The 72,089-nt window shown below is 47.5% G+C and overlaps 2 protein-coding genes and 1 pseudogene across 2 annotated transcripts; all 3 read left to right on the top strand.

Annotated features, from left to right (window-relative positions):
• The first annotated feature begins 9,626 nt into the window (after window positions 1–9,626).
• LOC123125937 (uncharacterized) lies at window positions 9,627–11,972 on the top strand. The gene is made up of 2 exons (XM_044546376.1): window positions 9,627–11,232; window positions 11,446–11,972. The coding sequence occupies exons 1-2, from the start codon at window positions 9,866–9,868 to the stop codon at window positions 11,555–11,557; spliced, it is 1,479 nt and encodes a 492-aa protein (XP_044402311.1). The 5' UTR covers window positions 9,627–9,865; the 3' UTR covers window positions 11,558–11,972.
• Window positions 11,973–15,447: 3,475 nt separating this feature from the next.
• On the top strand, window positions 15,448–17,559 carry LOC123125938 (uncharacterized; annotated as a pseudogene).
• A 24,311-nt stretch (window positions 17,560–41,870) lies between these two features.
• LOC123123425 (ABC transporter C family member 4) lies at window positions 41,871–52,460 on the top strand. Its single transcript, XM_044543925.1, has 12 exons — window positions 41,871–43,474; window positions 46,448–46,944; window positions 47,037–47,301; window positions 48,813–49,133; window positions 49,229–49,315; window positions 49,411–50,202; window positions 50,289–50,583; window positions 50,712–50,926; window positions 51,029–51,334; window positions 51,417–51,480; window positions 51,635–51,874; window positions 52,027–52,460. Exons 1-12 carry the CDS (start codon window positions 42,137–42,139, stop codon window positions 52,125–52,127), a joined length of 4,521 nt encoding a protein of 1,506 aa, XP_044399860.1. The 5' UTR covers window positions 41,871–42,136; the 3' UTR covers window positions 52,128–52,460.
• The last annotated feature ends 19,629 nt before the right edge of the window (window positions 52,461–72,089 follow it).

The raw sequence follows: 72,089 nt of genomic DNA on the forward strand, positions 1-72,089 counted from the left end.
GAAGAGCCTCCACCTCCGTCAGACAACGAAGATGATATGATTGATAGTGATGATGAGACCGGCCGAGAAAGAGGTTACAAGAGTGATGATTCGTATGGGTTCTAGCAGATGTACGTTTCAAGTCTTTTTTTCTATGGTTTAGGAATATACCTTTATACGCTTTTTTATTAATGTGTTTATTATTCCTTATTATTATTCCTTTTCCTTCATTTTATTAATGTACTAATTGTTTATTCTCTTTTCAATGCAGGTTCGTGGAACATGGGCAAGGGGAAGGCCGACGGTGTGGGTTTCCTACGCAAGGTCGTCGGCATGCCTAGTCGGACTGGTCGAGCACGTAATCCTCCTCCCCCCCCCCCCCGCCGACTACTTGACGATGACTCCTCACAGGAAGGTCGAGGAGAGGTTCCCCTATAGGAGGAGGGGGCGGGGGAGAGCGCCTAGAGGACGAGGGGTTGGGGGGAGAGGCACTACAGGGGGTCGTGGCCAGAAAGAGCGCACCCTCACCGACTTAGGGTGTTGTCTTCGAGGCCCTCCTCTAGTGAGGTACCCTCTGACGAGGAGGAGGAGGAGGAGGTTCGGGATGGGGCCGAGGAGGAGGTGGAGGAGGAGGTTGGGGAGGGGGACGAGGAGGCAGGCGAGGAGGAGGGTGGTGGCGGGGATGATGGTGGTGGCGGGGATGACGGTGGTGGTGGGGAGGGGGTTGGCAACAAGGGATGGCTGTGTGGTAACGCAAAGCTACCAAAGCATATTCCTGCTATCGAGGAGCAGAAGTGGCTCATTGAGCCCACGGGGAAAGAGTAAGTGCCACTTCATAATAATTTCATTCGTTTGCTTGTCACATGCTTATATTTTTCTTTATTTTGCTTGTCACATGCTAATATTTCATTCTTTTGCAGGAACTGGATATATCCTAAAGGGGCCCGTATTCCCAATGGCCTCATCACCGTCTTGCTGAAGGTACACTGGTCAGGGTTGTACTGTACGGATCCAGTCAGGCACCCGAACCGTCGGGTTTTGGCCACGAGCTGGGACCACTTGGAAGCGGCCCCCCACGCGGACCATGACACCCATGCCAAGGCCGTGATCACTAATTTTTGGGTGAGTTATCTTTAGAAGCACAAGTCCATTCTGGTTTCATGAATGATTTAACTCATGGCTTCTTCCATTCTGGTTTCATAAATGATTGTAGAAATACTATCGAGTTCTTCCGGAGCACAAAGCCACTGCCGACCAGATCGTGCTGCGCCAAGCCAAGAAGAAGGCCCGCCAGATGGAGTACGAGGTGCACTGGGTGGCCATCTTGACATACTATCACGACACTCTTGGTGTGAAGATGACCAAGGAAGAAGCGCGAAGGATGGGCATTACCTTAGAGAGGCATGAGTACTTGGCGGTAAGTATAAAAGATTTTTATTTCTGATGTTTGTGGTACATTTCGTCATTTCGTGTTGACATGCCAGTATGCTTTCATTATGTAGGTGTGTCCAAATTGGTGTTATGGAAAAGACGAGTCCTGGGCGGCATTGGTGGATCTGTGGTGTGATAAGGATGGAGCCTGGGCGGCTACGAGCATCAAAAACAAGGCTAACCGAGGGAAGGAGGGAGTACATGCTCAGGGAAACCGAAACCACTTTCCACAAGGCACTTGAGGTATATCTATGTACACTAAACATTCTTATTCTTCTATTTACCATCACTTTCTTATGTATGACTAACCTCTGTGTGGTTGTTTGGTGGTGCAGGAGGAGAAACTAAAGCGGACGCTCTCACACATGGAGGCGTGGGAGATCGCCCATACGCGGAGGAAGCCCAAGCCTGGCAAGGCCAAGTACTACGGCAAGACCGCGGAGAAGAAGAAGGCCTACTCCGAGGGGTATCTGAGGTTACATCCTGGCACACCTTACCCCATTGCGGCGGATCTGGACGAGAGGGTAGTGGTGGGCATGGGGCCCAGGGAGCACGGTCGGGGGCGGTTCTGGATGCTGTGATCACTCCTTCTATCTCCTACACACAGCTCCGAGCTACCGACCCAAGCCTAAGCCAGTGCACGAGCACACCCATGACCAGTGCGCAGTCTCATTCCCTCTTCGCTGAGCGGCAATCTGTAAGTATTTCCCCTCTTATCTTCATTGCTCACTTTATTTTCCGCATTGAGATGTTTTATGATTTCCATCTTGTCATACCGTAGGCCTACATGGAGTACACACGCCAGGAGACCATGGCGTGGCACGCGAGCCTTTTAGCATTTCATGAGCACAACTCTCGCATGATGGCGGTTAGTTTGGCCCCTTTCATTTCACTTCTATATTTGCACTTGCATTTCTTCTGACATTCTTGTTTGCTTGGTCAATTAACATGCAGCACCTTGTTGAATGCATGACGGCCGGCATGGTTCCTGAATTGTAACCAACACCAACTCCTCCACCACAACCAATGATGCTTACCTTTGAGGAGTTTCTAGCACAAAACCATGGCCCCTCGCTGGTTAGTACATCCCCAAACTATTCACCCAAAGCATATTGTTTATTCAACACAATCATATAACCCCGTAACATGTCTTTTCAACATCCAGGGAACCGGTGGATCTACCGTTTGTGGTGGTGCTGGTCTTGGCACCACTCCCGAGCCACGGAGCCCGATCACTCCGATCCATGGAGGCGGAGGCGGTGGCGGTGGCGGTCTTGGCGCTACCGCTAGCAGTGACGACCTGGGCTTCGGCGGACTTGGCGGTGACGACCTTGGCGGTGCTCGACGTCCTGGCGCTTAAGCCTTTGGGTGACTTGTGGCAGTCTTGGTGGTGATGATACACTTGTGGTCTTTATGTTATTGTTATGCTATTTGTTGTTTGTGAGATGCTTATGCTTTGCGATGATCCTTATGTTGTGTGATGATGCATATCTTGTTGTGATGGTGCTGGATGATACTTATATGTGACATATTTGTCTATTTGCATCTTTCATATCTGTTGTATATTTTGAATTGAATTGAACTGAAAACAAACAGAAAACAGGAAAAAAAACATAAACAAACTATGCCAACAGCAAGGCCGTCGGCATAGAGTTAAACTACGCCGACAGCTAGGCCGTCGGCATAGGTGCCACGTGGCGACTACTGGTAGCTCCTGGGGCAGGGCTATGTCGACGGCTAGGCCGTCGGCATAGTTTTAAACTACGCCGACAGCCGGGCCGTCGGCATACCCTTGCTCCAGGAGCACCACGGGCCTCACGTGACAGAACTATGCCGACGGCCTAGCCGTCGGCGCAGTTTAAAACTATGCCGACGGCTAGGCCGTTGGCATAGGTCTCCTGGTTGGCCAGCACTTGACGGCGCCGCCGACGGCCAGGGCCGTCGGCATAGATGTACGGACGTCGTCGGGATATCATCTATGCCGACGGCCTTTCTATGCCGACGGCCTCTGGGGCTATGCCGACGCATATGTTGCCGATGGGCCTATGTCGTCGGGGGCCGTCGGCATAGGCCTGTCTTGACGGGATTCTAGGCTATGCCAACGGCCTGGGCCGTCAGCATAGGGGCCGATTCTTGTAGTGACCATAATAGCCATTTCTGAAGTATTTTGATATAGGAATTTGTTTCATCAATGACCTTTCCTTTTCTGCGCTCCCCGTGCTTTACATTAGGATGCAGGAGAAGAAGGAATACTGCTATGTGGCACAAGTGGATGTGGGCATGTGGCAAGTCCACTCTATCATCTTTTTTTAACACAGTACAGACGCAAGCACTCATATACACACGCATACAATCACCCCTATAAATGCACACACACACCCTATCCCTATGAGCACCTCCGAAAGACTGAGCCGGCATATCATCTTGAAATTTGTGAAGTCACCGTAGGCACCTCGTCGTCGACGGGAACGTCTCCTCCCACTAAATGCGTATTGCCAAAAATACTAAAATAAATCCAGGAATAACGAGAACCAGGACTTGAACCCTAAGCACAACGAACCACGCCTTCGTCGTCCTAATCATATTATGGAAAAATATGGGACGCTCGCAATGGTAAGTATTTCGTTTACTTACATTGTGTATGGATGCTAGGGTGAATGGGCCTTGAGATATGCAGACTATATATAGAGATCCCATGCAAAAAAAAGACTATATATAGAGATCCCATGCAAAAAAAAGACTATATATAGAGATCCCATGCAAAAAAAAAGACTATATATAGAGATATGCAGACTATATATACATATATATTAAAAATGGATATGAATCTCTGGCGTAATAAAATCTAAAGGCTCTAAACTGGAGATAGGTAAATGGTTAGTAGAAAGCTACATGGTCCCAAGAGCGATAATCACGCCACAACAGCCCCATCAGCCACGACGTCTTCATTGAAATGCTCGATCGTGCCCTCCAAGCGGCGCAGGCCCATCAATTCAGGGTAGCGAGCGTAGTAGGCCTCGGTGCGCCGCTGCCACCGCGCCTTCCACTTGGCCTGGCACATGTCCATGTCATCGTCCGAGTCGTAGTCGTCCGAGTCGTAGTACACCTCCTCCATAAAAGTGCAAACATTTTGAAACTGATTATTAAAATGAATTTCATCTATTTAAAAGTAAACAACATAAGGAAGATTTACATTAATTCAAGCTTCAAAATAGTTTGATTCTCAAGGTTACAACAAGGTGACTGGCCAATTTTCAGGTGAGAAATCACCTTTTTTTGTGAATACACAAAGCTTGCATATCATTTCATTGATAGAAGAATTTAAGAGTGTGTACATGGAATACAAAGTAAAAACATGTTCAGAATATGTAGAGCTCACCATCAGGATAAATATAGTCAGATCCTTCTTGACTCGGAACGAAATAAAAACGGAACAATTCATTTAGTGTTTAGCCATATAGAACTGAATGTCATTGCTAATTTAGTACTCCCTCTGTTTCTAAATATAAGATCTTTTAAAGATTCCAATATAGATTACATACAGAGCAAAATGAGTGTGGATCTCATGAGCACACTGTAGCCATTGAAAGGCCAACTTGAAGCCAAAGAATTACTTCAAATGCAAGGCAGAAGAATGCGAGCAACATATTTGAGAAAGGCTGAACAGTATAGATTCGTTTACCTAGGGGAATTGCTGAAGGCAAAGATTTAGCTCAACCGCCAATGAGTACATCAGTTGCTCCCTTGAAGGTCACCGCCCAGTCAACTCGAGTAATATTTTTATTTGATTGCGAAAAAATGAACGTGCGGTGGCATGATTGGTATGTGTGTGAATCAACTTTTTGAATAATTTTGATCTCCTTGTAACTTATTTGATTGTTTTTTCTTGAAAAGTAACCGGCTACAACCTCAAGCACACGTGGGCTGCAAGACGACCTGGGAACGAAGCAAAGTTACTATAATTTTAGATATATTCATCGAAGCTGGCAAAACGGTGAAGCGGTTCTGTAGTAAAAGCGCATATTCACACAACACAACCCACGATGAAAAACAACACAAAATTCGGTCCTCTCCATTTCCCTCTGCACGCCTTCTCCCAAGCCTCCCCAATATTCCTCCTCCGTCCCCATGCTGTCCGTCATCGACAGAGAGTTTGGTGAGGCACCCATCCCTTTTGTCTAGTCTGGTAGTACAAGTAGTTTGTTCATCTTCATCTTAAATGGTGTTTTGTGGCTTAGTCTCGTCAGGCCACGGGATTTGGTGATACCAATGTGTTTCCTAGGTCGAAGTGGCATCCCTCCTCTTCCTCGGTGGTGGATTCTCTCCGGCTGGATTCGTATCCTCCTCATCGAATGATCTATGCAGTTCTCATTTGGACCTGGAGTTCTTTCAGAGGATCGTGGTCATTCCTCGGTCGCTAATAATGTCCCAATCTTCTTTTTAGGGTCTTTTTGGACTTGGTTTTCATCTTCCTATCCACATAATCTGATACGGCAGCAGACCACAGACTATCATAACTGTGACCACCGGTACGGTGACGCCCTCTTGGAGTTCTCTGGCTACTGGATGGGCTCGTTCTCATCGACTCACTGTCAAGCTTCATCGCTGGCTTAGACATCGAATTCACTGGCTCCTATCGCATGCTCGTCCACAACATCGCGTTGAAAGCTCTGTTCATCGTCTTCCTTCTGGCCACACTCCGCCTACTCTATAGTAAGGTTTGTGAAAGGATCGAGAAGAGGTGTCTAGAGGGGGGGTGATTAGACCCTCAACAAGTAAAAGTAGCAATTTTTAAGTTCTTCAAGTTGAGGTGGAGTTTTAATACAAGTTTAAGCATTCACAATGCATTTCAAGCAAGCATGTCAAGAGTATATTAGCAGCGGAAAGTAAAGCATGCAAGTTGCAAGAAAGTAAAGGGATGGGATTGGAGTGTGCAAACGCAATTGGAGACACGGAGATTTTTGGCATGGTTCCGATAGGTGGTGCTATCGTACATCCTTGTTGATGGAGACTTCAACCCACGAAGGGTAACGGTTGCGCGAGTCCACGGAGGGCTCCACCATTAAGAGTCCACGAAGAAGCAACCTTGTCTATCCCACCATGGCCATCACCCACGAAGGACTTGCCTCACTCGGGTAGATCTTCATGAAGTAGGCGATCTCCTTGCCCTTACAGACTTCTTGGTTCAACTCCACAACATGTCGGAGGCTCCCAAGCGACACCTAACCAATTTAGGAGACACCACTCTCCAAAAGGTAATAAATGGATTGTTGATCATGAACTCCTTGCTCTTGTGCTTCAAATGATAGTCTCCCCAACACTCAACTCTCTCTCTCTCACACACAGATTTGGCAATGGTGGAAAAATGATTTGAGTGGAAAGCAACTTGGGGAAGGCTAGAGATCAAGATTCTTGTTGTTGGCTTGGAATGTCTTGGTCTAAACACATGAGTAGGTGGTTCTCTCTCAGAAAATGAGTAGTGGAAGTGTAGTCACGTTATGATGGCTCTCTCACAAATGGAGAAGGGGGTGGAGGGGTATATATAGCCCCCACACAAAATCCAACCGTTACACACATTTGACCCAACTCGGTCAGACCGAATAGAAGAACTCGGTGGGACCGAAGCAGTTCAAAATGTGAACGTTAGAAATCTCGATGGGACCGACATGCTCAACTCGGTGGGACCGATGTGCTAGGGTTAGGGCAAACATCAACTCGATGTGACCGATTACCTCAACTCGGTGAGACCGAAGTGGGGTAATGGACAACAGAGCAAATGACAAGCAATCTCGGTGTGACCGGTTTCACTAACTCGGTGAGACCGAAAAACTGAAATACATCACAGTGAGGATGCAAGGCCATCTCGGTGAGACCGAAATACCTATCGGTGAGACCGAACTGATTAGGGTTTGTGGCAATGGCTATGTCAAAGGAACTCGGTGGCGCCGGATAGATCAAATCCGTGGGGCCGAGTTTGACTTTAGGTTTTAGACATATTTGGAAATGAGAAAGTGGTTGAGGGTTTTGGAGCATATCACTAAGCATTTTGAGCAAGTACATCATTAAGCAACACATCATCCCCTTTTAATAGTATTGGCTTTTTCTATGGACTCAATGTGATCTTGGATCACTAAAATAGAAATCTAGAGTCTTGAGCTTTAGCCAATTTTAGTCCTTAGCATTTTGAAGGGGTTCCACATCCACTTGTCCTTGCCAAGCCATTGTTGAACTGATCTGAAATATACTGGATAAAAGTATTAGTCCAACAAGAGATATGTTGACATTAATTACCAAAATCACCCAGGGAACACTTGTGCTATCAGTTTGTATCTTCCCCACCTAATAACCACCATGTCTCTATTCTGACTGGATTTGCTATACTCTGCTTCAGATATGTAGTTCTTCCCAGGCACCATGGTTATCCCTATTGTAACACTTTGGATTTTCACTTTTGAAAGATTCCTTTCCAGATATGTCTTCTTTCTTTTTCTTTTGGTGTTCTTGCATTTTATTTGCACTCTTGTCTTTATTTGAGAGTAAGTGTCTTGCCTAGTTACTTGGAATTAGGATTTTGCCTCCAAAACCCTAATTGCCATTTCTGTTATTAAACCCCACAGACCACCATTGCACTACACTACCAATTTTCCTTGCACCACAAATCACCAAATTATTTGTAGACCTTCTCTTACAAATATTTACCATTTCCGTCCTCAAATACACACACCCAAGCTAAGTTTTGATCAGAGCATCCATTTAGGGTTTCTGCCAGTCTGTCAGTTTGTGAAGCAAGTACACTGTGCCTTCAACATATGAAGCTGAAATTTTGCGTAGACCAACATACGATCGTATCATGACTATCCACAAACTTTGAGCATAAACCACCCATCACAACTCCCTCCATAATTTTCAAAGTTTGCATCCACCTAACCACTTTATGAAGGAAGTATATTTTCCATCTATACATTTAAGCTCAAATTTGTTATGGTGATTAACCATGACAAAACACCATTGCCACCCAATCCATCACACCATTTGACCACAACAAATTCACAAAGTTTCTGAACAGAAACTCAACTTGTACATGAAGTGCCATCTGCAAGCATCCATTTGCCACCAATGTTTGCATAAATACTCACCATCATATTAAACAGCACCACAACAAAAATCAGCATGTTCGAGCACGCCACATTTAATATATATTTTTAGGCAAACACCACATTTAAATGGCAGATATCAAACACCGTCGGGCAGAAAATTAGTTTGGATGCTCAGCTGAAAACTAGATCAAACCAGGCCCCCACCTAGACCCACTTAGACTCTAATAACCCCACCCAAATGATAACACCCACACGCGTGGCATATTTACACATCGCCCACACGCTTGATCCACCTTAATTCTGTTTTGCACGAATCCTAAAGGAATCCGAGTGCCACGTAGGCATAGCGTGTTGTGTGGGCGTTAGAACACTTACCCACACGACCCGCGGCACGCGGTTTGCCAGTTGCGCTGTGTGGGCGAACTAGTTCTCGCCCACACAGTCAGCAACCAGTCCACGCGCGTGTGGGTGGACTGCCCTTCGCCCACACGACACTCGTACGGTGATAGATGGTAACTGCAGTTGCGCGTATGCGGCAACTAGGTGAACACACGTGGCAACTATGATTCGTTGGTAGATGGCAACTGTAGTTGCGCGTACGTGACAACCAGGGTAAACACACATTACAACTATGATTAACCATACATGACAACCATGGTTGGACCACACGTGGCAACTAGGTAAACACACATGACAACTATTTGTTTGACCACATGTGGCAAGTACTTGATCGCACACGGCAACTATGGTTTAATTGCACATTGCAACTACCATAAATTAGACATGACAACTATAATTAACCAAAACAGAGAGAGTTCTATGCTTTTACAATTGCATTTGCCATCCCGGATGGCGACTAAAGCGTCATCCCGTGAAAGGGTACCTAACGTAGCTGCGCCAGGACGTGTGGGCATTTTTGCTTCGTGTCACACGCGCAGGGTGGGATGCGTAGTACTTGTTAAGCGTGTGACACGAAGTAGATGCATCCACACGCATGTGTGTGTGTGCTGCTTCCTTCTTACGCCACACACGGTGTATGGGCGAATATTTAGTATGACACACGTGTGGGCGTTATCACAACCCTAACCCTACTCTATCGCCTCGACATACTGTGGCCAGCCAGAAGCCACCCAGGCTTCTAGAAGCCCAACAGAGTTCCTTCCAGTTGTTTGGTATGGTCCCCTAAAAAAACGAAGTTGTTTGGTATGGCCGTATCTCCACCGTCCACAGGCATCAGCAAACGGCCTAAATCCTAAACCTATGGTTTTCGAGTTGGGGATCGGGACTCGGGAGGCCGCCGCATCCTCTCTCTCTCAATCCACGCCAATCCCGAGCCACATCTCCGGCCATCTTCCGCCATGTCTTCACCGACGAGGCTTTCCTGGGTCGTGCTGAGGAAGCACGTCCCGGTCTTCGACGCCGAGGAGAAGGAGCAGGAAGACAAGATCATGGCCGAGGCGAGCAACGATTGGGGGAACATCGAGGATGGGTCCTGGATACTGGACCAGTTCTCGCTCGACGCGCACCTCGTGGAGCCGCCGGAGCTCTCCACCTTGTCCGTGCGCGCCAAGATCGAGACGCAGGAGCGCGGCATCGGGTGCGTCCTCGACTCCGTCGTGGAGAACTACCTCGTCATGACTCTGGTGTTCTGCGACAGGTGGTACGGGCTCGTCTACGACGCAGCCAAGAACTCGCTTTCACTGCTCCCCGCCACCATGGATTCCTTCGCGGGCTACGACTTCGCGTCGAGAGTTGATTCTGTGCCCTTCTTCTTCCTGAGGCAACATGCCGTCCTGCCACGCGACGACGGCTCCTACGATCTGCTCAATCTGGGGTTCCGGTCCGAGAGACGCGACAGAGTGTTGCAGGGGTCGGGCATCATCTTCCGGTGGTCGAGCCATGCCGCTGGCAAGAAGTGGACGAAGCAGGAGGCGCGCTTCAGCCCGCATACCCAGGTGCCGCGCCAGCCGGCGTACAAAGTAGACGCGGCCTTCACTTTCAAAGGGAAGGTTTTCTGGGCCGATCTCATGCTTGGCGACATTGTTTGTGACATGCCATCCACCCGTACCACTACCAGCGAAGACGTCGATCACGTGGAGCTGGACTTCATCCATCTTCCCCAGGAGTGCCAAGGCCGTGACTTCTCCCGCAGTTACCCCAAGGATCGTCGGACCATGGGCCCTGTCGGGGACTCCATAAAGCTCATCTCCATCGTCACCATCAGTGGCGACAACCCCCGTGACAACACGCCCCCTGCCGACGTCGTGCTGCGGAGCTGGACCCTGTTGCCAGACCTCCGCTCATGGACGAGAGACCAAGACATGGAGCTGCCCTTGCCCCTGCTCTGGCAGTCGGAGGTCTACAAGCGCGAGAGGCTGCCGCAGGCCATGCCGCAGTGCCCAGTCCTCAAGGCCGACGAGGATGGCATCCTCTACCTCTTGCTGGGAGATTACTACCTGGATTGGGAGAGAAGGGCACGGCTATGCAGGGAGATTGAGTGTGTGATCAGCATCGACATGCGCACAAAGTCTCTCCTGTCCTGCAGCCATCGTCCTATCAAAGATGGCTTGCCAGCGCCAGCGCCGTGGGAAGAAGTCAGGCCTTCCAAAGATTTCGATCCTGACATACCTACCCTGCTTGCTGCCAAGTTCTGCGCGAACCACACTGGATGGTCTGATGGTCCTCTGCACAAGGAAAAGAAGAATCGTCTGATATACTGTAGATGGTAATTTGAGTCTGAATCTACTACTGCTTCTCCTCCCACCTGCTGCCATTTGCGCACATTCTGCTAGACTGATGACCAGCGCTTGCTTGATCAACCATAATTTGTGCTTGACTGCATTGTTAAAGGGTGTTCTTCTTTTTGAAAAAATTAGAGGATGTCCTTGATACTTCTTGGTGACTAGTCTAACAATGCCATATTTGCTACTTCTTGCAGGGAAAGAAGGAAGAGCAGCTCAAGTCGCCGTGCTTTCATCAGTGTGGCTCTTGCTTCGATTGTTGTGATTATTTACCTTCAGCTCCGGGGATCTTTATCGATCTTGACTTAACTTGTCCCTGCATTTACCTATGTTATAAGTAGTTAATTAGCTGATAACCTTCTGTGCTTTCTATATGTAGTAGAGTCGGAGTGTGGTGGTTTAAATATGGCAGGGTTGGAAGCTTGGTTGAACTTTTGATGGTGTGGTCTGTTGCTACCTTCACTATATATGTGGTAATGGCTTCGACGTTTTCTCGACGAGATGAAGAACTGAATCCTCTTGTTATGTTTATCATGCTCTGCTGCTGAATGAAGCCTGAGACATTTTACAGAGCTCGTTGTGCCTACATGATGCTGGGAACAAAGAGCAACTAGTGTGCTTGCATCTTTAGAGAGCTCTAGAGACCATTGCTTCTTTTATCTTTTTCTTTTCGAATGTTCAGTTTAAATCTCGAAATCAGAACATTCTTGTGTTTCTACTCTTACATTCTTGCTTTTTCATTTATGCATGGCGACTCTACACATTAGGTGTTTGTGCTAATGCCAAGAGTCTGGTTTTCAGTGCTCTTTTCTTCATCCTTTGATGATGCACTCTTCAGAGGTCTCATGACTTATGGTTTGGTCAATTTGCACAAATGTGGATCAAAGTTGTAGGGAAGCTGAAACAGTAAGTTATAATACTTGCTCTGCGTTGCGTTGTACTGAACGATTAGTTTTTTGTACAGTTTGATGTTTAAATGCAGTACAAAATCTGATTGGCAAGATGGTTATGCTTCACCTGGTGTGGGAACTTAAGCACCTGTTACCCAATACAGTATTTCTTAGATCATCCGGATAACTTAGTCAGCAGTACTATGTAGACTGGTTTATTTTGTGTGTGTGTCCCCTTTCTCATCTCTGAAACATGCAATGTTTTGGGATTTATTTGCCTTTATGCATCGAGTTCAAAACTTGAACATTTAGCAGGCATTGAGCAAGTAACACGAGTACCGCTTCCTCGAGGTACTTCATAAACCATGAGAATGTACTCACTGTTTTTTTTAGGGGAGAAGGTGCTCACTGTTAAAAACACATACTCCTAACTAAATTAGCACCTCGACGAGGTTCAGACATGAGTTCTAAAACATATCTCTTGGTACCATGCAGGTGCTCTATGATTAGAGATCACTAGTACTCCCTCCGTTCCTAAATACTTGTCTTTCTAGAGATTTCAACAAGTGACTACATACGGAGCAAAATGAGTGAATCTACACTCTAAAATATGTCCATATACATCTGTATGTGGTAACCATTTGAAACCTCTAGAAAGACAAATATTTAGGAACGGAGGGAGTAGAAAACAGGCCTTTCGTTCGGGCCAGATAAACCCATTAGTCCCGGTTCTTATACGAACCGGGACTAATGTGAGCATTGGTCCCGGTTCGTGCGGCTAAAGGCATTAGTTCCGGTTCAGATGAGCCCTTTAGTCCCAGTTTGAGACACGAACCGGGACTAAAGGGTGCGATGCCCTTTAGTCCCGGTTCGTGTCTCAAACCGGGACTAAACGTTAGACCTTTAGTCCCGGTTTGACAGCCTACGGCCTGTTTGCAAATTTTTAGAATCCTCAAATTCCAAAAGGAAAAAAAGATATGCTCAAATTTCAGTTTTTTTGAATTTTGGTTAAATCTGGTCAAACTATGGTCAAACTACTTATTCAAGAACTATTAGTGTTACTACGTAATTATTCAAGAATATTAGTGTTGCTAAATAATTGTTTTAATTTTTTTGAATTTTGGCCAAATCTGGTCAAACTGTGGTCAAACTATGGTCAAACTACTTACTCAAGAAATATAGTGTTACTAAATAATTATTGTTTTTTAGAATAATAGTTTCAAACTCAGACACTGAAATGTGTGACTTCATGCTCAAGCTAAACTCCTGAGGGTTAATAGGATTGACATCTTACTATTGTTAGGAAAACAACAAGTGCAGACTTGGAAATCAGAGAGAATAGAACCCGGAAGTTAAGCGTGCTCAAGCTGGAGTAGTGAGATGATGGGTGACCGTCCGGGAAGTTAGTGAATTTGGAATGATGAGAGGTGATTAGAGATTAGAGGTTAAATAGAGCAGTGATGAGGGGTGATTAGAGATTAAATTGAAAATAATTCAAAATTTTAAAAATCGGAAAAAAAATCAAAAAATTCAAAAAAAAAATCTCTGTGCCAAACGCATTGACAGTTTGGAGAAGCCATCATAAGGGATCAAGGGGCAATGATCACTGCGCCCCCTCTAAAATTCCATGGACCATACTCCATGACTCTTTCCCAATCCCCTAGGCATGAAAAGTGGAGACTGTAAAGTTTATCCTCCTGCGGACGGATTTTAACATCTTGCTCAAGATACCAAGCTGCTCGTATGTATTTGAAGAACCAAAATTGATTATATGTCTTTCCAACATGAACTCTTGCTATTGCGGTCCAATGAAAAGAATCAATCGGCAGCATCTCCTCTTGCTCATAGACCACACCATCCAAGTCCTCGTCTCGTAGTCCTAGGTCCCGCATCATGGCATCAACACCATCCTGTTATTGATCCTGAACCCAACACACCATTATCCATTTTGCATTGGCCCAAATCAGATTACCCAGGCAAGAGAGACCCTAGGTTCTCCGACTCCACACGAGCTACGTTCAAGACTGGGCGGTGATCTGGGGATCACCCCTTGCACAGCCCAACTAGCAGCCTCTAGTCCGTATCGCGCTTTTTCCATTATTTAGTAGGCCAGCCCAATTCGTCCGTCGCTCTGTGCGTTAGGTCGACAGACAAGATTGGGTTGCCTGGGGATTCCTTTACGGCGCGCAGGTTGTTCACACCCCTCACGCGCTCGGCGTTCGTATGGGCCAGCCGATTTTCCTTTTTTTCGTTTTGTTTTTCTTCTTTTAAAATTTTGGCTTTCCTTTTTCTTTTCTCTTTTTTCTTCTTTACTTGGTCACTTTTTCAAAGTTTTTTCTTTTCAAATTAACAAACTTTTTTTGTTCATTGAATTCGAAAAATGCTCATCGAATCCATTTTTTTGTTCATCGGATTTGAAAAATGTTCATCAAAATTCAAAATTTGTTCATCTATTTCATAAAATGTTCATCAAATTCAAAATTTGTTCATCTATTTCATAAAATGTTCATCAAATTCTTGTTCATTGTTTCAGGATTACTTCATCATTTAAAAAAATCCTGAATATAAAGTTTGTTCATCTTGTTCAAAAAATGTTCATTGAATTCAATTTTTTTTCATCACATACAAAAAAAGGTTCATTATTTAAGAAAAATTGTCATAAAAGATTTTTATTCAAAATATAAAAATTTCTTCAAAACCATTTTAATTTCTGTTTCCAACAACACTTTACTCAGTATAATCCAGAATATCGAATTTGTTTATTCTTTCAAACTTATCATCAATAAAAAATCAGCAAAAAAATCTTGGGAAAAATGAAACATACTTTTTTTAAGCTAAACATACTTTTTTTTAACATACGTGATTGAAACGTACGAACACCCGCTCAAAAAAAAAAGCAGCGAACTCCCCAGCCCAACTCGCTGTTTCCAGGCGCGTAGGTCTTGGAATAGGACGTCCCGGGTTGCCGCATCAGAAAGAAAGAAAAAGACAGACAAGATTGGCGTAAAAAAGTTTACCGTGTTTTTGCGGCATCGGCAGGCAGACGGAGAGAATGTTGGCTTTATAACGCTAGATCAATTCACCAGGAGGTACAACGTGTACGTGCACCAAAGCTAGCAGCTCGATCGATGCATGCACGTAACGTACGTGAACCTGGGATTTCAACTAGCACTAGGATCGGATCGATTGATCTCTTGACGGAACGTCTCGGCGTAACTTGGCGAACGTGGACGGAAAACTGATCGGCAGATTTTTTGTGATAGCAACAAGGGCGTGTCGCTCCTGGCTTCTCTCTTTGTATTGCTTTGCTTTTCTTGGTGATTACATCGTGGGGTTACATGGCTATATAAAGGAGCAAAACATCCGAGCTAACCTAGTCCGTTTCTACTTGGGTGTACTACTCGGATAAGTACACAGACATCTACTCGGACATTAGTACATGGCGTGTTTAGCTCTAACAGAGAAAGCCTAAAATCTAGGGTTTTCGAGTTGGAGATCGAGACTCGGGAGGCCGCCGCAGCCTCTCGATCCACATCAATCCCGAGCCACATCTCCGGCGATCTTCCGCCATGAGCTTCCCGGGGAGGCTTTCCTGGGTCGTGCTGAGGAAGCGCGTCCCGATCTTCTACGCCGAGGAGAAGGATCAGGAAGACGAGATCATGGCCAAGGCGAGCAAAGATTGGGGCGACATCGAGGACGGGTCCTGGATGCTCGACCAGTTCTCCCTCGACCTCCACCTCGTTCAGCCCCCGGAGCTCTCCACCTTGTCCCTGCGCGCCAAGGCCGAGTCGCGCGAGTACGGCGGCATCACGTGCCTCCTCGAGTCTGTCGTGGAGAACTTCCCCGTCATGACTCTGCTGTTCGGCAACAGCTTGTACTGGCTCGTCTATGACGCCGCCAAGAACTCGCTCTCGCTGCTCCCCGCCACCATGGATTCCGTCCTCGCGTTGGAAGATGACAAGTCCTTGCTCCCCCTCAGGCAACCTGCTGTCCTGCCACGCGACGACGGCTCCTGCGATCTGCTTGATGTAGGACTCTACTTTGATGGACCCGGCGAAGCGTTGCCGCGGTCGTGCATTCTCTTCCGGTGGTCGAACCGTGGCCCTGGCAAGACGTGGACGAAGCAGGAGGCGCGCGTTATCCCGCATGCCCTGCTGACACTGACGGCCCAATGCCCTGTTTCGCATATTTACCAAGCAGACGTGGTCTTCACTTTCAACGGGAAGGTTTTCTGGGTCGACCTCGAGATTGGCGCCATTGTCTGTGACCTGCTCTCCACCGGTACCACCACCGAAGACGGCGAGCTGGACTTCATCCAGCTTCCCCACGAGTGCCAAGGCAGTGACTTCTCCCGCAGTTACCCCAAGGAGCGCCGGACCATGGGACCAGTTGGGGGTTCCATAAAGCTCATCTCCATCGTCACCACCAACGGCGACAACCCCGGCAACAACACCCACCCTGCCGACGTCGTGCTGCGGAGCTGGACTTTGTCACCAGACCTCCGCTCATGGACGAGAGACGACGACATGGAGCTTCCCTTGCCGCTACTCTGGGCGTCGGAGGCCTACAAGCGCGAGAGGCTGCCGGAGGCCATGCCGCGGAACCCAGTCCTCAAGGCCGATGAGGACGGCGTCCTCTATCTCTGGCTGGGAGATTACTACGTCGATTTGGATACATGGGTCCGCTTATGCAGGGAGATTGAGTGTGTGATCAGCATCAACATGCACACCAAGTCTCTACTATCCCGCAGCCATCGTCCAATCAAAGATGGCTTGCCACCCAAGTGGGAAAACAAAGACCAGCCTTCCAAAGGTTTCCGTCCTGACATGCCTTCCCTGTCTGCCGCCAAGTTCTGCCCGAGCCACACTGGATGGTCTGAATCTGCCCAAGGAAAAAAAGAATCACCTAATTAATACTCCCTCCGTAAACTAATATAAAAGCGTTTAAAGTGATTGGAGCAAATTTTAGGGCACAAAAAGTGTTTTCTTTGAATGAAAAAGTGACATGTGCAACTGCTGCCCTACAATAGGGCATCAAACCGGACCTATTGTCGAACTGTTGAAACTGAATCTCATGTTGCATTGTTGTACAACTCTGCTCGTTGTCCCCAAATTCAGCTGCCCTGTGCCACTCTGGTCATCCCGGACCTTGTCTTCGCCCCCATGGGTCTCGATGTGCCAATCATCACCGAGACTTGTCTGTTGGTGATGGACTTTTCAAATGTCAGGGAAACCAATTTTGTTGCTGATTGTTTAGCAAAGCATTGGACTTTTGGGACTCCAATGCCCCTGACTTTATTCTTTCACATATTGTAAATGACATGGTTATCATACGAGGAATAAAGTTATTTACATACAAAAAAAAGCTCGCGCACCTTTCCCCCTCCGTTCCGGTCTCAATCGCGGCATGTAGCCACCAAATCCCAAGCTCCCCCGCTCACCGTCGGGGCACCTCACGCAACCGCCGTCTCTGACCTGCCACGACCAAGATCAGTCACCCTCAGACGCGTCATGCCCCACGCACATGCATGTCCGCCCCGCCGGCCCAGAGACGCACGGCTCCAACGGCTGAGCTGGCCCGACGACGCGTCATCGACACAGCTGGAGGCACGAGATTGCGGGGTTAGAGGGGAATCGGGTCACAAGCAGCAGGAGAGGAGCTCGCCAGCCTACGGCGGCGGCGGTCGCTGGAGAAGAGCCTATAAATTTCAGCTCGGAAGTTGGCCTCCGTGCGACACTGTTTTTCGTTTTGGGCATCGTGCCCAAAAGATGCATCACCTATGTCCTATATTTGGACAACCTCCAACAAAATTTGCTCCATTTTTCGTTTTTGGGCAGTCGTTGAAGATGTTTTTTGGCCTCAAAATGCAAAAAAAAAAACACACCCCTACTTTATTATAGGGCAACTGTTCAAGATGCTCTTACATATTACTCTCTCCGTCTCATAATATAAAAATATTTTTCAATCTTGTTCTTATATTATGGTATAGAGGGACTAGCTACAACGAAGTGGTTGAGAAACCATGGGACTGATCACACTAATATTGCAAAACCATGAGGCGTTTGGCACATGCCTTATTCACACTACAGCAATGGCCATTACTTGTCTGTCAACGACCTGACGCGCGTACACTACAACGACACTTCCTCACTGACGTGAGATGCGTACATCTGGTCCTGTGCTTCCAGATTGACAATAGGGTGAAGCACACAACTGCTCAGTTTTCTGCATGCCAGCTGGTTAAGTCTGAAGGTGAGTGCCTGCATGCTTGCTGGTTAAGTCTGAAGGTGAGTGCCTGCATCCCCTACCTCAGATGGTTAAGTCTGGTGAGCTTCTGATCAGACATCAGTGCACTTCGAAATGAAGATTAAGCACAATTATTTTTAAAGAAAGGGTCAACAGAGTTACCTACATAACAAGAGTCATTAAAAGATTTTGTCAGGTCCTAAAAGATTCAGGTGAGGAGATAATGTTGTAGAGTGTTAACTTTCATTCAGTTATCTCCGACGAGGGACATGTGGGAAATTCAAATGGGAGTTGGTAGCGTCGCCTTCACCTTCTACTCGGTTTTTTCCTCCCGCGTTCTCCTCCCCCCCTCAGTTTCCTGTTGGTTTTTTGGTAACCCCCATCGATGTCGAACAAAATAGAACCAATGTAAACATATTAACGTGCAATAATCTAAACAAAATCGATATTTTCCAAAATCTTCTGCTGCATTAATTCAATCAAATCAATCTTATGAAAATCTCAACTAAATCAAAACTTTTTTGCCTTCCTCTACCCATACACCCATCAAATTAAATGTTACCAAAATTGATGTAAGGTATATGTCGGACAAAATTAGTGTTGAACCACTAGAGTATGCGCCTGTTGCAATGCATGGGCAATTAGCTAGTTACAGTAACAATATAGTTTATCGAGAGGGTCTTCTTGCAGCGACTTTCTGACTAAGTATAATGTTTAGCATATTTGTAGCAGTGACAGGTGGTCGACCGTCAGCTCGCTTCGCCTCCTAGCGGTTGACTCCTCGTCTTAGACGAATCATGTATCGCTTTTTCTTTTTGCTTTTGGGCATGTCAAGTATTGTTGTTCGAATATACGTGCTTGTTTGAGGATTTTCTTACCACCTTGTATGCTTCGACCGTTTTTGCCTTTAGTTATAAAGAAGGGGTGAAAGTCTGTTTCGTGCATACTTCTTATTTATTTTACTCGTACTTATATACTCCCTCCATTCATAAATATAAGATGTTCTAATTTCTTTTGTGAATCAAATGTATGTAGACATGTTTAAGTAGGTTCGTTCACTCATTTATGTCCACACTCTGGCGAACGAGTGCGATGGGTTTTCTGGTAGTGCATTGGACTCGCTACCTCTCTTTCTTCTCTTCATGAATGTTTCTGCAACAGTTGTATTTCCATTTAATGGAAAGGGGGTAAGCCCGGTTCAAAAATATTTGTATTTGTGAACGAAGGGAATAATTTGTATGGACGTGGTTGATACGATAGAAAAATTTCTCGAGATTCGCTTGATTCACGTGGAACGAAAGGTGTGTGTGGCAGGATAGCACGAGCAGTAATTACTTTAAATAGGCTGATGATATACAGTAGTAGTTGTTAGGTTGATCTCTCTCCCGTTCGAACCCAACGGGTCGAACGGGCCCTTGACTCGCGCCCTGATCGGGGGCGCACAACCAAACCATGGTTGGTGGGCCCCTGTGACCCGCGCTATATAAACAGAGGTGTGGGCCGGGGCACGACTTATGAGGTTAATCGCTGCCACAATCCCTACCGATCTAGGGTTAGCGCGGTGCTCACGGGAAGCTCCACCACCGTCGCCTACTCTCTGCCATCGCCGTGTTCCCTAGCATCACGATGGCCTCCGGCTCGAGTTCATCTGCTGCTGGACAAGGTAGGTTCACCGGATCTACTAGCCTACTCCGATCCAAGGTCTATCAATGGTATCAGCCAGATCGGGCTAGTGGATTTCGGTACAAAGAAACAACAACAGAAAAAGAAAAAGAAAAAGAGATCCCCTCCCCCAAAGAACCCTAGAAGGGCAAAGAAATCTAAAAGAAAAGTTGTGCCGCCGTCATGGCCGCACCTGTTCCTCTCGATCCGGACGCGCACCGGCAAGCCGAGGCGTCAGACGAAGAACCACCCCGAAAGGGGCAAAGGGCACCGCAGCCTAACCGCTCGACAGCGGCGCGCTCACCGCGAGGTGGACGCACAGCCGGCGAAGGGGAAGGCAATGGCGCATGCTCCGCCGAAATCCATCAGGCGCAGAGGAGGAGAGGTGGCTCTCCCGTCTCTCTCTCTGTTGCAGTGGAGATGAAAAAGAACATCAAAGGGGAAGATGAAATAGAGGGTCGCGCGCGCGGCGCGGTGGCTTCAGGTCGCCGTCGCGGGCGGCCAAACCTAGCTCGCCGGTGGCCTCTGGCCCCGGCCGCGGAGACAGATCAGAGGACTGGCTCCGCCCTCACTGCAACAGGAAGAAAAGGAAGGAGAGAAGGGGGAAAGGGAGGGGAGGACGCGCGACAGGCGAGGAGGATGGCAACGGCGCCATCGCCAACTGCTCCGCCGTCCTCGGACACAAGGGGAGCAGATCCTCATCCGCGCCTCTCTCTCTCTCTCTCTCTCTCTCTCTCTGTTGCGTGAGAAAAGCGGAGAAAAGGGGAAAGGGGCCTCGCGCTGGGGCGGCTCGCCGCCGTCGCCGGCGGCCGGGGCACACACTCGTCCCTCTCTGCCACTGCATGCGGTGGACGGAGTACTGACAGAAGAAGAGGGAGGAGAGGAGGGGCAGAAGTGGCTCGCGCAGCGCGGCGGGTTTCGCCGGCGTGGTCGGCGGGCACAGAGACGCGCGGGCGGCGCGGGGAAGGGAGGGATTGACCGAGGCTGCGCTCCACTCTCCCTCGCTCTCCTGTTTTGTTCCAGAGAAAAGAACGGGTCACCGTCCGATCAAAATTAACGCCCTGGATGCAAACCCTAGCCCCGCCACGGGTTTTACTGGGCCGAAAGTGCAGGCTCGGCGGCTGGGCTGCGCCAGGGCGAGGCTAGGTCGGCTCGCGCGAGTGCGCGGGGGAGCAGGCCATGGGCCGCTGCGGGCCTCCCGCGCTAGGCCGATGCCGGCGGGAGCTGGCTAATTTTTTATAGTCTTTCTGTTCAAATTAATCCAAAGATTTTTTGTCCAGAAAAAGAAATGTTCATGAATTTTATAAAGAAAATTAAAAAGTTTATGATTTTTATTTGATCAAAGAAAAGTTTCTGTAAAGAGTAAAAGTTCATGAATTTTTATTCATGTTTTTACCCTGCGTAAATAATTAATAGTGCTCTTTTACGAAGGAAATAAAAGTTTAGATAGAATTAAGTTTTTAAGAGCATGTTAAAGTGATTATTAAAATGAATATGGTTATGTTATTTTTATGACCAACGTTGTTAATAACATGATCATGTTTATTATTGAAAATAAAAGTGCTCTTTTAAAAGTGAATAGAACTAAAGTAAAAGATTAAATTGTTGCTTCTGTAATGCATTTTTTAACCAACCGGTTAAAATTGCTTAGAGAGTAAAAGAATACAGATTGTTTTTGAATAGAATATTGTAAAGTTTCCGCTACAAAGTAAAAGTTTTATCCTCCAATTAAATTGGAACCAACGGGAAAGTTTAATTGGAAGAAATGCTCTAAGCAATGCTTTTCCCCTGTGGGTGAAATAAGATGCAGATAGTTTCCGCTATGACAAAAGAAAATATGGTATTGTTATTTTCTGACCAACGTTGATGATAACAGTGCTATAATTCTATGAGTCTTATGTTCAAAGTTTAAATCTCTGATAAATTTGGTATCAAAGTGATCAATTTTTTAGAGAACGGATAAAGATCAAGAAATGCTCTTGAACTAGAGAAATGTATATTGCTTGTTCCCGCTGCAATAAAGTTGATGATGATGATTAATTCTTAGCAAAGTTGTTTAATAAAAATACTATCATCACATTGTTTATGAGTTATATGCATTATTTCCATTTCCGCCCAACGGTGATATGGAATTAATGTAGAAAGATGATGTTTATTCTAATTCTGCCACAACAGTGATTTAGAATATAAAAGAAAGTTTCAAAAGTTTAATGTGCATTTCTTTTAACCAGACCAACGTAGGGTTATTTCTATGCCCATTATTGTTGATTATTGGCTAAGTTTTCTCAGACTAAATTTTTTTCCATGCTTTCATTCGTGAAGGCGAATGGCTGGGTACTTGTGACCCGAAAGATCACCAAGAAAGGTCATAACGTGGGGGAGTATGTTCTCTCTAAAGAATGGCTTCAAAAAAAAGAGATAGACCATTGAGAGTCTTGGTTGGCGAATGTCTTTCGTGTACTCTCTATGAATAAGATTTTTTCAGTCAACACGATTTGAAATGAAACTAGCAACATGCGTGTTTAATTTGACCAGCGTCGGATCAAGCATGTGTGTCAAAGAGCATTCGGATTTATTCCTAAATTTGATGATTGAATATGCAGTCAAAAGAGCCAATTCTGGCATTTATGTTCCCTTACAGGGAATTACCCGCATGGCGGGAAAATATGATTATGATAAAACCCGCATGGCGGGAAAAGTCTGGGGAAATACCTGCGTAACGGGGTAAAGTTGACATAATATTATGTCAAAAATCCCGTATGGCGGGAGAAATTCTGGCAAGAAAAAGATATGATAACTCAGGTGCTTTTAATGTATCCCACTCTGGGAGAAAAGAATGGAGTAGCTGAAAGGCGCAACCGTACACTTATGGATATGGTGCGCAACATGATGAGTTATTCCAACTTGCCATTGGGGTTATGGATGGAGGCGCTCAAAACCGCCATTCACATTCTCAATAGAGTACCAAGCAAGTCGGTGCCCAAAACACCGTACGAGCTATGGACAGGAAGGATGCCCTCCCTACAACACTTCAGGGTGTGGGGGTGCCCAGCTGAGGCCAAAATGTTTAATCCAAACATTGCAAAGTTAGATCCCAAAACAGTAAGTTGCCACTTCATTGGCTATCCAGACAGATCAAAAGGTTTTCGTTTCTACTGCCCTGACAGATATACAAAGTTTGTAGAAACGAGACATGCAGTCTTTTTAGAGGACGAAATGATGAGGGGGAGCTTGGTAGCTCGGAAAATTGATCTTGAGGAGAAGAGGACGCATGCACCTAATCCGATGATTCAGGAGCCATTTTTCTCACTACCAGTTGCAACTCCACCCATGACAGCTATGGGGGAAGACCTGGAACCTGTCCGTCAGGAGCCGACTGAACCCGTTGTTGAGCATGAAAGGGAGGTGCAACAGCAAATTTTAGAAGAAGTGCTAGAAGTTGAGGCACAAAATGTGCCAGAAACTGAGGCCCTTAGAAGGTCTACAAGACCAAGAAAGTCAGCTATTTCTACTGACTTTAAAGTTTATAACACAGAAATGGTTCATATGGAAAAAGATCCCACCTCATATGAAGAAGCCATGAGAAGCCCTCATTCATCGAAGTGGATGAAGGCAATGGAAGACGAGATGAAATCAATGAGTTCCAAAGATGTTTGGGACTTAGAGGAAATTCCCAAAGGAGCCAAAACAGTAGGCTGTAAATGGGTCTACAAAATTAAGTATGACTCTAAAGGGAATATAGAAAAGTATAAAGCACGACTCGTGGCAAAAGGATTTACACAAAGAGAAGGGATAGATTACAATGAGACATTTTCTCCAGTCTCATGTAAGGATTCCTTCAGAATCATAATGGCATTAGTTGCTCATTTTGATTTAGAGTTACATCAAATGGATGTTAAGACGACATTTCTGCATGGTGATTTAAAAGAAAAGGTCTACATGAAACAACCCAAGGGTTTTATCATGGAAGGCAAGGAAAATATGGGATGCCGCCTGAAGAAATCCATTTATGGATTAAGACAAGCCTCTCGGCAGTGGTATCTAAAGTTTAATCAAACGATTAAAAGTTTTGGATTTAAAGAAAATATTGAGGATAATTGCATTTGTGCAATGTTTAAAAATGGAAAATATATTTTCCTAATCTTGTATGTGGATGATATCCTGCTTGCTAGTAGTGATGTTAGTCTACTACAAGAAACAAAGAAATACTTATCCTCAAATTTTGACATAACAGATCTTGGTGAAGCATCATATGTTTTGGGCATAGAAATTCACCGAGATAGGAACAATGGAGTCTTAGGACTATCTCAGAAAGCATATTTAGAAAAGATTCTTAAAAAGTATAATATGCATGCGAGTAAAGCCACACCTGCTCCAATAGTCAACGGCGACAGTTTTGGGAAATTCCAATGTCCCAAGAACCAGTATGAGATCGATCAAATGAAAGCAGTACCATATGCTTCGGCAGTTGGCAGCTTACAGTATGCACAAGTGTGCACTCGCCCTGACTTAGCTTTTATCACCGGGGTACTCGGTAGATATCAAGAGAATCCAGGCCTAGAGCACTGGAAGATGGTAAAGAAAGCATTGTGTTATGCGCAAGGCACGAAGGACTACATGCTAATATACAGGAGAAGTGATTCCCTAGAGATAAAAGGGTATTCAGACGCTGATTTTGCGGGGGACAGAGTGTAACGCCCACGATGCGGCTATATCTCCCACGTGTCGAGGTACGACTTAGAGGCATAACCGCATAGTAGTTTCGTCGCAAGAAGGGTCATCTTCACACAATCCCATGTAATGAACAAGAATGGGATAAAGAGTTGGCTTACAATCGCCACTTCACACAATACATAAATATTATTCATACATCATCCAAAATACAAACATATGGACCGACTACGGTCAAAATCTAGATGAAAATAAGACGACCCCAAATGCTAGATCCCCGATCGTCCCAACTGGGCTCCACTACTGATCATCAGGAAAAGACACATAGTAACGACCACGTTCCTCGTCGAACTCCCACTTGAGATCGACCCCGTCATCTGCACTGGCATCGTCGGCACCTGCAACTGTTTTGGAAGAATCTGTGAGTCACGAGGACTCCGCAATCTCACACCCGTGAGATCAAGACTATTTAAGCTTATAGGAAAGGGAGGTGTAGTGAGGTGGAGCTGCAGCGGCAATAAGCATATATGGTGGCTAACATACGCAAGAGAGAGCGAGAAGAGAAGCAACGGAACGGTCGTCATCTAGCAATGACCAAGAAGTGATCCTGAACACCTACTTACGTCATGCATAACACAGACCGTGTTCACTTCCCGGACTCCGCCGAGAAGAGACCATCACGGCTACACACGCAGTTGATGTATTTTAATTGGGTCAAGTGACAAGTTATCTACAACGGGACATTAACAAATTCCCATCTGCCTCATAACCGCGGGCACGGCTTTCGAAAGATAATACCCTGCAGGGGTGTCCCAACTTAGCCCATCATAAGCTCTCACGGTCAACGAAGGATAAACCTTCTCCCGGAAAGACCCGATCAGTCTCGGAATCCCGGTTTACAAGACATCTCGACAATGGTAAAACAAGACCAGCAAAACCGCCCGAATGTGCCGACAAATCCCGATAGGAGCTGCACATATCTCGTTCTCAGGGCACACCGGATGAACACTACGTACAGCTAAAACCAATCCTCGAGTTTCCCCAAGGTGGCGCTGCAAGTGGCTCTAGTTTGGACCAGCACTCAGAGGAACACTGGCCCGGGGGTTTAAATAAAGATGACCCTCGGGCTCGCGAAAACCCGGGGGAAAAGGCTTAGGCGGCAAATGGTAAAACAAAAGTTGGGCCTTGCTGGAGGAGTTTTATTCAAGGCGAACTATCAAGGGGGTCCCATAAATCACCCGACCGCGTAAGGAACGCAAACTCAAGGAACATAATCCCGGTATAACAGTAACTAGGGCGGCAAGAGTGGAACAAAACACCTGGCATAAGGCCGAGCCTTCCACCTTTTACCAAAATATATATAGATGCATTAATTAAATAAGAGATATTGTGATATCCCAACATATCCATGTTCCGACATGGAACAAACTTCAACTTCACCTGCAACTAGCAACGCTATAAGAGGGGCTGAGCAAAAGCGGTAACTTAGCCAAACAACGGTTTGCTAGGAAAGGATGGTTAGAGGCTGACATGGCAAAATGGGTGACATGATATAGCAAGTGATAGGTAGCGGAGCATGGCAATAGAGCGAATACTAGCAAAGCAAAGATAGAAGTGATTTCGAGGGGTGGTCATCTTGCCTGCAAGGTTCTCAGAGTTGTCAAAAGCTTGATCCTCGTAAGCGTACTCGACAGGTTCCTCGTTCACGAACTCGTCTCCCGGCTCTACCCAAGACAAGAACACAAGCAACGGAACCACAATCAATCACGAGGAATGCTCAAGCAACATGATGCAAAACATGTATGATATGCGATGCATATGCGTGCTCCGGAAGGAAAATGAAGAGCAAGGCAGTAACTTGGCAAACCAAGCATGCCACTGGAAAGATGAGATGATTTCGGTCAAAATCGATATAAAGATCACCGGAAACGGATGCACGGTTTGCAAATGGCAAGCAAAACAAGAATGACACGAAACTGTGATTAACAGCATGATAGCACTTAAAATGTAACAAGCAACAATGCTACAACACTCCAACATAGCAACAAAGCACATGGTAGTAATCTACAGGAGATTCTTGACAAAAGATGAACACTGAGCTACGGCTAGATCGCAACATATCAAGCTCAAACAAGCATGGCAAAAGTGCAAAAGATAACAGGATCACAGACTTGGTGAAAAACTGGACATGGCAGAAAACAGCATCAGGTAGCAATGTTCAGAGCACGAAATCAACATGCTACAGGAACTTAACATAGAAAACCTTGGCATGGAAGTATTCTACTAAATTCATATGACAAAAGTCCCTTACTGACTATAAGCCAAAAAGGAACAGAAGATATGATGGCAAGCATGTAAACATAACAAGTTTTGTTATCAGGTTTCAGACTTAGCAGAAAACAGTGCATGGCAGAAATAATAATATGTAGACCTCTTTGTGAGCTTGATGCACTCACTACAGAGCAATGCACTACAAACCAAGCACACCTACAGCAAGATGGCATGTTTATGAATCAATCCATGGCAAGTACACAAGCATAGCATGAAAGGATCAACTACAATAAGCTTGGCAAAATTGCATATCATGTTAAGAATCTGCCAGAAATATTTTATAGCAAAAGTAGAGCAAGATTGAGTCATGCTATGGCACTCCATAATTGCAAAAAATTGTAGGAATGGATCAATTACAACTATAGCTACAAAACATCCTTACTGAAAATCTCCAAAATATGCATGGATCTCTCTGTAGCATCAAGTTTACATGGCAGCAAAATAACAGCAACCAAGGACTTGGAGAAAACACTTAAGTCCCTGAAATCAGAAATATTACAGGGCCTACTTTGCATGCTTGTGCTATTCACCACAGAGATCACACAAATACATGGCATACACCCTTGGAAAGATGGCATGGCATACTTCAAAACACATGTAGGGCTCATGCCCATAAGATGCACAGATTAAATGATACAAAAATGACAAATCTCCAAGTTCTGTTAAGAACCAGCAGATAACAGCAACTAGCCCTCTTGCAACAGAGATATGGGCATCAAGATGACCTCTAATGAACATGGTGCAATTAAACAAAATGTAGAGCATCACGAGACGAACAATTTGACATATTACACGCGCGAATCGGAGCTACATGCAAGGAGTTATGGCATCACGAACAAGTGCACATGCTGCAAGAAATCCATGACTTAGCGAAAAAAAGGGGAAGGAAGGAGGTCAACGCACGGCTACAGTGCCAGATCGGATCGGGCCGGGGTCCTCGAGGGCGCTCGGGGCTCCGGTGGTGCGGCTCGCCGGCGGAGGGGAAGGAGAGGAGGCGAGGTGGCGGCGCCGGCGGAGGAGAGGGAGGCCGGCCGGGGCTCGGGCTCCGGCGGAGGGGGCGCGGCCCGAGGCGGGGATGGCCGGCGTGGGTGCCCGCGGGCGGCGCACCCCGGCGCGGCGGCGGCGGCGGCGGCGCGGGCAGGCGGCGGGGTCCGGCGCGGGCCGGGAGGGCCGCGGGCGGGCCGACGGGTGTTGAGAATATAGACCTTAGAGTCACCCGCCAGGAGGGCCGGGTTACTCATATGGTCATTGCCAGAAGCCCGGCGCCGAGTAAGAAGACGGTGGGCCAAAGATGGGCTTAAGACCCGGATATGGCTTAGGGCCCGTAGTTACAATCATCATTATGGTAGAACTTGTAGTGCAAGGCAAGAATAGTTGAGAGTCCGAGCCGGACACTTTTATGAGCCGGCCGGGACTCTGAGAGCTGCTGGGCGTCAGCCTCCTTATATAAAGGGACGACCCGGCAGCGGTTTAGGGACAAGAAAAATATCTCATCGAGAGCCAGGCATAGCAGTTTAGCTCCCTGGTCTTCGAAACCCTAATCAATACCACCTCAACTGGACATAGGATTTTACCTTCACCGTAAGGGGCCGAACCAGTATAAACCCTCGTGTTCCTTGTCCCGCTTAACCCCTTCAAGCTTCCTAGCTGCGATGGCTCCACGACTAAGTCCTAGCTCAAGGACATCTGCCGTGACAATTCCACGACAGTTGGCGCCCACCGTGGTGCCAGCGCACGGTGGATTTGTGTTCTTGAAGGGCAGCTTCGAAGGGCTCAAGGGATACGCTGTGGGCCGGATGACCAAGAGTCGTCGCCGCAAGCTCTACATCGACGATGCAAACTGGGGCCCCGACGCTGGCTCAATTGAGTACGGGTACCGGGTCCCCTTCGGTGGAATTCATGTTTTCATTGGCAAGATTGGTGAGTCGGGCCCTGAGCCGGATCTCTGCGCCGATTTCATCGAGACGGCTCAGCGTGCACGACCCGCCCGGGCCCGGCCTGCCTTAAGGCATGCTTTTGTGGGATGCATTCATGGAGGGCCCTCTGATCGATCCGGATCTGGGGATAAGGCGGCCGCCGGCTCTGACGGCGAGTCGTCCACTGATGAGTCAAATTCGCTGTATCAACTTCAAGATGGCAGGCTCATGGGTTGTCCCAATGGTGACAGTATTCCGGACCCGTTTGAGCCGCCAAGTCAGGTCGGAGTCTTTATGGCCGGTGCACAGCCTGTTCAGAACCCTGCTGCTGGAGCGGGAACCCCGGTGCTTTCGCCGGCTCAGGTGCTAATGGATCTCACGGATAGGATGACGGCCCTGTTAACCGCCACGGTTGACCCGGCGGATCAAGCTCAGCATGATGCGGAGGTGGCACAGTTAAAATTGGATCTAGTGAAAGCTAAGGAGGATCTGGCAGCGGAAGGGATCAGGATGGCTGCGGAGAGGGCGGCTCTCGATGCCCAAACTCAGTTGATCCAGGCGCAGTCCTTCCGGCTCACGATGGATCAGAACGCGTCCAATGAGGTCATGAGAAGGAGGCATCAAAAGGCCCAATCTCGACTCCCTCCGGTTTACGATCCACGCAACCTCTTCAACACGCCAGGTGCAGGGTCCAGTAACCCGCCAGGGGTCATAGTGCCCGGGTCTGGGACCCCCATTCAGCCAATAGAGATGGGGCCTCCCCAGGTGCCCCCTGCCCCGCCTCAGTACGTGCCAATACCCCCGGGTCATTATAATAACCCGCTGGAGAACATGGTCGCCGCCGCGGCACGGCTGGCGGCTCTCCCAGTTGACGGCGACTCTCCGACGGCTATTGAAACCCGCCGGGTCAGGGAACTCCTTCAGACAGCACTGGCGCAGCAAGAGGCGTACTCCTACAGCCGGGACAGGATCCACTCGACCCCTCGTCCAGGCCGGAGCCCGAGTTACAGCAGGCACATGGTTTCAGCGACCGGCTCAAGTAACGTCCGACGCCATGACCCGCCCCCTGGCCATGGCCCGGCTCATAACGGAGCCTTTCACGCAGCAGACCAAGACAGAGCACGGCAAGAGGCGGAGCAGGTGCCCCAGCTGACGGCTTACCAGACTCCCCCAGCTTATCCGATGGCTTCCGTCGACGTGGGTATCCCTACCAGGACTGGGGGTGTCCCTTGTTTAGTGCCAGCTATCCGCAACGAACGTCTACCCAAGGACTTCAAAGGCCCTAGGAAGGTGCCTAATTACGCAGCAGACTTACAACCCGCAGCCTGGATCGAGAGTTATGAGATGGCTATGGAACTGCTGGAGGTCAGTGAGGCGGCCATGGCTAAGTACTTCACCATGATGTTAGATGGGACTGCCCGCACTTGGTTGAAAGGGCTACCACCGAATTCCATTGGGTCTTGGGCTGAGCTGAAGGCCCGGTTCATCCAAAACTTTAAGGATACCTGTAGGCAGTCTATGTCAATTGTGGATTTGACTAACTGCAAGCAGCAGGAGGGTGATTCTACGACACATTGGGTTCGCCGGGTTAAGGAGATAATACATTCCTCGGATAAAATGGATGCCGGCTCTGCAGTCTTAATGTTGGAGCAGAATTGTCGTTTTGTGCCCCTGAAGATGAAACTCGGGCGGCTTAAGCGCGACTGCAATGATATGGGTACACTGATGGCGGCTCTTGTCAAGTACGCCGATTCTGATGGTACCAAGGACCCCGCTTCAGATGATGAAAGGACAGGGAAGGGAAAGAAGAACGGCAATGGCAAGGGTCCTCAGCATAACCCGGGAAACCAAGGAGGAGGCAAGCGCAAGGCCGATGGCATCCTAGAGTTTGTAGCCAACGCCAGCTCACAAGGTAATAACCAGCGACGCAAGGGGAGGGCCCCTCCCCGAGGCGGCGGGTCAGGCCCGACGCTGGAACAACTGTTGAATGAGCCTTGTCCAAGGCATGGCTCTAGAGAGAAGCCAGCAACTCATCTATGGAAGGATTGTGCAATCATGAAGGCCTTTAAGAATTACAATGGCCCGGGCGGCGGCTCAGGCGCCGGCAGCTTACATGGCCCGGGCGGCGGCTCAAATTCTAACCCTCAGAACGGTCAAGGGGGCTTTAATCAGCAGTCTAGCCAGGGTCATCAACAGCGGCAGGGAGGTCATCAGACCAATCCAAAGCAGCTTAGCGGTGGGCAGTATCATGTGTTTACCACCAGTCTGTGTAAGCGAGATCAGAAGCTTCATAAAAGGGCTGTGAACGCTATTGAGCCGGCGGTTCCACGCTACTTGCGGTGGTCTGAGCAGCCTATAGTGTGGAGTAGGGAGGATCACCCTCCTCGGGTGGATAATCCGGGTCACTTGGCCCTGGTGGTGGCTCCTCAGGTGGGAGGATATAAGTTCAGTAAGGTACTCATGGATGGAGGCAGCAGCATCAACATCCTCTATTATGAGACATTTCGTCGTATGGGGTTGATTGATAAGAATCTCAGCCAATCAAACACTATTTTCCACGGTGTGGTACCTGGTAAGTCGGCTTACCCAGTTGGCAAGATCGAGCTGGAGGTGGCCTTCGGAGATGAGAACAACTACAGGGTGGAAAAATTGACCTTTGAGGTGGTCAAGATAAGAAACCCGTACCATGCCATATTTGGGCGGCCGGCTTACGCCAAGTTCATGGCACGGCCGTGTTACGTATACTTACAGCTCAAGATGACGGGTCATAATGGGACCATTACGGTTCACGGCAGCCGGAAGGTGGCCTTGGAATGCGAGGAAGGCGATGCAGCTTATGCAGAATCTGTTTGTGCAACAGAGGAGTTGAAGTTTTACAAAGACAACGTTGACCCAACAGATATGACATCTCTGAAAAAGCCGACTACGGAGCATGAGCCGGCAATGAAATTTAAATCGGCTGATGAGACTAAACTTGTTGATTTCGTTCCAGGAGATTCATCTCAGCAGTTTAGCATCAGTGCCAACCTGGATCCAAAATAGGAAAGCGCGCTCATCGAGTTCATCCGTGAGAATAGGGACATCTTCGCATGGAAACCTTCTGACATGCCAGGTGTACCTAGAGAACTCGCTGAGCACACTCTCAATGTTGATCCGAAATTTAAGCCGGTCAGGCAGTTCCTTCGACGGTTCAATGAGGAGAGGCGGAAAGCTATTGGTGAAGAGGTGGCCCAGCTCTTGGCGGCTGGGATCTCAGCGAAAGCCGGTGCCGCCTAATACTTTCCTGGATGTCCTGTATAACCCTTCTGTTAAGTTGCCTACAGAGGAAGACTTGGCTGTCCCTGACCCGGAGGCACGACTGGTGGCGGCTCTCCATATCATACCGGACTGGACAATGCCCTATCTGGCTTACATGACCCGTGGAGAATTACCTGAGGATGAAACTTTGGCCAGACAAATAACCCGGCGGGCTAAGTCAATAATTGTTATTAATGGCGATTTGCATCACCGTAGTGTTTCGGGAGCATTTCAGCGTTGTGTTTCCCCTGAGGAAGGTCAAGAGATCTTGCGTGAGATTCATGAAGGGGATTGTGGCCATCACGCCAGCTCAAAGTCTCTTGTGGCCAAGGCTTTTCGTCATGGTTTTTATTGGCTGACGGCTCATGCTGATGCGGAGGACTTGGTCAGTAAATGTGATGGTTGCCAAAGGTTCTCCCGACGGGCTCATGTGCCGGCTCAAGAGCTGAGGATGATCCCAATTACTTGGCCCTTTGCGGTCTGGGGGCTCGATATGGTTGGGCCTTTTAAAAGGTCCAAGGATAAGAAGACCCACCTTTTGGTGGCAGTTGACAAATTTACCAAGTGGGTTGAAGCAGAGCTAGTTAGCAAGTGTGATGCAGCCACGGCAGTTCAGTTTATGAAAAAGGTGATCTTTCGCTTTGGTTTTCCACACAGCATTATAACTGACAATGGCACCAATTTATCCAAAGGCGCCATGGAGGAATTTTGTCAACGAGAGCACATCCGACTTGATGTTTCGTCGGTGGCTCATCCTCAATCCAATGGTCAAGCTGAGAGAGCTAATCAGGAGATTCTGAAGGGCATCAAGCCCCGGCTTTTGGTCCCTTTGCAACGGACGCCGGGTTGTTGGGTGGAGGAGTTACCCTCCGTGTTATGGAGCATCAATACTACTCCTAACAGGTCTACGGGATTCACCCCTTTCTTCATGGTTTATGGAGCAGAAGCAGTCCTCCCCAGTGACATTCGTCATGACTCGCCTCGAGTGGCAGCTTATATCGAAGCGGATAATAAACAGGCGCGCCAAGATGCTCTTGACTTGTTGGACGAACAGCGTGATGTGGCAGCAGCTCGATCAGCGATTTACCAACAAAACCTGCGTCGTTATCACAGTCGCCGGGTTAAATCCCGGGTCTTCCAGGAAGGCAATCTGGTGCTCCGGCTCATCCAAGATCAAACATATGCGCACAAGTTATCCCCGCCTTGGGAAGGACCCTTTGTGGTCAGCAAGAATTTGCACAACGGGTCATATTACCTTATTGACATTCGGGAGCACAAAGATTCACGTAAGTCGGAGGAAGAGACCCGTCGACCGTGGAACATAGCTCAGCTTCGGCCTTACTACACTTGAGCCGCCGGCTCTCATGATGTACATATCTCTCTAAGCCATGTATATATTATGATTAGCAATAAAGCAGGACCTCTGTCCTTTTTCCTCCTCCAAATGTGCACGTGTTGTTTTCATTGCAAGATTACATGATAGCTTGAAGGAGGATCCGGCTTATGATCATCTTTGAATCTAGCCGTAAGCAATAAGGTCACTTGGGGGCTTCCTGTTCAATCATAGGTCGTATTCGAACCAAAGAGAACATAGCTGTCGATACCCATTTGATTGGCAAAGTGCCGAGCTCATTGGGGAGTTTTCTTTGATCATATTTGAATCTTAGTTTAACCCCTTTGGGAACCGACGTGGATCGTATTCGAATCAGCGTCGTTAAACAATTTTTAAGGTCATTTGGGGGCTTCCTGTTCAAACATAGGTCGTATTCGAACCAAAGAGAACATAGCTGTCGATACCCTCTTGATTGGCATCGCCACACCCACTGGGGGCTATATGATCGCATTCGAATCCTAGCATAAACCCCTTTTGGGCCGGGTCTCTGGTCGTATTCGAACCGGAAGCCCCTAAGTTCTTCTGTTTTCTAGCAAGTTTCTTCTGATCATTTTAAAGTGTATACGGCCGGGTCTCACTTTGCCGGTTTAACTTTGATTTACAGTGTTAGTTGAACACAGTGGGTGTCATTAAGACAAGTAAATCGGAATTAAGGTACCAACCTTATTATCCGGGTTATCTAAACCGGAAGTATGCTTGCAGACCGCTAATTGTGTTATTACGGCTGTATTAAGGACATACCTGAGAACCAGTCTTTTTTTGATTCATATTCCGGGTTATATATCTAAAACATATGATTCTCAGGGCGGTAAGCCGCCTGGAGACTTGTGATTCGTCTTTCTGTGCAGGATAGTTAAAGGCAATTATTTGAGACTAAGGGGAATGAATGACCTGGAGAAATATAAAGGAGATAACTTCAATAAAACTTCAAGCATTCAAGGCGTGCACGATGGCACGGCAAAGATAAAGTGTTGGTCCTACTCTATTACAAGACTCGTTGAGTCCAAAAGGGTGAGGCATTGTTTGGTAAACCGCCAGCAGAATTACGACGCTTGCTGGGTTGAAGTCTCCGGCTCGTCTCTTTCTTCTCCTCCGGCTGTTCCCAGGGTCTGGAAAGTCGACGACTTCCAGTCGATGCCGCTCAGAGCTTCGAATTGGGCTTCTTCGTCAATTAACCCGGCCGGGTCAATCTCCGGGGCGAAGGTGTGCTGACGAGCCGGCGGAATTAAACTCAGGGCTTCATAGCGAGGGGTCGGGATCCTCTGATTCTCCGCATTGTAACCCGGCTGGTACTTGGTCAGATCTGTGTCGTTCCCGATAAGGGTGGCCACCGGGCGCACGACCTTCACGCAGGCGGCAAAGTCTCTTTGGTCGAAGGCCGTGCCGTCTTCCTTCAGACTTGGGTAGCCGAGGGCGATGTCCGCCGGGTCTAACTTGGGGAGGAAAGCCTTGGCCCGGCTCAGCGCGGCGATCGCTCCGGCTCTTGCAGAGGCCCGTCGCAGCTCTTGGATACGTTGAGGCAGAACGGCGAGCCGGCGAAGAACCTCCGCCAGGTGAGTCGGCACCTCGTTGGATAGGGCCACCACAGCCAAGGCACGCTGTGACCCGGTGTAGAGTTGCTCCACCAGGGTGTACACGGCCTTTAGCTTGGTTACCACACTCTGGTTGAGGTTGGTACTTCTGGGACTTGTTTCACATAACAGGATAAGCCGCCGACAAGGGTGAGTTATGAGGCATCAAAATTTTAAACTGAATGAAAGCCGGCGGATGACTTACCGAAGATTGCAGCAACCATCTGAGACACTTGGTGCTTTAAGCCGGAGAGTTCGGCCGTCTTCTCTGACAGGGCCTTCTCCGCCTGTTCGGCCCGGTTCACCAGCACGGCCTTCTCTTCGGCCCAGGCTTTCCATTCAGCATCAAATTCGGTCTTCAGCTTCTCTTGCGCGGCGATGCTGGACACAAATTTGGCATTTGCCTTCCGGGTCTCCATCTCTTGCGTCTTCAGCCGGTTCTTGAGATCAGCGAGGTCAGCTTCCAGCTTCTTGCCAGCAGCCTGCATAAACTTCCGGGTTATGGCATGAACAGTTACTATGCAAATGTAAAGTCCCAAGCGTTTTCCAAGCAAAGACACTTGGCACTTGGGGGCTAATGCATATTGAATGTTTCTATCTACAAACTGCCGGTTCAATTGAGTAAGCCGGAACCTAAGTCTACAACATATTCAATCATAAGTCGTCGACTTGGGGGCTAGCATGGTAAAGGTAACTATGCAGTAAGTAAGAGGACAGCAGAATGATACCTCAGATTTCTGCTAGATCTGGTTCACCATGGCAACCTCTGCGTCCCGGCTCTTGTGCACTTGGCTGATGTAGCCAGAGACGAGCTCACCAATGCTCAGGTTGGCGTAGTCGGAGAGGTCCAGGTTCACCCGGCGGGGCTGTAGCAACTCCCCCTTGGCGGAGCACTTGGCCAGTGCGGTAGGTCTCCCCGGCTCAACAAATTTCGTCCGGGTGATTACCACGTCCTGATCATTTGCTGGTTGAGCCGAGCCGGAGGCCTCCGGGTTAGCAGAAGCTTCTGCAGCTGCCTTGTTGGTTGGAGCGGCGGCTTCGGGAGCGGAGGCAGCTGGCGGTTCTTGATCTGCTGCCTCCGGCTCAGGCAACTCTGGCTCTTCGACTAGCTTGGCCTTCTTCGCCCTCTTGGTGAGCTTGGCTTGGGCACTGAAAGGACAGAAACATTAAGCACAAAAGGGTAAGTAAAGACAAGTATAACATGAGATGGTTATCATTACCCGGGCGCGGTCTTGAAAGCCGGAAGACTCGACTGCATAGAGTCGCCCGAAGAGGGGGAGGTCTCCTGATAATTTGAGTCAGAAGAATTGAGTGGCTGACGTATAACACCCGCCAACGGATGAAAAGGGTACAAGTGGGAAATAACCTCAGTTCGGCGCTTCCTCGATGCGTCAGGTAACCCGGGGGAGAGGTCGGTGTCCTTGTTGGTCCGGGTGTGACGCCGGCTCTCATGAACCTGTCGCTTCAAAATAAATTAAGGATCTTGATAAGCTAAAGGATGTGAAAAGCTTACTTTCCGGGTTACCCTTCGGACTTTCAGCCTTGGCAAGGGCTCCGAGTCGGAGGAAAGTGACATTACCTCTTCAACCACCGGGTTACTGGCTCCGGTGTCATCCTGTTGATGAACAAGTGTTGGTAAGGCGGACAGAAATCAACAATAAAACATAACAAAGAGCTTACAGATTCAGGGGTTACCTCTGACTCGGAGCTGTCGCTTAGTTGCATCAGCTCCGAAGCAGTTGGCCTACTTCCCTTCTTACGGGGAGCGTCTTTCTTCGCCTTTCTGGCCTTCTTGGCCGCCTCATGGTCATATTTGACCCGCCAGAACTTGTCGTCAGCCTGAAAAATACAATGATGATTTCTTAAAACGATTCAGATGAAAGTTATGTACAAAAGAAGATAAGATGTTCAGATTGGCGGCTTACCGCTGGGGCTGGGTTGGTCTTGCAGAAGGGGGCTAACCCGGTCCTTCCGCAGTCTGCCAGGCTCTCGTTTAAAAGAGCCTTGGTCATCTCCTCTGCAACATCTTCAGGAAGATCGTTGCGGCTGTGTCTCTGAGGGTCATCCTTTCGGCCCGTGTACTCGCACATTAAGCCGGGGCGGCGGCTCAATGGGATCACCCGCCAGGAGATCCAGACCCGGACCAGATCGATTCCGTTGAGACCGTTGCCCAGGAGAGCCTTGATCTTGTTTATGGTGGGGAGCAGAGGCTGGCGCTCCGCTTGAGTCAGCTTGTCTGACAGTGGGTGTGTTGACTCCAGACGCGATGGGCGAAAGCCGGGCAGAGGACTTTCATCAGCCGGTGACGTGTCTTGGCAATAGAACCAAGTCATGTTCCAGTCCTTTGGGTGACTCGGCGGCTCGGCATAAGGGAAAAGACAGTCTCTCCGTCTCTGAATGGAGATGTCGCCTAGCTCCAAACTTGGCCCGTTGGCGCACTCGTTCTGGCGATTCAAGTAAAAAAGCTCTCTGAAGAGCAGCAGACTAGATTCTTCTCCAAGGTAAACCTCGCAGAACACTTGGAAGTTGCAGATATTGGACACTGAGTTGGGTCCTATGTCCTGAGGCCGCAGATCGAAGAAATTCAGAACGTCTCTGAAAAACTTTGAGCCGGGCGGTGCGAAGCCCCGGCTCATGTGATCCGCAAAAATGATCACCTCCCCATCCTTTGGCTGTGGTCTCTCTTCCGACGGGTCAGGGGCACGGTAGGACATGACATCCTTCTTTGGCAGGTGGCCTGACTTGACAAACTCTGCTAGCGTCTCGTTGGTGACATTGTACCTCATCCAATTGCAAGTGATAGAGGCTTTAGGAGCTTTGGGAGGCATGGTGAAAGTCGGCAGCCTATGATAAAAGGAAACGTCCGGTTTAAGTATAAGCCGGGGGAAAGTTGTAATTCAGTGTTAAGTGGCGGCTTACGGAGGGGACTAATGACATATACCTAAGTGCACCAGGTTATTAAGCCGCCCGAGGTATTGAGAGTAACTCGATTGTCTACGGCCTTATCACAGATGAGCCGGAAAAATTCTATGGCGCATGGTCTCCTTTGAGTCGGAAGATTCTACGACGCGTGGTTTCTTTAAACCGGAAATGTAACCCGCCATGACTACATTAGTGCGGTTTTTTTACTAAGTGTGGTGAAAAACAGATTTCACACATTGCGGTAAATATTTTGGATCAAAATGGTCGGGCAAAAGAAAGGTTTCTAGACCTAAAAACAGACGCAGGGGAGTTCTTGAGCTCGAACGGGGCCTTTATGCAGTGAAAAGAGACCTACTTACATTTGGAATGAGTACTAAACAGCCGCCGCACTAGTTCTATACTGTACTAAGATCAAAAGGAGGCAGTAAAAATCAAATCTACTGAAGGCCGCGATGAACTACGAAGAACAGAGGAAGAACTACGGAGCCCTAGTACGGATCTGCCCTATGGAGTGGCAAGTACTCACCGGTGCTGGAGAGTCGCGGAGGTCGTCGCGTTTCTCTGGTCAAATCAGGATGATGCAGCGGCCTGAGCTGGTGACGACGAGAAGACCCGCGGCGGCGACGGCGGCGGAGCTTGAGCAGCACGGGAACAGTGAGAGGAAGGAGACGACAGAGAAGAGAGGAGTGGCTGGAGGCCCGTCGGGCCGGCCTATTTATAAGGGCGAGCTCATAAGTGGGCGCGAGAATCAAGGAGACCACGACGTGGTTATCTCCCCATGAAACGCCTCGATTTTCGGGATGGCAGTAAAGATAAGATCCGTTGCAGATCTGGTGGAGTAAAAAACGGGCTTAATGGAAGATGACGTCACGGAGGATTACCCGGAGTCCAGAGAATGACGTCACGCCGGGTTATGGCCTTCACACAAATGGTAAGCCGGAGATTTTTTCTGTCGAAAGAATTGAAGATTGACATGAGCCGGCTCAAATCAATCTGGGGCCTAATGTTGAGGATATAGACCTTAGAGTCACCCGCCAGGAGGGGCCGGGTTACTCATATGGTCATTGCCAGAAGCCCGGCGCCGAGCAAGAAGACGGTGGGCCAAAGATGGGCTTAAGCCCCGGATATGGCTTAAGGCCCGTAGTTACAATCATCATTATGGTAGAACTTGTAGTGCAAGGCAAGAATAGTTGAGAGTCCGAGCCGGACACTTTTATGAGCCGGCCGGGACTCTGAGAGCTGCTGGGCGTCAGCCTCCTTATATAAAGGGACGACCCGGCAGCGGTTTAGGGACAAGAAAAATATCTCATCGAGTGCCAGGCATAGCAGTTTAGCTCCCTGGTCATCGAAACCCTAATCAATACCACCTCAACTGGACGTAGGCTTTTACCTTCACCGTAAGGGGCCGAACCAGTATAAACCCTCGTGTTCCTTGTCCCGCTTAACCCCTTCAAGCTTCCTAGCTGCGATGGCTCCACGACTAAGTCCTAGCTCAAGGACATCTGCCGTGACAATTCCACGACAGCGGGCCTCGGCGGCGCGCGGTGACGTGGCGGCGCGGGAGAGGTCGGCTGCGGCGGCGGACGTGTCCGACCGACGGCGGACGCGTCCGGCGGCGCGGAGGGAAAAATCTAGGGTTTAGACTGCGATTTTGTTTTTCGGGATGCCCACATATTTATAGGTAGAGGGAGCTAGGAGGCTCCAAATGAGGTGCGGTTTTCGCCCACACGATCGTGATTGAACGACCTAGAGCATGGAAGAGAGTTTGGTGGGTTTTGGGCTGGTTTGAGGGGGGTTTTTGCTGGACACTCAAATGGACTTTGCGGATGCCCGGTTAACCGTAGGAGTACCAAACGACCTACAAATGGAACGCAACTTGACCGGTGGTCTCCGGGTGGTATATTAAGGCCACTTGACAAGCCTCGGTCCATTCCGAGAAAGTTTGACACCCGCACACGAAAGAAAACAAGAGGGGTGCACCGGAGGAGATAGGAGCGCTGGATTGGAAAACGGACAACGGGGAATATGCTCGGATGCATGGGACGAACACGTATGCGAATGCAATGCACATGATGACATGATATGAAATGCATGACATGACAAAATGCAAAACGAAAAACAAAACCCGACCACGGAAGGAATATCATAACACATAGCCGAGAATGGCAAGAGTCGGAGTTACAAATATGGAAAGTTACATCCGGGGTGTTACACAGAGATGATAGAAAATCCACGTCAGGATACATATTCACCCTCGCTGGGGGAGCTATTTCGTGGAAAAGCTCTAAACAGTCGATAGTTGCATCATCCACGATGTATGCAGAATTCATAGCATGCTTCGAAGCCACGGGGCAGGCGATATGGCTAAAGAAATTTGTACCCGACTTGAAAGTGGTAGATTGCATTCACAAACCACTAAAGATGTACTGTGATAACCAGCCCGCAGTATTCTATGCTCACAACAACAAGTCGAGTAATGCTGCCAAAACAATAGAGATAAGGTATTATGTTGTGAAAGATAAAATCCAGGATCAAACTATAAGTCTCGAGCATATAAGGACAAAGGATATGCTTGCGGATCCGCTAACGAAAGGCTTACCACCCAATGTGTTCAAGGAACACTTAGCCGGCATGGGTTTAAGGGAAAGCCTTATGATTCCTGGATAGGCCCAAAAGGAACAGAATTTGTTTCTGAACATAAAGTATGTTGTAGCTGTATGATTCTAACGGCAATTAAGCCGTGACGATGAAACATGCTCTATGTACCAATATGTGATGAAACAGATAAACTAGAAAGTATAAAGTTAAAAGTAAAGTTGAGATCAAGGGGGAGAATGTTAGGTTGATCTCTCTCCCGTTCGAACCCAACGGGTCGAACGGGCCCCTGACTCGCGCCCTGATCGGGGGCGCACAACCAAACCATGGTTGGTGGGCCCCTGTGACCCGCGCTATATAAACAGAGGTGGGGGCCGGGGCATAAATTACGAGGTTAATCGCTGCCACAATCCCCACCTACAATCCCTACCGATCTAGGGTTAGCGCGGTGCTTACGGGAAGCTCCACCACCGTCGCCTACTCTCTGCCATCGCCGTGTGCTCTAGCATCACGATGGCCTCCGGCTCGAGTTCATCTGCTGCTGGACAAGGTAGGTTCACCGGATCTACTAGCCTACTCCGATCCAAGGTCTATCAATAGTTAGTACTCCCTCCGTTCCAAAATTTTTACCTTAAATTTGTCTAAATACGAATGTATCAAGTCACGTTTTAGTATTAGATACATCTATATCTAGATTAATTTAAGATAAGAATTTTGGGACGGACGGAGTATAATTTCGTGCATTGTCAGGAGTCAGGACAATGAATTTACGACCCAAGGATGTGCCCGTGGGCTATATTCACACGGTTGATGCTTCTGACAAAAACATTGGCAGGGATCGGGCAAGATAACCAAATTTATTTACTACCCACCGGCGGCCGTGCCCAGCTCGTCCATCCTCCCCTCCCTTCATCGTGGAAACCAAACAAGTCTCCTCCCCTGTCAATCAGACAATCACCAGCCCAGCTAAACATATTTTTCACATCGAATCAATCGTACGGCCAGGCGGCCAGCCACAGCAGCAGCAGGCGCCAAGTGTGGCTCGCAGCCATGCCACGACGCCAGCTAGTGATGGAGTCGCTTCCTTCCTAGTCCTAGGTGACCAAGATACTCGTCCCACTCCGGACTCCGGACGGCACTCCGCCCCACCAATAAACTACTCTCGCTGGCACTCTGCACCCGTAGCAGCTGGAGAACGATCACCACGTAGTTGGTGACGAGCGTGGCTCCTTAATACTGTCCAAAAACAAGCCGCGGCCCGTCAAAACCAAAGACGCCTCGTCCCCTCCCCTCTACCCCCGAGGACCAGACGGCAAACCCCAGCGCGCCGCGGAGCTCCCCTGCTCTTGTCCGTCTCTGCTTCTGCTTCTGCATGCGCCGCCGCTGATCCGCCCATGGAGCTCGCCTCGACGGCCCCGTGGTGGCTCACCACGAGGACCTGCGGCCTCCCCTCCGCGGCGGACACGGGCGTCCTCGACTGGGCCGCCTTCCTCTTCCTCTCCACGTGCTCGCAGCGGCTCATGCTCTCCGCGGCGGCCGCGGCGTTCTTGGTCGCCGTGCTCTGCCTCGCGGTGGGTAAGGTACTGTCCCGCCGGCGGGATGGCGCCGTCAACGGCAACGGCGCCGACAAGCCGCTGCTCGACCGGGGGCGGCCCCGGGCGGTGCGGGTCGGCGCGGGGTTCGTCCTGGCGCTGGCGGCCTCCGCGGTCCTCGCGGGGTTCTACGGCGTGCTGCTCGTTCTGTCAATTGTGATGCGTGGCGGCGAGGGCGAGGTCCAGGAGGCGGTGTTCCTGGCGCTGCAGTGCGCGGCGCACCTCGCCGCCGCCGCCCTGGTGGGGCACGAGAAGCGGTTCCGCGCGGCGGCGCACCCGCTCACGCTCCGCCTCTTCTGGCTCGCCGCGTCCGCGCTCACCGCGCTCCTCGCCGGCGCAGCCGCCGCGCGCCTCGCGTCCGGCGCCGGCGCCCTGCCCGACGACGCGCTCGCGATCGCGGCGCTCGTCCTGTCCCTCCCGCTCCCCGTCGTCGCCGTCATGGGCGCCACGGGAATCTCCGAAAAAGAACAAGCCACCGATGACAATCGGTCCGAAGAAGAAGAGGAAGCCAACAAGGAGAAGAACACGACGCCGTACGCGAGCGCGTCATGGCTATCCCGCATGTCGTGGGCGTGGATGAACCCGCTGATCCAGCGCGGGTACCGCTCACCACTAGACCTGTCAGACGTGCCGACCCTCGCGCCAGCGCACCGGCCGGAGCGCATGCACGCGCTCTTCCTCTCGCACTGGCCGTCCTCCTGGGCGCGCAAGGACAACAACCCGGTCCGGCACGCGCTGCTCCGGTGCTTCTGGCCGCTGTTCCTGCTGAACGCGGGGCTGGCGCTGCTGCGGCTGACGGTGATGTACGTGGGGCCGACGCTGATCCAGAGCTTCGTGAGCTTCACGTCGGCGGCGGAGCGGCGGCCGCTGTGGGAGGGGGCGCGGCTGGTGCTGGCGCTGCTGGGGGCGAAGGCGATGGAGGCGCTGTGCAGCCACCAGTACAACTTCCACTGCCAGAAGCTGGGGATGCAGATCCGGGGCGCTCTCATCACCGCGCTCTACCGCAAGGGCCTCCGCCTGTCGTGCTCCGCGCGGCAGAAGCACGGGCTGGGCATGATCGTCAACTACATGGCCGTCGACGCGCAGCAGCTCTCCGACATGATGCTCCAGATCCACTACCTCTGGCTCATGCCGCTCCAGGTACGTACGTCCATTGACTCCTCCATTGATCGGTTGCTTTCTTTCTTTCCGAGTACTCGTACTATGCATGCATGCATGCATGATTGTTGGTGTGGAACATTGGCAATTTCGTGGAACGTGTTTCTGCTCCAATCATGCGTTGGATAGAAGAATCGGGCGGCCGATGAGGTATTCACTGACGTCAACGCAAGAGAACAAGGATCGACTGACGTGACCCGGGCCGGCTACAGTAGATTCGCTGATGGCATTTTCCTTGCTTGCGAGATAGAGAAGGGTGAATTTTCCTTCTTCGTTTTGTCCTCCAGCAGGCGTGGCACGGTCACTTGTTCATGAACGTACACTCAGCTCTGGCCGCTGGCTTGGCGGCCTGCCCTGCCCTGCCGCGCACGGCATACAGTTCACACAAGTCCTATCTATCTCCTCCGGTTGAGCCTTACGTTTCGTTGGTTGGTCCGTTGGTTTGTTCGACGTATCCACGCATTAATTGCGTTTTTGTTGCTGGCGACGAGTGATCGAGCGGGCCGCTAGCTCTGGACCTCTGGTACTGCGGTCGAGTCGAGTCGACCCGGTCACGGTGGCAGCAGCCATCAAGTATTCATGGCCGGAGTACTACCCTAGTAACCGTAAGGAGCAAGAGTCCACATAAAAAATTCGTCCGTGATACGCATGGAGGTACTCGTCGACGTCAATCGCGATGAATGATTTCGTAAACGAAAGTCTCTCTTGTGTTTCCTTCAAGACAGCGACCATCGCACTTCAATTATACAGTATCTTAGTAGCATGTCCAAATCGCTCATGGGATCCGTGGTTCAGTGTTCTTTCCCCGACTCCAGGGGCCCAAGCTCATTGCCTACTTTTCTTTTGCGGAAAGCCCATTAATTAATTACCTGAATTAAACTGATTGATAAAAAAAAACCACACCAGAGTTGGTTTAGTTTCTCTTTCAATCGTCGCTTCGTGCGTATGCAAGACCCGTGTCAGTCAGCGCTGCGCCACGCCATGCGTATGCGTATACGTATAGGCTATGGCCGTACTTTTTGTTGTTTTGAGCCGGATGTACTACCTACTCGTATGCTATACTTGGCTTGCTGCCGCTCTGGTCAGAAATCGGTTGGACTGGACGTGCAGGTTTAATTGGCCTAGACATGCGACCAGTCACCGGGGCCATCTCGGCGCTGTCTGGGCATACATTACTCAAGCTATACAGTACTGATTTCTCTGTGTGGACTTCAATTGATGTCTGCCCAGTAGTGGTTGAGATGCATCGAGTCTAGTAGGATCTGTCCTTTTGTTTTTTGGAGTGATCCTCTACCCAGTGGCGGAGCTTTAAGCAAACAACAGGGCGGGCTAATGTAATGAAAAGCACGCACAAGTTTCCCTGGCAGCTTAATTTGGCCCAGACTATTCACTGTTTTCATCCTTGGCTGGGCGGGCCGTGGCCATGTTTCGCTCCTACGTAGCTCCGCCACTGCCTCTACCAATAGGTTCCGCTTCTAGAAGAAGATTGCGGATCACGGGCCCGAGTTGTCTATTGTGCACGTGAGCCGACGCATTGGTGCAGGCAGGAGTAGGCGTACAATATTACTATTAAGCACAACGATACGTTCACTTCTCATGGACCGAGAAAATCTCTGTTAATATATATACGTTGACTTCGCGAGCAGGATTAGGCGTATTATTTAGTGATCACCAACTCTAGCTCTTTGGCTTTATGTATAGGCCGGAAAAAACACCTCCAGACTGCCGATCGGACCGATACAGACCCGCGATTTGACCGTGCGGTCCAAACATATGCGGACGATTTGAGGGTCGGACGATTTGATGGTCGGCATTGTAGATGCCCTAAGTCATTTCTTCGTGAAAATTTACACATCGGTATGACACTTGAGCAGTTTCGTTTAAATTCTCTATTGTTTAATATGTTTTCCCTCTGTAAAGAAATATACGAGCGGTTTAGATCACTATACATGCGACCAATCGCCGGTGCCATCTCGGCGGTCAGGCATACATTACTTAATACTTCCTTTGTAAACTAATATAAGAGCGTTTAGATCATTTATGAAGGGAGTACATACAGTACTGATTTCTCTGTGTGAGCTACAGTTGATGTTCGTCGTGGCCCGGTAGTGGTTGAGATGCATTGAGTGAGTCTAGTAGGATCTGTCCCCACTTTGTTTTTCTTGGACTGATCCTCTCGATAGGAACCGCTAGTAGAATAACCTTGCGAATCACGGCACTATATTGTGCACGTGAGCCGACGCATCGGTGCAGGTAGGAGTAGCGTATTATTAGCGCAAGTCTCGTTTCGAGCTACTCGTGCATTAATATATACTCACTCCGTCCGAAATTATTTAACGCAGAAATAGATATATCTAAATGTATTTTTAATTTTAAATACATTCATTTCTATTCAGTTTCGCAACAAATAATCCGGGACGGATGGAGTTATACTTCATAAGCAGAAGTAGGCATATCATATATGCATGGATATTTTGTTACAATTTGTACTCGGTAAGAAAATAGATGAATTGTCAAGACAAACAATATAGGTACTCTCTTGAGGGCGCAAATCTTTGAAACCTAGGTCTAGGCACATCTGCTAAATTTAATTTAAAAAGCAGCAAACACTGAAAAAAAATCTAAAACTCTTTGTAGTGAAGGTGATCGAGTGTTTTAGCCAATTTTCACGAAGAAAAGACATCTGGTTAATTCTGGGCAAAGAAAAAACCAAATTCAAAAACCTTGAATAGCAACCTTTATAAAGATCTGTATTTTCTTTTGCACCGATCACCGTGGAAGTTATTTCTTCGCGAAATTTTACATGTGAGTATAGCACTGAATCATTTTTGTTACAATTGTTTCTCAATTCTTTTGACCTTTTAAATATATTTTTGTCAGTTTACACAATATTACTTTATTTTTCGAAGAAAAACAAAATGGATTCTGAGGATGCACTGTGAAATTGCATTGCAGGTGGGCGTGGCGCTTGGCCTGCTGTACATCTACCTGGGCCCGCCGGTGACGTCGGCGCTGGTGGGCGTGTTGGGCGTGATGGCGTTCGTGCTGCTGGGCACCCGCCGGAACAACCGGTACCAGTTCTCCCTGTCCGGCGAGCGGGACAAGCGGATGAAGGCGACGAACGAGATGCTGAGCTACATGCGCGTGATCAAGTTCCAGGCGTGGGAGGAGCACTTCAACGCCCGCATCGGCCGGTTCCGGCGGCTCGAGTTCGGGTGGCTCACCCGCTTCATGTACTCCATCTCCGGCAACATCGTGGTGCTCTGGAGCGCGCCCACCGTGGTGTCGGCGCTCGTCTTCGGCACCTGCGTCGCCGTCGGCGTGCCCCTCGACGCCGGCCTCGTCTTCACCGCCACCTCGCTCTTCAAGATCCTCCAGGAGCCCATGCGCAACTTCCCCCAGGCCATGATCCAGGCCTCGCAGGCCATGATCTCGCTCCAGCGCCTCGACTCGTACGTTATATGATCGCGCCGCGCGCACGTGTATTTCTTCATGGGTTTAGTTAGTTAATTAATCGTGCATGCGGGGTGGTGTGGTGTGGTAGGTACATGACGAGCCCGGAGCTGGACGAGGGCGCGGTGGAGAGGGAGCCGGCGGCGGCGTCGCGGGACGGCGGGGTGGCCGTGCATGCGAGGGACGGGGTGTTCACGTGGGACGACGAGGAGACAGAGTCTGGGAAGGAGGTGCTGCGCGGCATCGACCTGGAGATCCGCAGCGGCAAGCTGGCGGCCGTGGTCGGCATGGTCGGGTCCGGCAAGTCGTCGCTGCTGGGCTGCATCCTCGGCGAGACGCGCAAGGTCTCCGGCAAGGTACGCATATCCGTCGATCTCTTGCAGTTAATATGATGCATGGGTGGTTGCATCTGCATTGGTCCTGTCGGGAGACCACACATGGTACTGCATATGCATATGCATGAATAAACCAAAAATTGAAATGCCGTACGTACCTATCGATCATGGCCGTTCTTGCTCTCGTTTAAGTCTGTCCCCTCGGTCGGCCTCGACGGAAGCTTTCTCTCTCACTCGCCGCTGCAGCGAAGGCACGTACGATTGCAGCGTGCGACGCTTAAAAGACCACGTGGGAGAAGAGAGAGAGAGAGAGTCTGCCTTGGGTTGCATGATTGAGGCGGCGGCCACTGGTGCTGTCTGTATGAGCTTGTCATCGGCGGCATCAACTTTCCAGAAGCAGTCACGTAGTAGTCGACAACTCGATGGTCTGACGAAATGGCTAGTGCCTGGCAGTCCACTACCACCACATGAAATCTTGTTTCATCTTCTGTTGTCTACTAGTTAAAGAGACGCATCATGGTGTCTGTCGGGCGGAACTGGATGATTGGATCTCGACACCACCACACCACGGGTCCATTCAGCTACCAAGACGGCCGGTCAGTCGTATGATGGCTCATGAGTTTATTACTCATCACTCTGCCCTGATTGGAACTCATCATGGTTTTTCCTTCTTGATGATGATGAAGGTGTCTTTTTTTTTAATAGTGAATGTGCCATTTTTGTAGTACTGGCCACCAGCTAGCTTATTAGTGCGATGAAAACGACATACGAGAATACAGCTAGAGGCATCATCACTTCCCCACAAGCAATAAACCATAAATAATGCCTTTTTTTACGAGGAATCTGGCTTATGCCTGCCTGAACATTTCCACATCAAAGGCTGCGATGAATAATGCCTCGTCGATGTGGGGGTTGGTATTGGATTTGCCATGATCGATCAAAACGCCAGCAAAGGAACAAAGGTGCGGTCTATTCACAATCTTGTGAGGTCAGTTGGTATGCCTACGGACAACCACACCCGGACGCCCTCGTTTTGTATCGACAAAAGCAATCTGAAATCTCGGATCAGATAGATATTGTTGGACCCGCGCCAAAAATAAAGAGAGATAAATTTTGTGTCTCTTGTCTTCATACGCAAATATGCAAACTGCACCGCAAAGAAACCAAAATTTCTCTGATGCTGAGTTGTGAGTTTCTGTAGGAATAGTATGTCATTCAGACAGATGCCCTTGCTGTTTACCCCCTCCGTCCACAATATAAGATGTTTTTACAAGCTATGTTAGCTTGCAACACATCTTATATTATGGGACTGAGGGGGTACTTTTTAGTGATTGCTTGATGTATGCAAGATAAATAAAATCTGTTTCATCCCGACTTTTTTTCAACATTTTTCAGCGATGAATCCAAGACTTGCATTTACATACTTTCACTGCTGCTTATAATTTTCTGTTAGGAGAGTATGTGTGCTGCAACGCAACGATGCTTTGACAGACACTGAATAATCGATGATTCTGAATCTCTCTGCATTGCAGGTCAAGGTGTGCGGCACGACGGCGTACGTGGCGCAGACGGCGTGGATCCAGAACGGCACCATCGAGGAGAACATCCTGTTCGGGCAGCCGATGCACGGGGAGCGGTACAAGGAGGTGATCAGGGTGTGCTGCCTGGAGAAGGACATGGAGATGATGGAGTTCGGCGACCAGACGGAGATCGGCGAGCGAGGGATCAACCTCAGCGGAGGCCAGAAGCAGCGCATCCAGCTCGCCCGAGCCGTCTACCAGGACTGCGACATCTACCTCCTCGACGACGTCTTCAGCGCCGTCGACGCGCACACCGGCAGCGAGATCTTCAAGGTACCTACATTTTACTATCTATACTTATCTAGACTAGACTGAACTGAGTGTTTGATAATACAGTAGTAGTTGCTTAACGGATTGTGTTTTCGCAGGAATGTGTTCGAGGTGCTCTGAAGAACAAGACTGTGGTACTTGTGACCCACCAAGTCGATTTCTTGCACAACGCTGACATCATATATGTAAGCATGTCTGCACGCTCTCAAGCAGTAGCGCATGCATTGTTTCTCTCTTTGCATTGAGATGAAATTAATGCATGATGTTCACTTGTGTGCAGGTGATGAAGGAGGGTACGATAGTGCAATCCGGCAAGTACGACGAGCTCATCCAGCGCGGCTCCGACTTTGCTGCGCTCGTCGCGGCGCACGACAGCTCCATGGAGCTCGTGGAGGGCGCGGCGCCGGTGTCTGACGAGAAGGGGGAGACGCTGGCCATCTCCCGGCAGCCGTCCAGAAAGGGCAGTGGCAGAAGGCCGTCGAACGGGGAGGCGTCCGTGGTGGCGGAGAAGGCGTCGGCGCGGCTGATCAAGGAGGAGGAGCGCGCGAGCGGGCACGTGAGCCTGGCCGTGTACAAGCAGTACATGACGGAGGCGTGGGGGTGGTGGGGCGTGGCGCTGGTGGTGGCCGTGTCCGTGGCATGGCAGGGGTCCGTGCTGGCCAGCGACTACTGGCTGGCCTACGAGACCGACGCCGAGAACGCCGCGTCGTTCCGGCCGGCGCTGTTCATCGAGGTGTACGCCATCATCGCCGTCGCGTCGGTGGTGCTCGTGTCGGGCCGGTCCTTCCTGGTGGCCTTCATCGGCCTCCAGACCGCCAACTCCTTCTTCAAGCAGATCCTCAACAGCATCCTCCACGCGCCCATGTCCTTCTTCGACACCACCCCGTCCGGCAGGATACTGAGCAGGGCGTCGTCCGACCAGACCAACGTCGACCTCTTCCTGCCCTTCTTCGTGTGGCTCAGCATCTCCATGTACATCACTGTGATCAGCGTGTTGATCGTCACATGCCAGGTGGCCTGGCCGTCTGTCATCGCCATCATCCCTCTGCTCATACTCAACCTGTGGTACCGGGTAAGCTATGATCTAGTTCAGTCCAACGTGCAATGCAATGCAAGAACCCTCAGACACCTTAACGGTAATTCCAATTTGATTTGCAGGGATACTACCTTGCGACGTCGAGGGAGCTGACGCGGCTTGAGTCCATCACAAAGGCTCCGGTGATCCACCACTTCTCGGAGACGGTTCAGGGTGTCATGACCATCAGGTGCTTCAGGAAGGGCGATGGCTTCTTCCAGGAGAACCTCAACCGGGTCAACTCTAGCCTGAGGATGGACTTCCACAACAATGGCGCCAACGAGTGGCTCGGTTTCCGGCTGGAGCTGGCCGGGAGCTTCGTTCTTTGCTTCACTGCCTTGCTCATGGTCACTCTGCCCAAAAGCTTCATCCAGCCAGGTAATTAAGCTTCTTCTCTAGCTCTTCTTCAACAATTTGTTTTTGCTTAATGATGAAGAGACGGTTGCTCATACTGTTCACTTGCTCCATTTTCATGATGAAGTTTCTAAGCCATTTTTATGATGCAGAATTTGTTGGTCTATCGCTCTCGTATGGTCTATCCCTCAACTCAGTCTTGTTCTGGGCCGTATGGATGAGTTGCTTCATCGAGAACAAAATGGTGTCAGTCGAGAGGATAAAGCAGTTCGTAAACATCCCGTGTGAGGCAGAGTGGAGGATCAAGGACTGTCTGCCTGTTGCAAACTGGCCAACAAGAGGTGATATCGAAGTCATCGATCTCAAGGTAAATTATTCTTCATGGGGTATTATTATTTAACCTTGTCCTGAAACAAAAAAAAAACATGACCTGAACAAGAACTTACATGTGTGATATGTATATATTCAGGTTAGGTATCGTCATAACACTCCACTAGTGCTCAAGGGCATCACACTAAGCATACACGGAGGAGAGAAGATCGGAGTTGTTGGTAGGACTGGCAGTGGGAAATCAACACTAATTCAGGCCTTGTTCAGAATAGTGGAGCCTTCCGAGGGGAAGATTATCATCGACGGTGTTGACATATGCACCTTAGGACTCCATGATTTGAGGTCACGGTTCGGTATCATACCTCAAGAGCCCGTGCTCTTTGAAGGTACCATCCGAAGCAACATTGACCCGCTCGAGGAGTACTCTGATGTTGAAATTTGGCAGGTATTTGACAAACAATACTAAATTTTTATTTTGTCTCCCCAAAATGTTCTATCTTCAGAATTTAAACTTGTTTCCTTTCTAGGCCTTGGACCGTTGTCAGCTGAAGGAAGCCGTCACATCAAAACCTGAAAAGCTTGACGCATCAGGTACCCTAGTTATAGTTTAGTGCTCACTCTTTCGATTCTACATGATGTTCAGCATGAACAAACTAACCGGATTTTGTGCATTGACATGCCAAAATATGATTTTAAAACATTTTAATGAATTTCCTTTTCTTTTTTCGAATGTTTGCTTACCTAGTTGTCGACAACGGCGAGAACTGGAGCGTGGGACAGCGGCAACTGCTTTGCCTAGGCCGGGTGATGCTGAAACACAGTAAAATACTGTTCATGGACGAGGCCACTGCGTCGGTGGACTCCCAAACCGATGCCGTGATTCAGAGGATCATCCGGGAAGACTTTGCGGAGTGTACCATCATCAGCATTGCGCACAGGATACCGACGGTCATGGACTGCGACAGAGTCCTGGTAGTCGATGCAGGTAACCACCCGAAATTTAGCATGCCCTTTTCTTTCAGGAACCATACAACTGAAACCTTGTTTGCATACACTGTTTACAGTTTCAGAAACTTGGCACCAAAAATAGCTTTTTTCCTAAATAGCATTTTCTAAACTGTGAATCACTGTTATCAGGACTAGCAAAGGAGTTTGACCGGCCTGCCGCCCTGATCGAAAGACCGTCACTCTTTGGGGCATTGGTTCAAGAGTACGCAAACCGGTCGTCTGACATGTAGCCAATGAGAGCGAATGGCCAATTTTCTGCTTCAAGACTTGGGAGGGATTCAGGGATGGAGATTTCTCCAGGAGGTGGCATGAGCAACCTGCGCTCGTACTCTGAACACCAAGTCCTAAAAAACATGTCACCGGCGGTGATTGATCTTGAGAAAGGTCAAGGAGAAGCCAGTGTGCGATAGGCATATGATCCGCATAGATTAGTTCCAAGATTTCATTCAACCCATTAAGCTGGAGTTTTTCTGTCACTACTAGAGCTGAAGATGGTATATGGTGTATTGTGCCCGTGATTTTTTCAGTCCTATTGATGACCCCTATGAAATTAAATGTCTCAATCGCGACAGTGGCGTAGCTAGGATTTCAGACCAGGTGGTCCAATTGACAAATAAAAATCCCCACAAATACAGCATTGTTTATCAATTCTCGGTTGGAGGGAACTGATAATAATTAGTCAGTTAAATTCATCCTTACAAGCAAAATCGAAAGCATACTTTGAACCAAGGAGGAGAAAACATACATGCCGGCCGGTGGTGCTCCAGCCTTACCCTGCGTTGTGCGCGGCCGGCGGCGCCAGCTGCCGTGCGCCCCTGCTAGGGCCTGCCTCCGGCCGCCTCACCTACGCCATCACTGCTCGTCGTGCGCTTGCCGCCGCTACCGCTAGGGTTCCAGGGAAGTTTCAGATGTGGAACCAAGAACGCCTCTATCTGGACTTCCAGTTGAGCGGTTCAGCCGGGACAGGGATCGTAGTTTTTTATTTTTTTATTTAATCTGTTTTTTTCTATTCTAATAACAATAATTTGGGATTACAAAAAGTTCTGAAATTTTAAAAAAATGTGCATTTAGAAAAAATATTCAAGAAATCATAAAATGTTCATGGATTCAAAAAAAGTTCGTGATTTTACAAAAAAATGTTCACGATTACGAAAAAAAGCTCAGGAAATAAAAAAAATTATGATTTTGAAAAAAATGTTTGTGTATTCAAATAATGTTATGAAATTGAACAGTTGGTGGAAAATTCAAAAATTAATTGCTCATGATTTTGTAAAAAAATTCAGAAAATTCAAAAAATGATCATGAATTACGAAAAAGTTCATTGATCCAGAAAATGTTCGCTTATAAAAAAATTCATGTATTTGAAAAATGTTCACGCATTTAAAAAACTGTTTTTGAATTACAAAAATTGTCCCCCCCCCACAATTTCTGAAAAATGTTTATCCTTTCGAAAAATGTTCGCCAATTCAAAAATAAATGTTCACAGGTCTGAAAAAAATGTTCAAATGTTCGGGAATATTTTAAAATGTTCGTAAATTCAAAAAATATTCATGATTTTACAAAATCTTTGTGAATTTGTAAAAAATGTTTGCAAACTCTTAAAATGTTCATGACTTGAAAAAAATTCATGATTTGAGAAAATATGTTCACAATTTTGAAAAATGGCCTCAAAAAATAAAATAAGAAAAAATAGAACAGTAAAGAAAAACGAGACGGAAAAGAAAAAATAAAAAGGAAAAAAAGAAAGAAAAAGTGAAAGAAAAAACAAAAGAAAAAAGAACAGACCGGTTCTAGGAATATTCTAGAACCGGTGGGGAAGGAATCCCAAAATGGGCGGGCCCAAAAAGGAGCGGACGCTGGGGGGGGGGGGGGGGGGGGGGGGGGTGGGGTACGTGCCAAATAGTTTTTGCATGGGATGGGAGATTGTAGCTTCTTCGAGGAAGGAAACCACACTATGCTATTTGTGGGCTTGACGATTTTTCCTTGGGAAGAGAAGAACTAGGGGGTGCGTCTTACGTCTCGCCTGTCGCGACTCCCACGTTGCCTAGGGAGATTTGTTGGCCCATAGACCACATTTTGTCAATACCGGTTTTAGTCCAAGAACATATCTCTTTTTTTGCGGGGGGATTTCAAGAACATGTCTGATTGCTAGTTTAGCTTGTGCAAGCTACGTGCTATGTATGGTTATCTCAAAAAGGCAAAATGTACAATCTATGGTTTTATTGGGGGTTATATTTTTTTTTCTATTTCACCCTTTTTATATGCTAGCAAAAGTGTCTATGCGTTTCAACAGGAGGAAAAAATAACACACGCCCCTTATCTAATAACCATGACTCAAAGACCCCAAAAAGTGTATGTTCTTTATTTCAACATGACATTCCATCCTGTTGCCGCTTATCCTCCTTCCCACCCTCACTGACGGTGGCCCCAGTGCTCACACAATCACAACACGTTTGAATGTGGTAAATTCTCAGACGTCTCTCTCGCGACATATGATGAGAAATCCACTTTCTTTTACCCTTGCGAGGTTTTGCCACGCGTGCATATGTGGTTATAGATGTTTATTTCGTCTCCAATCTAGTCTTGTTGAGGTGTTCGGAAAGAGAAATCATGCACTATTAATAAAGGTTACACCTTATGTAGAACTTTGAAAATGGTTAACATGTAAAATAACATCATATTCATATTATATACATTTTTTAATTAAATTCCATGTATAAGATGTTAAAATTGGAGTTACAGTTTAAAAGATATGACTTCAAAAAATATGATATGAACTATGGGTTGAGTAAACCAAATACCAACGCGTTTTCTGCAAGCCATGAACAGTTTTTTTGGAGGCACTTAAACCTGGACCGCGGATTTGTTCGAGGAAACTACAGGGAGTTTTTTGCAAATGAAATATTTTCTCTGGTGACACTTAAATCTAGACTACGGGTTGATTTCGGTAAAGGGCAGGGGGATTTCTGCAAAAGGACATGACAGACAGGCACAAGCACTAATTACTTTGTTAGTAGGTATAGATATAATATGATATTTTATAAATACATATACATATATATATATATATGTTTGAAAAATATTTCTGTTTTACTAATTTTATATAAAAATGGTTTATCTTGTAGTAAAATTGTTTATCGGGTGTTTAAAGAATATATATGTTCATTGGGTATTAAACAATGTTCATCGCGCATTTAAAAAAGTTCATGAAGTGGAAAAGTTTGTTCACACAATTTTTAAAATGTTTAGAATATTTAAAAAATGTCCATATCATTGAAAAATTTATCATGTTTAAAAATATGATCGCCACATTTTTCAAATGTTCATGAGATGCAACAAAAATTCTTGTAATTTCCACAAAATATCCTTGCGATTGAAAAAAATGTTTCAAGACATCTAAAAAATGTTCACACATTTTAAAAATAGGTTGATTGCTTGCTTCAAGACTTCATCAACCAAAACCCAACAAATGTGCTCAAAATGATCTTATCTTTAAAACCATAACTTGAATTCTTCCCTTGAATAATTCTCTCAATTCCTTAATCCGTATAATCCCAAATACGTCAACATTTGAGATCCTGAAGTGAACTCCATCTTGAACATATTTGGTTTGATATTGAAATCAATCTTTATGGCTTCAACAGATATCTCCAAAGATCAAATAGTAACCTCACTAGACAAGAGACTCCAAGAGTCAAACCTTAGGCTCCGTGGGCACAACGGTCAAAGAACCCATGCGCACGGGGTATCCAGAGAGTTTAACACTCGACCCTGTGTGCACGAGCGTCACGAGGCCCGTGCGCCCGGGTGTCCAGAGAGATTTTCCTGGACCTGTGGGCGCGGGGTAAACAGAGAGGGATACCACGAGGACTTCTTCTTGAGGCTTTTGATGGATCTCTTCCAAATCAACATAGTATACTTCATGCATCACTATGAAACATATCTTCATATAAGATACAATAACTTGATGCTCCATAGAAATTGTCTTTCAATCCCAAAGCTTAGAGCATATATTTACCTTTATGGCATACATACTTGAATCCATCCAATATCCTTAAGGCATCACATATGGATTATTCCTTCAAATATATATCAATGAAAAGGTAAGTCCATAAATATTGTCATTAATTACCAAAACCACACTTAGGAGTTGCATCTTTCACTTATGTATTTGAAGTGTGTGCACTTGATCGTTCAAGTCCTTAATTAATATGTTGTGATTTGTTTGAAAACATCTCGAAGGATTAGAAACATAAAAAAATAGGATATGAGATCTACTAGCTGACCAAAAGTCATTCCAGAAAAACTTTGGGAAAATGGGGTAGGGTGGAGATTTTTTACATTTAGGATAGGGGATATGCTACAAATGCCCTAAAAACGGGCTACTTATAGTTTCAAGGAAGGTCAACATGGATTGACCATGTTTTAGATATTCCAACAATTTTTCGTATAAATAGGTCACTTTTGGGGAACGTAGTAATTTCAAAAAAAAAATCCTACGCACACGCAAGATCATGGTGATGCATAGCAACGAGAGGGGAGAGTGTGCCCAGGTACCCTCGTAGACCGAAAGCGGAAGCGTTAGCACAACGCGGTTGATGTAGTCGTACGTCTTCATGATCCGATCGATCAAGTACAGAACGCACGGCACCTCCGAGTTCAGCACACGTTCAGCTCGATGACGTCGCTCGAACTCCGATCTAGCCGAGTGTTGAGGGAGAGTTCCGTCAACACGACGGCGTGGTGACGATGATGATGTTCTACCAACGCAGGGCTTCGCCTAAGCACCGCTACGATATTATCGAGGTGGACTATGGTGGAGGGGGGCACCGCACACGGCTAAACGATCAATGATCAATTGTTGTCTATGGGGTGCCCCTGCCCCCGTATATAAAGGAGCAAGGGGGGAGAGGTGGCCGGCCAGGAGAGGGGCGCGCCAGGAGAAGTCCTACTCCCATCGGGAGTAGGACTCCCTCCCTTCCTTGTTCGATTAGGAGAAGGGGGAAAGAGGAGGAGGAGAAGAAGGAAAGGGGGGGCGCCGCCCCCCCTCCTTGTCCAATTCGGACTAGAGGGGGAGGGGCGCGCGGCCTGCCCTGGCCGCCCCTCCTCTTCTCCACTAAGGCAAATGTAGGCCCATTAAACCCCCCGGGGGGGGGGGTTCCGGTAACCCCCAAGTACTCCGGTATATATCCGATAACCCCTGGAACCATTCCGGTGTCCGAATATAGTCGTCCAATATATCAATCTTCATGTCTCGACCATTTCGAGACTCCTCGTCATGTCCGTGATGACATCCGGGACTCTGAACTACCTTCGGTACATCAAAACATATAAACTCATAATATAACTGTCATCGAAACTTTAAGCGTGCGGACCCTACGGGTTCGAGAACTATGTAGACATGACCGAGACACGTCTCCGATCAATAACCAATAGCGGAACCTGGATGCTCATATTGGCTCCCACATATTATACGAAGATCTTTATCGGTCAAACCGCATAACAACATACGTTGTTCCCTTTGTCATCGGTATGTTACTTGCCCGAGATTCGATCGTCGGTATCTCAATACCTAGTTCAATCTCGTTACCGGCAAGTCTCTTTACTCGTTCCGTAATACATCATCTCGCAACTAACTCATTAGTTGCAATGCTTGCAAGGCTTAAGTGATGTGCATTACCGAGTGGGCCCAGAGATACCTCTCCGACAATCGGAGTGACAAATCCTAATCTCGAAATACGCCAACTCAACAAGTACCTTCGGAGACACCTGTAGAGCACCTTTATAATCACCCAGTTACGTCGTGACGTTTGGTAGCACACAAAGTGTTCCTTCGGTAAACGGGAGTTGCATAATCTCATAGTCATAGGAACATGTATAAGTCATGAAGAAAGCAATAGCAACATACTAAACGATCGAGTGCTAAGCTAACGGAATGGGTCAAGTCAATCACATCATTCTCCTAATGATGTGATCCCGTTAATCAAATGACAACTCATGTCAATGGCTAGGAAACATAACCATCTTTGATCAACGAGCTAGTCAAGTAGAGGCATACTAGTGACACTCTGTTTGTCTATGTATTCACACAAGTATTATGTTTCCGGTTAATACAATTCTAGCATGAATAATAAACATTTATCATGATATAAGGAAATAAATAATAAATTTATTATTGCCTCTAGGGCATATTTCCTTCAGTCTCCCACTTGCACTAGAGTCAATAATCTAGATTACACTGTAATGATTCTAACACCCATGGAGTCTTGGTGCTCATCATGTTTTGCTCGTGGAAGAGGCTTAGTCAACGGGTCTGCAACATTCAGATCCGTATGTATCTTGCAAATTTCTATGTCTCCCACCTGGACTAGATCCCGGATGGAATTGAAGCATCTCTTGATGTGCTTGGTTCTCTTGTGAAATCTGGATTCCTTCGCCAAGGCAATTGCACCAGTATTGTCACAAAAGATTTTCATTGGACCCGATGCACTAGGTATGACACCTAGATCGGATATGAACTCCTTCATCCAGACTCCTTCATTTGCTGTTTCCGAAGCAGCTATGTATTCCGCTTCACACGTAGATCCCGCCACGACGCTTTGTTTAGAACTGCACCAACTGACAGCTCCACCGTTCAATGTAAACACGTATCCGGTTTGCGATTTAGAATCGTCCGGATCAGTGTCAAAGCTTGCATCGACGTAACCATTTACGACTAGCTCTTTGTCACCTCCATAAACGAGAAACATATCCTTAGTCCTTTTCAGGTATTTCAGGATGTTCTTGACCGCTGTCCAGTGATCCACTCCTGGATTACTTTGGTACCTCCCTGCTAAACTTATAGCAAGGCACACATCAGGTCTGGTACACAGCATTGCATACATGATAGAGCCTATGGCTGAAGCATAGGGAACATCTTTCATCTTCTCTCTATCTTCTGCAGTGGTCGGGCATTGAGTCTTACTCAACTTCACACCTTGTAACACAGGCAAGAACCCTTTCTTTGCTTGATCAATTTTGAACTTCTTCAAAACTTTGTCAAGGTATGTGCTTTGTGAAAGTCCAATTAAGCATCTTGATCTATCTCTATAGATTTTGATGCCCAATATATAAGCAGCTTCACCGAGGTCTTTCATTGAAAAACTCTTATTCAAGTATCCCTTTATGCTATCCAGAAATTCTATATCATTTCCAATCAGTAATATGTCATCCACATATAATATCAGAAATGCTACAGAGCTCCCACTCATTTTCTTGTAAATACAGGCTTCTCCAAAAGTCTGTATAAAACCAAATGCTTTGATCACACTATCAAAGCGTTTATTCCAACTCCGAGAGGCTTGCACCAGTCCATAAATGGATCGCTGGAGCTTGCACACTTTGTTAGCTCCTTTTGGATCGACAAAACCTTCAGGTTGCATCATATACAACTCTTCTTCCAAAAATCCATTCAAGAATGCGGTTTTTACATCCATTTGCCAAATTTCATAATCATAAAATGCGGCAATTGCTAACATGATTCGGACAGACTTAAGCATCGCTACGGGTGAGAAAGTCTCATCGTAGTCAACCCCTTGAACTTGTCGAAAACCTTTTGCAACAAGTCAAGATTTATAGACAGTAACATTACCGTCAGCGTCAGTCTTCTTCTTGAAGATTCATTTATTCTCAATGGCTTGCCGATCATCAGGCAAGTCAACCAAAGTCCACACTTTGTTCTCATACATGGATCCCATCTCAGATCTCGTGGCCTCAAGCCATTTTGCGGAATCTGGGCTCACCATCGCTTCTTCATAGTTCGTAGGTTCGTCATGGTCTAGTAACATAACCTCCAGAACAGGATTACCGTACCACACTGGTGCGGTTCTTACTCTGGTTGACCTACGAGGTTCAGTAAGAACTTGATCTGAAGTTTCATGATCATCATCATTAATTTCCTCACTAATTGGTATAGGTGTCACAGAAACCGGTTTCTGTGATGAACTACTTTCCAATAAGGGAGCAGGTACAGTTACCTCATCAAGTTCTACTTTCCTCCCACTCACTTCTTTCGAGAGAAACTCCTTCTCTAGAACGATTCCGAATTTAGCAACAAAAGTCTTGCCTTCGAATCTGTGATAGAAGGTGTACCCAACAGTCTCTTTTGGGTATCCTATGAAGACACATTTTCCCGATTTGGGTTCGAGCTTATCAGGTTAAAACTTTTTCACATAAGCATCGCAGCCCCAAATTTTAAGAAACGACAACTTTGGTTTCCTGCCAAACCACAATTCATAAGGCGTCGTCTCAACGGATTTCGATGGTGCCCTATTTAACGTGAATGCAGCCGTCTCTAGAGCATAACCCCAAAACGCGAGCGGTAAATCAGTAAGAGACATCATAGATCGCACCATATCCAGTAAAGTACGATTACGACGTTCGGACACACCATTACGCTGTGGTGTTCCGGGTGGCGTGAGTTGTGAAACTATTCCGCATTGTTTCAAATGAAGACCAAACTCGTAACTCAAATATTCTCCTCCACGATCAGATCGTAGAAACTTTATTTTCTTGTTACGATGATTTTCAACTTCACTCTGAAATTCTTTGAACTTTTCAAATGTTTCAGACTTATGTTTCATTAAGTAGATATACCCATATCTGCTTAAATCATCTGTGAAGGTGAGAAAATAACGATACCCGCCGCGAGCCTCAATATTCATCGGACCACATACATCTGTATGTATGATTTCCAACAAATCTGTTGCTCGCTCCATAGTTCCGGAGAACGGCGTTTTAGTCATCTTGCCCATGAGGCACGGTTCGCAAGTACCAAGTGATTCATAATCAAGTGGTTCCAAAAGTCCATCAGTATGGAGTTTCTTCATGCGCTTTACACCGATATGACCTAAACGGCAGTGCCACAAATAAGTTGCACTATCATTATCAACTCTGCATCTTTTGGCTTCAATATTATGAATATGTGTATCACTACTATCGAGATTCAACAAAAATAGACCACTCTTCAAGGGTGCATGACCATAAAAGATATTACTCATATAAATAGAACAACCATTATTCTCTGATTTAAATGAATAACCGTCTCGCATCAAACAAGATCCAGATATAATGTTCATGCTCAACGCTGGCACCAAATAACAATTATTCAGGTCTAAAACTAATCCCGAAGGTAGATGTAGAGGTAGCGTGCCGACCGCGATCACATCGACTTTGGAACCATTTCCCACGCGCATCGTCACCTCGTCCTTAGCCAATCTTCGCTTAATCCGTAGTCCCTGTTTCGAGTTGCAAATATTAGCAACAGAACCAGTATCAAATACCCAGGTGCTACTGCGAGCATTAGTAAGGTACACATCAATAACATGTATATCACATATACCTTTGTTCACCTTGCCATCCTTCTTATCCGCCAAATACTTGGGGCAGTTCCGCTTCCAGTGACCAGTCTGCTTGCAGTAGAAGCACTCAGTCTCAGGCTTAGGTCCAGACTTGGGTTTCTTCTCTTGAGCAGCAACTTGTTTGCTGTTCTTCTTGAAGTTCCCCTTCTTCTTCCCTTTGCCCTTTTTCTTGAAACTGGTGGTCTTATTGACCATCAACACTTGATGCTCCTTCTTGATTTCTACCTTCGCAGCCTTTAGCATTGCGAAGAGCTCAGGAATCGTCTTATCCATCCCTTGCATGTTATAGTTCATCACGAAGCTCTTGTAGCTTGGTGGCAGTGATTGAAGAATTCTGTCAATGACGCTATCATCCGGAAGATTAACTCCCAGTTGAATCAAGTGATTGTTATACCCAGACATTTTGAGTATATGCTCACTGACAGAACTATTCTCCTCCATCTTGCAGCTGTAGAACTTATTGGAGACTTCATATCTCTCAATCCGGGAATTTGCTTGAAATATTAACTTCAACTCCTGGAACATCTCATATGCTCCATGACTTTCAAAACGTCGTTGAAGTCCCGGTTCTAAGCCGTAAAGCATGGCATACTGAACTATCGAGTAGTCATCAGCTTTGCTCTGCCAGACGTTCATAACATCTGGTGTTGCTCCTGCAGCAGGTCTGGCACCTAGCGGTGCTTCCAGGACGTAATTCTTCTGTGCAGCAATGAGGATAATCCTCAAGTTACGGACCCAGTCCGTGTAATTGCTACCATCATCTTTCAACTTTGCTTTCTCAAGGAACGCATTAAAATTCAACGGAACAACAACACGGGCCATCTATCTACAATCAACATAGACAAGCAAAATACTATCAGGTACTAAGTTCATGATAAATTTAAGTTCAATTAATCATATTACTTAAGAACTCCCACTTAGATAGATATCCCTCTAATCCTCTAAGTGATCACGTGATCCAAATCAACTAAACCATGTCCGATCATCACGAGAGATGGAGTAGTTTCAATGGTGAACATCACTATGTTGATCATATCTACTATATGATTCACGCTCGACCTTTCGGTCTCCGTGTTCCGAGGCCATATCTGTTATATGCTAGGCTCGTCAAGTTTAACCTGAGTATTCCGCGTGTGCAACTGTTTTGCACCCGTTGTATTTGAACGTAGAGCCTATCACACCCGATCATCACGTGGTGTCTCAGCACGAAGAACTTTCGCAACGGTGCATACTCAAGGAGAACACTTATACTTTGATAATTTAGTGAGAGATCATCTTATAATGCTACCGTCAATCAAAGCAAGATAAGATGCATAAATGATAAACATCACATGCAATCAATATAAGTGATATGATATGGCCATCATCATCTTGTGCTTGTGATCTCCATCTCCGAAGCACCGTCATGACACCATCGTCACCGGCGCGACACCTTGGTCTCCATCGTAGCATCGTTGTCGTCTCGCCAATCTTATGCTTCTACGACTATCGCTACCGCTTAGTGATAAAGTAAAGCATTACAGGGCGATTGCATTGCATACAATAAAGCGACAACCATATGGCTCCTGCCAGTTGCCGATAACTCGGTTACAAAACATGATCATCTCATACAATAAAATTTAGCATCATGCCTTGACCATATCACATCACAACATGCCCTGCAAAAACAAGTTAGACGTCCTCTACTTTGTTGTTGCAAATTTTACGTGGCTGCTACGGGCTGAGCAAGAACCATTCTTACCTACGCATCAAAACCACAACGATAGTTTGTCAAGTTGGTGTTGTTTTAACCTTCGCAAGGACCGGGCATAGCCACACTCGGTTCAACTAAAGTTTGAGAAACTGACACCCGCCAGCCACCTGTGTGCAAAGCACGTTGGTAGAACCAGTCTCGCGTAAGCGTACGCCTAATGTCGGTCCGGGCCGCTTCATCCAACAATACTGCCGAACCAAAGTATGACATGCTGGTAAGCAGTATGACTTATATCGCCCACAAGTCACTTGTGTTCTACTCGTGCATATAACATCTACGCATAAAACCTGGCTCGGATGCCACTGTTGGGGAACGTAGTAATTTCAAAAAAATTCCTACGCACACGCAAGATCATGGTGATGCATAGCAACGAGAGGGGAGAGTGTGTCCATGTACACTCGTAGACCGAAAGCGGAAGCGTTAGCACAACGCGGTTGATGTAGTCGTACGTCTTCACGATCCGAGCGATCAAGTACCGAACACACGACACCTCCGAGTTCAGCACACGTTCAGCCCGATGACGTCCCTCGAACTCCGATCCAGCCGAGTGTTGAGGGAGAGTTTCGTCAGCACGACGGCGTGGTGACGATGATGATGTTCTACCGATGCAGGGCTTCACCTAAGCACCGCTACGATATTATCGAGGTAGACTATGGTGGAGGGGGGCACCGCACACGGCTATACGATCAATGATCAATTGTTGTCTATGGGGTGCCCCCTGCCCCCGTATATAAAGGAGCAAGGGGGAGAGGCGGCCGGCCAGGAGAGGGGCATGCCAGGAGAAGTCCTACTGCCACCGGGAGTAGGACTCCCTCCCTTCCTTGTTGGATTAGGAGAAGGGGGAAAGAGGAGGAGGAGAAGAAGGAAAGGGGGGCGCCGCCCCCCTCCTTGCCCAATTCGGACTAGAGGGGGAGGGGGCACGCGGCCTGCCCTGGCCGCCCCTCCTCTTCTCCACTAAGGCCCATGTAGGCCCATTAAACCCCCCCCCCGGGGGGGGGGGGTTCCGGTAACCCCCCGGTACTCCGGTATATATCTGATAACCCCCGGAACCATTCCGTTGTCCGAATATAGTCGTCCAATATATCAATCTTCATGTCTCGACCATTTCGAGACTCCTCATCATGTCCGTGATCACATCCGGGACTCCGAACTACCTTCGGTACATCAAAACATATAAACTCATAATAGAACTGTCATCGAAACTTTAAGCGTGCGGACCCTATGGGTTCAAGAACTATGTAGACATGACCGAGACACGTCTCCGGTCAATAACTAATAGCGGAACCTGGATGCTCATATTGGCTCCCACATATTCTACGAAGATCTTTATCAGTCAGACCGCATAACAACATACGTTGTTCCCTTTGTCATCGGCATGTTACTTGCCCGAGATTCGATCGTCGGTATCTCAATACCTAGTTCAATCTCATTACCAGCAAGTCTCTTTACTCGTTCCGTAATACATCATCTCGCAACTAACTCATTAGTTGCAATGCTTGCAAGGCTTAAGTGATGTGCATTACCGAGTGGGCCCAGAGATACCTCTCCGACAATCGGAGTGACAAATCCTAATCTCGAAATACGCCAACCCAACAAGTACCTTCAGAGACACCTGTAGAGCACCTTTATAATCACCCAGTTACGTTGTGACGTTTGGTAGGCACACAAAGTGTTCCTCCGGTAAACGGGAGTTGCATAATCTCATAGTCATAGGAACATGTATAAGTCATGAAGAAAGCAATAGCAACATACTAAACGATCGAGTGCTAAGCTAACGGAATGGGTCAAGTCAATCACATCATTCTCCTAATGATGTGATCCTGTTAATCAAATGACAACTCATGTCAATGGCTAGGAAACATAACCATCTTTGATCAACGAGCTAGTCAAGTAGAGGCATAATAGTGACACTCTGTTTGTCTATGTATTCACACAAGTATTATGTTTCCGGTTAATACAATTCTAGCATGAATAATAAACATTTATCATGATATAAGGAAATAAATAATAACTTTATTATTGCCTCTAGGGCATATTTCCTTCAGTCACGCCTAGAAACGTTCATGATTTTCTCTTTTCTTTTTGCTCCATTTTCTTCTTGTTCTCGTTTGGTTCTCGTGCCACTTTTCCCGCGTTAGTCTTGCGACAATAATAAGGTTTGGGGCGTGCCAACGAGGCGCCTCTTGAGCGTACCTGTGCGCACCTAGTTTGCTTATGCACGTTTATGGTTCTGGTTTATTTCTTGGTGACACTTGTGTACATGGACATTAGCAAAAGTGATTTGGCAACATGTGAACATGTTATCATTGCACCATACGCTTTGATCACACTATCAAAATGTTTATTCCAACTCCGAGAGGCTTGCACCAGTCCATAAATGGATCACTGGAGCTTGCACACTTTTTTAGCTCCCTTTGGATCGACAAAACCTTCCGGTTGCATCATATACAACTCTGCTTCCAGAAATCCATTCAGGAATGCAGTTTTGACATCAATTTGCCAAATTTCATAATCATAAAATGCGGCAATTGCTAACATGATTCAGACAAACTTAAACATAGCTACGGGTGAGAAGGTCTCATCGTAGTCAACTCCTTGAACTTGTCGAAAATCTTTCGCAACAAGTCGAGCTTTGTAGACAGTAACATTACCATCAGCGTCTGTCTTCTTCTTGGAGATCCATTTATTTTCTATGGCTTGCCGATCATCGGGCAAGTCAACCAAAGTCCATACTTTGTTCTCATACATGGATCCCATCTCAGATTTCATGGCCTCAAGCCATTTCGCGGAATCTGGGCTCATCATCGCTTCCTCATAGTTCGTAGGTTCGTCATGGTCTAGTAACATGACTTCCAGAACAGGATTACCGTACCACTCTGGTGCGAAACGTACTCTGGTTGACCTACGAGGTTCGGTAGTAACTTGATCTGAAGTTTCATGATCATCATCATTAACTTCCTCACTATTTGGTGTAGGTATCACTCGAACTGATTTCTTTGATGAACTACTTTCCAACTCGAGAGGAGGGACAACTACCTCATCAAGTTCTAATTTCCTCCCACTCACTTCTTTCGAGATAAACTCCTTCTCTAGAAAGGATCCATTCTTAGCAACAAAAATCTTGCTTTCGGATCTGTGATAGAAGGTGTACCCAACAGTTTCTTTTGGGTATCCTATGAAGACGCATTTCTCCGATTTGGCTTCGCGCTTATTAGGCTGAAGCTTTTTCACATAAGCATCGCAACCCCAAACTTTAAGAAATGACAGCTTAGGTTTCTTGCCAAACCACAGTTCATATGGTGTCGTCTCAACGGATTTAGATGGTGCCCTATTTAATGTGAATGCAGCTGTCTCTAATGCATAACCCCAAAACGATAGTGGTAAATAGGTAAGAGACATCATAGATCGCACCATATCTAATAAAGTACGGTTATGACATTCGGACACACCATTACGTTGTGGTGTTCCAGGTGGCGTGAGTTGCGAAACTATTCCACATTGTTTCAAATGAAGACCAAACTCGTTACTCAAATATTCACCTCTGCGATCAGATCGTAGAAACTTCATTTTCATGTTACGATGATTTTCCACTTCACTCTGAAATTATTTGAACTTTTCAAATATTTCAGACTTATGTTTCATTAAGTAGATATACCCATATCTGCTCAAATCATCTGTGAAGGTCAGAAAATAACGATACCCGCCGTGAGCCTCAACACTCATCGGACCGCATACATCAGTATGTATTATTTCCAATAAGTCAATGGCTCGCTCCATTGTTCCGGAGAACGGAGTCTTAGTCATCTTGCCCATGAGGCATGGTTCGCAAGTATCAAGTGATTCCAAAAGCCCATCTGCATGGAGTTTCTTCATGCGCTTTACACCAATATGACCTAAACGGCAGTGCCACAAATAAGTTGCACTATCATTATTAACTTTGCATCTTTTGGCATCAATATTATGAATATGTGTATCACCACGATCGAGATTCAACAAAAATAGACCATTCATCAAGGGTGCATGACCAAAAGATATTACTCATATAAATAGAACAACCATTATTCTCTGATTTAAATGAATAACCGTCTCGCATCAAACAAGATCCAGATATAATGTTCATGCTCAACGCTGGCACCAATTAACAATTATTCAGGTCTAAAACTAATCCCGAAGGTAGATGTAGAGGTAGCGTTCTGACGGCGATCACATCGACCTTGGAACCATTTCCGACGCGCATCGTCACCTTGTCCTTAGCCAATCTTTGTTTAATCCATAGCCCCTGTTTCGAGTTGCAAATATGAGCAATAGAACCAGTATCAAATACCCAGGCGCTAGTACGAGCATTAGTAAGGTACACATCAATAACATGTATATCAAATATACCTTTGTTCACTTTGCCATCCTTCTTATCCGCCAAATACTTGGGGCAGTTCCGCTTCCAGTGTCCAGTCCCTTTGCAGTAGAAGCACTCAGTTTGAGGCTTAGGTCCAGACTTGGGTTTCTTCCCGGGAGTGGCAACTTGCTTGCCATTCATCTTGAAGTTCCCCTTCTTTCCTTTGCCTTTTTTCTTGAAACTAGTGGTCTTGTTAACCATCAACACTTGATGCTCCTTCTTGATTTCTACCTCCGCAGCTTTGAGCATAGCGAAGAGCTCGGGAATTGTCTTATCCATCCCTTGCATATTATAGTTCATCACAAAGCCTTTGTAGCTTGGTGGCAGTGATTGAAGAACTCTGTCAATAACACTATCATGTGGAAGATTAACTCCCAGCTGAGTCAAGTGGTCATGGTACCCAGACATTCTGAGTATGTGTTCACTGATAGAACTGTTCTCCTCCATTTTACAGCTATAGATTTTGTTAGAGACTTCATATCTCTCAACTGGGGCATTTTCTTGAAATATTAACTTCAACTCCTGGAACATCTCATATGCTCCATGACGTTCAAAACGTCTTTGAAGTCCCGATTCTAAGCCGTAAAGCATGGCACACTGAACTATCAAGTAGTCATCAACACGCGACTCCCAAGCATTCACAATGTCCGCAGTTGCTGGAGGGGGTGGCACACCTAGCGGTGCATCAAGGACATAATTCTTCTGTGCAACAATGAGGATAGTCCTCAAGTTATGAACCCAGTCCGCGTAATTGCTACCATCATCTTTCAACTTAGCTTTCTCAAGGAACACATTAAAATTCAAGTGAACGGTAGCACGGGCCATTGATCTACAACAACATAGATATGCAAAAACTATCAGGACTAAGTTCATGATAAATTTAAGTTCAATTAATCATATTACTAAAGAACTCCCACTTAGATTGACATCCCTCGAGTCATCTAAATGATCACGTGATCCATATCAACTAAACCATGTACTATCATCACGTGAGATGGAGTAGTTTTCAATGGTGAACATCTCTATGTTGATCATATCTACTATATGGTTCACGTTCGACCTTTCGGTCTCAGTGTTTTGAGGCCATGTCTGTACATGCTAGGCTCGTCAAGTTTTAACCCGAGTATTCTGCACGTGCTAAACTGTCTTGCACCCGTTGTATGTGAATGCTGAGCTTATCACACCCGATCATCACGTGGTGTCTCGGCACGACAAACTGTCGCAATGGTGCATACTCAGGGAGAACACTTATACCTTGAAATTTAGTGAGGGATCATCTTATAATGCTACCGCCGTACTAAGCAAAATAAGATGCATAAAAGATAAACATCACATGCATGTGACATGATATGGCCATCATCATCTTGTGCCTTTGATCTCCATCTCCCAAGCACCGTCATGATCTCCATCGTCACCGGCTTGACACCTTGATCTCCATCATAGCATCGTTGTTGTCTCGCCAATTATTGCTTCTACAACTATCGCTGCCGTATAGTGATAAAGTAAAGCAATTACATGGCAATTGCATTTCATAGAATAAAGCGAGAACCATAAGGCTCCTGCCAGTTGCCGATAACTTTTACAAAACATGATCATCTCATACAAAAATGTATATCACATCACAACATGCCCTGCAAAAACAAGTTAGACGTCCTCTACTTTGTTGTTGCAAGTTTTACGTGGCTGCTACGGGCTTCTAGCAAGAACCGTTCTTACCTATGCATCAAAACCACAACGATTTTTCGTCAAGTGTGTTGTTTTAACCTTCAACAAGGATCGGCCGTAGTCAAATTCGATTCAACTAAAGTTGGAGAAACAAACACCCGCCAGCCACCTTTATGCAAAACAAGTTGCATGTCTGTCGGTGGAACCGGTCTCATGAACGTGGTCATGTAAGGTTGGTCCGGGCCGCTTCATCCAACAATACCGCCGAATCAAAATAAGACGTTGGTGGTAAGCAGTATGACTATTATCGCCCACAACTCTTTGTGTTCTACTCGTGCATATCATCTACGCATAGACCTAGCTCGGATGCCACTGTTGGGGAACGTAGCATGCAATTTCAAAAAATTTCCTACGATCATGCAAGATCTATCTAGGAGATGCGTAACAACGAGAGGGGGAGAGTGCGTCCATGTACCCTCATAGACCGAAAGCGGAAGCGTTAGTTTAACGCGGTTGACGTAGTAGAACCTCTTCGCGATCCAACCGATCTAGTACCAAACGTACGGCACCTCGGAGTTCAAACACGTTCAGCTCGATGACGTCCCTCGAACTCTTGATCCAGCAAAGTGTCGAGGGAGAGTTTCGTCAGCACGACAGCATGGTGATGGTGATGGTGATGTGATCCGCGCAGGGCTTCGCCTAAGTACTATGTGAATATGACCGGAGGAGTAAACCATGGAGGGAGACGCCGCACACGGCTTGGAACAATTGGTGTGTCTCCAAGGGGTGCCCTAGCCACGTATATAAAGGAGGGAGTGGGAGGAGGCCGGCCCTAGGGGGCACGCCAAGTGGGGGGAGTCCTACTAGGACTCCTTGTCCTAGTAGGATTCGCCCCCCCTCTTATTCATTCTCATGGAGGTGGAAAGGGGGAAGGAGAGGGAGAAGGGGAAAGGGGGGCTGTCGGTGTCAAAATCGGCGGATCTCAGGTAGGGGGTCCCGAACTATGTGTCTAAGGTCGATGGTAACAGGAGACGGGGGACACAATGTTTACCCAGGTTCGGGCCCTCTCTATGGAGGTAATACCCTACTTCCTGCTTGATTGATCTTGATGAATATGTGTATTACAAGAGTTGATCTACCATGAGATCATTATGGCTAAACCCTAGAAGTCTAGCCCGTATGACTATATCTTTTCCAGACTAAACCCTCCGTTTTATATAGACACGGAGGGGACTAGGGTTGTACCAAGTCGGTTACAAAGAAAGGAATCTTCATATTTGGTCATCAAGCTTGCCTTCCACGCCAAGGAGAGTCCCGTCCGGACACGGAAGAGAGTCTTCGGTCTTGTATCTTCACAACCCATTAGTCCAGCCCATGTCCAACAGGCCGGACGCCCGAGGACCCCTTAGTCCAGGACTCCCTCAGTAGCCCCAGAACCAGGCTTCAATGACGAGGTGTCCGGCGCGCAGATTGTCTTCGGCATTGCAAGACGGGTTCCTCCTTCCGAATACTCCAAGATAGTCTTCGGACACAACGAACGTGTCCAGATCTGCAACACAAGTACCACACACAGCCGTAGAGAGTATAATATTTCACGAGTCCAATCCGCCGACAACTTTTTGTAACATGACATCACGCTTGCCCGGTCATTATTTCGAACCGTTTCCTGTCCTTCCGTTCCACGTTTCGAGGCGCGGTTTTTATTGGCACGTCTTGTCGAGGCAGAGATCGTGTCCCCTTATTGCGGGATTCTCATCAATACAAGCGTGGTTAACCCAACCGTTCCATTGGAAAGATTCCTTAGGAGTAGGCAGGCTTTCAGGCTTAGGAGGAGGCGTTCGATACCCGTTGCCTTTATAAAGGAGCCAAGGGCTGTCTCTTTTTATGTCAAACCTCTCCTGAGCCCTTCCAACCTTGGGTTCTAGCATCCAAGGTTCGACTTCATTGCCCCAAGCTTCCCAATCATGTCCGGACCCAGCCCTCAGGGCCGATGGGTGGCTTCCTCTGTTACAAAGGAGGACATTGCGAAGCTTCGGGCGGCCAGATACCTGACCGCGGAGATCCCCCACAGGCTTCCTGCTTAAGGACAGGTTATTCCGACTCCCAGATCCGGCGAGAGGGTCATATTCATCTCTCACTTTCTCTGAGGGCTAGGGTTCGCTCTTCACCCCTTCGTCCGGGGGCTCATGTTTTATTACGGACTAGATTTTCACGATCTAGCCCCAGATTCTTTCCTCCACGTCTCGGCATTTATCATTACGTGTGAGGCCTTCCTCTGAATTCCCCCACACTTCGGCTTATGGCTCAAGACCTTTAGTGTGATGCCGAAGTTGGTCGATGGGAAACAAACGGAGTGCAGCGGTGCTGTAGTGAGCAAGCTTACCAATACTCACTAGCCAAAAGGCTCTCTCACCGAAACTTCCAACCAATGGCAGCGGGAGTGGTTTTACATCACAGAACCCCACGGTACCAAGTGGGCAGATATACCTGCGTTCCGTTCTGGCCCTCTGTCACAGCTTGCATCATGGATTAATAAGGAGCTGGACTGGGGATCAGTTGATGAAGTGCAGACTCTACAGAGCCGCATCCGAACCCTCCTCGAGAGGGACATCGATCTTGTCAACGTGATGCAAGTAATGCTAATCCACCGAACCCTGCCATGTTAGCGTAGGCCTCTCCGCATGTGGGAGTTTAATCCGGAAGGACCACGAACCCTCCAACACTTCTTCGGCACCACTCACAAAGGAATGTGGAAATTGTTTTTCAGGAAACGAAAACAGTGGCCGGACACCACCGAGGACCTCGACCTCGACTGCAACCATCCTGATACCTCGGTAAGCGCTCAACTTCCAAACACTTTGTAGTTAAGTACGCCGTAATACGTTACTGAACAGACTATCTTCCTCCAGGGCTGGATAAAGAAAGCAGAGCGTATTAGGTGTTCGGCCCCCCTTCACGAAGACTCAGCGGATCCCGTGCTAAC

This window comes from Triticum aestivum, chromosome 5D (assembly GCF_018294505.1).
Source record: "Triticum aestivum cultivar Chinese Spring chromosome 5D, IWGSC CS RefSeq v2.1, whole genome shotgun sequence".
Taxonomy (NCBI): Eukaryota; Viridiplantae; Streptophyta; class Magnoliopsida; order Poales; family Poaceae; genus Triticum; species Triticum aestivum.

Coding starts and splice junctions, on each gene's coding strand:
- LOC123125937 (XM_044546376.1), top strand. CDS start 9,866: ATGTCTTCACCGACGAGGCTTTCCTGGGTCGTGCTGAGGAAGCACGTC. Junction 11,233..11,445: donor CGTCTGATATACTGTAGATG/GTAATTTGAGTC, acceptor TACTTCTTGCAG/GGAAAGAAGGAAGAGCAGCT.
- LOC123123425 (XM_044543925.1), top strand. CDS start 42,137: ATGGAGCTCGCCTCGACGGCCCCGTGGTGGCTCACCACGAGGACCTGC. Junction 51,335..51,416: donor CTGATGTTGAAATTTGGCAG/GTATTTGACAAA, acceptor TTTCCTTTCTAG/GCCTTGGACCGTTGTCAGCT. Junction 51,481..51,634: donor TGAAAAGCTTGACGCATCAG/GTACCCTAGTTA, acceptor TTGCTTACCTAG/TTGTCGACAACGGCGAGAAC.